Raw genomic sequence first — 72,089 nt, forward strand, 5'->3', positions numbered from 1 at the left:
CCCTCAGTAGCACCTGCCCTCAGTAGCACCTGCCCTCAGTAGCACCTGCCCTCAGTAGCACCTGCCCTCAGTAGCACCTGCCCTCAGTAGCACCTGCCCTCAGTAGAACCTGCTCTCAGTATGATGCTGTAGAACACAGCAACTGGGTTGGGGAGTAACGGATTACAATAAAAACGATATCTGGACTTGGAAATTATATATATTAATGTAAGGATATAATTGAATGTATTATTATATGTAGTAGAAAGCGATGGGTTAGAAGAAGCCTACATAACCAACCCATAAAGTAACATTGAACATCCATATATGGCCAGCTATGTAAACTTGAACATTGATTTATCCTGCAATAGATGTCGTTCAATTGGTAACTTACATTTTGGTCTTCTTCTAATGCCTCTTAAGGGGAAAGTAATCTAAAAGTAACTAAATGTAATCAGATTACGTTACTGAGTTTGGGTAATCCAAAAGTTACGTTACTGATTACAATTTTGGACAGGTAACTAGTAACTGTAACAGATTACATTTAGAAAGTAACCACGACTAGAACTTTACATGACCCCTAGTGAACCCTTTGTGTTGCCTCACTTCCTGATATCCTGAAATTACATGGAAGGTTTTATTAGCCAGGAAGGTGGGGCCTTTCACTGAAGACAATGATGGAGGGGAGAGGGGAGAGGAAGAGAGGGGGAGAGGGGAAGGGAGGAGGAGAGGGGGAGAGGGGGAGAGGGGAGAGGAAGAGAGGGGGATATGGGGAGAGGAAGAGAGGGGGAGAGGAGGAGAGGAAGAGAGGAATAGAGGAAGAGAGGAGGAGAAGAAGAGAGGAAGAGAGTAAGAGAGGGGAAGAGGAAGAGAGTAAGAGACGGGGGAGAAAGAAAGGGGAGAGGGGAGAGGAAGAGGGGGGGAGAGGAAGAGGGGGAAAGGTGAGAGGAAGAGAGGAAGAGAGGGGAGAGGGGGGAGAGGAAGAGAGGGGGAGAGGAGGAGAGGACGAACACTTGAGGAACTACTCTACTCTGACACAATCACTGAGCCCTCCACTTGAAGAAGGGAAGACTAATAAGGTGGCACCAGGAAATGCTTGGAAGCCAAGAAGGGTGCAGTCAGGAGTTTAATATTGTAGATAGATAATGATGTGATGAATAGAGCCATGACTCTGAAGTCTACATGATATGGGACTACGTGCTTATAATGAGGCAATCCTAACTTCCATGTTTCCCCTGATTTTTCACTCAGTCATTCATTGGGAGACTAAGAATACATGTCACTGGCAATTAGGATGCACCCCAATAACAGGGTTATTTTAGGGCTCGAGTCAATCCGTAGAGCTGAAGAGCTATGAGAAATGTAAAGGCAATGTTCCCACGGTAAATGCAGCACATGCAATAGGAATTGACCTTTAAATAGGAAATTACCTTTAAATGTAACTTTCTGAAGATGAATCATATATGATCAAAATCAAATATATTGACGAGTAAATAATATTAATCTGCAGTTTATCCTTAAACGGTGGAAGTGGAAGGGCTAGAAATACACATTGGCTCCATATAACAGAAGCGCTCAGCTCTCCGCCTGATTAGGCACCCTGCTGTGAAGATCTATATAACAGCTAAAGATCTGCTTTAAATGAACCATGTGGCAAATATAGAGCCCAGAAAACACACATTAAGATATTGACCATGAACAGCCAGATTACAAAGACAAGGCATTGTGTAGAAGGAAGCCGTCAGCTCATAAAATGCATAGATAACATCTCCAATGTCTATAACACTTCAGAGAATCTTGTTCACTGAATAATGTTTTTATTCTTAACAGTACAGTAGCTCTACCCAAAGTGAAACAGATTCATTGATTTTGAGGCCACAAGTTATACTTTAGCTACAGTGGCTGAATATTTATGAGTACTTGTAAAGTATTGATAAAATGTCTGTTGAAGTAAACTGCTGTACAATATGATCTTGTTGCCATCTGATGCACATGATGCACAGGTCATAATTCAGCACTATAGAGCTCTCCCTGTCCTCTGCCGTGCCTTGATGGTATTACTGCTGATGATATCTGGAAATGTGCATGTACACCCTGACCCATCTACTGTTGCTAGCCTCAATTCTGACTTGTGCTCTGATACCTGCTTCACTGATCACTGTTCACCCACGACTGCGTGGCCATGCACGCCTCCAACTCAATCATCAAGTTTGCGGACGACACAACAGTGGTAGGCTTGATTACCAACAACGACGAGACGGCCTACAGGGAGGAGGTGAGGGCCCTCGGAGTGTGGTGTCAGGAAAATAACCTCACACTCAACGTCAACAAAACTAAGGAGATGATTGTGGACTTCAGGAAACAGGAGAGGGAACACCCCCATCCACATCGATGGAACAGTAGTGGAGAGGGTAGCAAGTTTTAAGTTCCTCGGCATACACATCACAGACAAACTGAATTGGTCCACTCACACAGACAGCATCGTGAGGAAGGCGCAGCAGCGCCTCTTCAACCTCAGGAGGCTGAAGAAATTCGGCTTGTCACCAAAAGCACTCACAAACTTCTACAGATGCACAATCGAGAGCATCCTGGCGGGCTGTATCACCGCCTGGTATGGCAACTGCACCGCCCTCAACCGTAAGGCTCTCCAGAGGGTAGTGAGGTCTGCACAACGCATCACCGGGGGCAAACTACCTGCCCTCCAGGACACCTACACCACCCGATGCTACAGGAAGGCCATAAAGATCATCAACGACATCAACCACCCGAGCCACTGCCTGTTCACCCCGCTGTCATCCAGAAGGCGAGGTCAGTACAGGTGCATCAAAGCTGGGACCGAGAGACTGAAAAACAGCTTCTATCTCAAGGCCATCAGACTGTTAAACAAACAGCCAACAAAACTAACATTGAGTGGCTACTGCCAACACACTGTCAATGACACTGACTCTACTCCAGCCACTTTAATCAATGGGAATTGATGGGAAATGATGTAAATATATCACTAGCCACTTTAAACAATGCTACCTTATATAATGTTACTTACCCTACATTATTCATCTCATATGCATACGTTGATACTGTACTCTATATCATCGACTGCATCCTTATGTAATACATGTATCACTAGCCACTTTAACTATGCCACTTGGTTTACATACTCATCTCATATGTATATACTGTACTCGATACCATCTACTGTATCTTGCCTATGCTGCTCTGTACCATCACTCATTCATATATCCTTATGTACATATTCTTTATCCCCTTACACTGTGTATAAGACAGTAGTTTTTTTTTGTTGGAATTGTTAGTTAGATTACTTGTTCGTTATAACTGCATTGTCGGAACTAGAAGCACAAGCATTTCGCTACACTCGCATTAACATCTGCTAACCATGTGTATGTGACAAATAAAATTTGATTTGATTTGATTTTGATTTCTGCTCTAGTAAAAGCCTGGTTTCCTGCACATTAACACTAGAAGCTTATTACCTAAAATGGTATCAATTGAAAGTGTGGGTTCACAGCTCCAATCCAGATGTGTTGGTCAGTACTGAGACGTGGTTAAGGAAGAGTGTTTTGAATACTGATGCTAACTTTTCTGGTTACAATCTTTTTTGGCAAGACAGATCTTCCAAAGGTGGGGTTGTGGCAATCTTTACCAAGGATCACCTTCAGTGCTCGGTTGTCTCCACCAAGTCTGTCCCCAAACAATTTGATTTGCTGGTTTTAAGCATTACACTTTAAATAGCTCTTTGTTGACTGGTGCAATCATTCTCCGTCAGCACCGGCCTGTACCCTACCTGCCCTAAAGCTCTCTCCTGGCCCCTTGTACTAATTCTGAATTTGTCCTGCTAGGTGACCTAAACTGGGACATGCTTAAACTACCTGACCAAATCCTAATTCAATGGGACTCCCTAAATCTTTCTCAGATTATCAGCAATACCACAAGGTATGATTACAAACACCCACAAAAGGATACTCTCCTTGATGTTATCTTCACAAATAATCCTGATAGGTATCAGTCTGGTGTTTTCTGTAATGACCTTAGTGATCACTGTTTTACAGCCTCTGTTCTTAATGGCTGGTCAGTGAAACAACCTGTCCCGATTTGTCATAGACACTTGCTAAAACACTTTAATGAGCAAGCCTTCCTTCATGAACTGGCCTCTACAAAATGGTATAGAATCAGCTTGATCCCCTCTGACGAAGACGCTTGGACCTTCTTTTTGGATATTTTCAGTGGGATTGTTAACAAACACGCCCCCATAAAGAAAATGAGAATTAAAAACAGGTTCAGCCCCTGGTTCGACCGTCATCTGGCAGAGTTACTCCACCTCAAGAATTCCATTTGGCGAAAGGCTCGGCACACGCATACTCCGGCTGACTGGCTCTCTTTCAGGCAAAAGATAAATAAGTCCACTCAGGCTATCCGGAAGGCCCACGTTAGTTACTTTAAGGAGCAGTTCTCTTTCTGTGGGTTTAACCCCAAGAAGTTCTGGAAAACAGTTAAAGACCCCTGGAGATCAGTTAAAGACCAGCTGCCCATGTCCCTAAATATTGATGATGTGGTTGTTACTGACAAGAAGCACATGGCTGAACTCTTTAATCACCACGTCATTAAGTCAGGATTCCTATTTGACTCAGCCATGCCTCCTTGCCCATCCAACATTTCCTCATCTCCCACTCCTAATGCGACTATCCCCGATGCTTCTTCCTTCTTTTTCCACTGCCCTGCTGCAAAGTTCCTCCCTGCAGGCAGTCACTGAGTCTGAGGTGCTGAAGGAGCTCCTTAAACTCGACCCCAAAAAAACATCTGGGTCAGATGGTTTAGACCCTTTCTTCTTTAAGGTTGTTGCCAAGCCTGTCTCTGACCTTTTTAACCTGTCTCTCCTTTCTGGGGAGGTTCCCATTGCTTGTATTGGAAGGCAGCCACAGTTCATCCTTTATTTAAAGGGGGAGATAGAACTGATCCTAACTGCTATAGGCCTATTTCTATTTTGCCCTATTTTGCCCTGTTTATCAAAAGTGTTGAAAAGCGTGTCAATAATCAACTGACTGGCTTTCTTGATGTCTATAGTATTCTCTCTGGTATGCAATCTGGTTTCCGCTCATGTTATGGATGTGCAGCCTTAAAGGTCCTCAATGATGTCACCATTGCCCTTGATTCTAAGCAATATTGTGCTGTTCTTTTTACTGACTTAGCTAAAGCTTTTGATACGGTAGACCATTCCTTTCTTGTGGGCTGGCTAAGGAGTACTGGTCTCTCTGAGGGGCCTTTGGGCTGGTTTGCTAACTATCTCTCTCAAAGAGTGCAGTGTATTATGTCAGAAAATCTGCTGTCTCAGCCACTGCCTGTCACCAAGGGAGGACCCCAAGGCTCGATCCTAGGCCCCAAACTCTTCTCAATTTACATCAACAACATAGCTCAGGCAGTAGGAAGCTCTCACATCCATTTATATGCAGATGATAGTCTTATACTCAGCTGGCCCCTCCCCAGATGTTGTGTTAAATGCTCTACAACAAAGCTTTCTTAGTGTCCAACAAGCTTTCTCTACCCTTAACCTTGTTCTGAACACCTCCAAAACAAAGGTCATGTGGTTTGGTAAGACGAATGCCCATTTCCCCACCGGTGTGATTACTATCTCAGAGGGTTTAGAGCTTGAGGTAGTCACCTCATACAAGTACTTGGGAGTATGGCTAGACAGTGTGCTGTCCTTCTCTCAGCACATATCACAGCTGCAGGCTAAAGTTAAATCTAGACTTGAGTTTCCTCTATCGTAATTGCTCCTCTTTCACGCCAGCTGCCAAACTAACCCTGATTCAGATGACCATACTACCCATGCTAGATTTTGGAGAAAAGTTGCTCTCGAGCGGCGAGATGTTCTTTACCATTCGGCCATCAGATTTGCCACCAATGCTCCTTATAGGACACATCACTGCACACTATACTCCTCTGTAAACTGGTCATCTCTGTATAACCGTCGCAAGACCCACTGGTTGATGCTTATTTATAAAACCCTCCTAGGCCTCACTCCACCCTATCTGAGATATCTACTGCAGCCCTCATTCTCCACATACAACATCCGTTCTGCAAGTCTACACCTGTTCTGCCAGTAAACACCTGTTCTGCCAGTAAACACCTGTTCTGCCAGTAAACACCTGTTCTGCCAGTAAACACCTGTTCTGCCAGTAAACACCTGTTCTGCCAGTAAACACCTGTTCTGCCACTCAAACTGGACAGTTTTATCTCAATCTCTTCATTCAAATTCTTACTGACAGTACTTCACTCTTACTGACAGTACTTCACTATTACTGACAGTACTTCACTCTTACTGACAGTACTTCACTCTTACTGACAGTACTTACTGACAGTACTTCACTCTTACTGACAGTACTTCACTCTTACTGACAGTTGTGGCTGTTTTGTGTGATGTTTTGTTGTCTCTATCTTCTTGCCCTTTGTGCTGTTGTCTGTGCCCAATATAATTTGTACAATGTTTATGCTGCTACCATGTTGTGTTGCTACCATGTTGTTGTTATGTTGTGTTGCTGCCTTGCTATGCTGTTGTCTTAGGTCTCTGTTTATGTAGTGTTGTCTCTCTTGTTGTGATGTGTGTTTTGTCCTATATTTATATTGTATTTTATTTATTTTTTAAATCTCAAACCCCCGTCCCCGCAGGAGGCCTTTTGCCTTTCAGTAGGCCTTCATTGCAAATAAGAATTTGTTCTTCACTGACTTCCCTAGTTAAATAAAGGTCAAATAAATAAATAAAAGCCTCATATATGGGCTTAAAGGAAATGTTTTCCAACCTATTAGTAACTTGTCAAAGGAGTCCGACTCAGGTGAACTGATGTCTGAGTAAGGGGGCATAATTCCAGGGAAGTCCAATAAATTCCCTGCTTTTCCAGAAATCCTGGTTGGAGGGATGTAGATGTCCTGCTTATTCTCCTCCGATAATGGAAATCCTCCAACCGGGATTTGGGGGAAAACAAGGGGATTTCTTGAACGTTCCCAGAGTTTTGCAACTATATGTCTGAGTAATTTTCCAAATTTGAAACACAGTGACTACAATCATTCCTTTAATGTCAGTAATGTCAGTCATGTCAGTATGTCAGTAATGTCAGTATGTCAGTAATGTCAGTAATGTCAGTATGTCAGTAATGTCAGTATGTCAGTAATGTCAGTATGTTAGTAATGTCAGTAATGTCAGTCATGTCAGTATGTCAGTAATGTCAGTATGTCAGTATGTCAGTAATGTCAGTATGTCAGTCATGTCAGTAATGTCAGTAATGTCAGTATGTCAGTAATGTCAGTATGTTAGTAATGCCAGTAATGTCAGTCATGTCAGTATGTCAGTAATGTCAGTATGTCAGTATGTCAGGAATGTCAGTATGTCAGTAATGTCAGTAATGTCAGTATATCAGTAATGTCAGTATGTCAGTAATGTCAGTAATGTCAGTATGCCAGTATGTCAGTAATGTCAGTAATGTCAGTATATCAGTAATGTCAGTATATCAGTAATGTCAGTAATGTCAGTAATGTCAGTAATGTCAGTAATGTCAGTATGTCAGTATATCAGTAATGTCAGTAATGTCAGTATATCAGTAATGTCAGTAATGTCAGTAATGTCAGTATGTCAGTATGTCAGTAATGTCAGTATGTCAGTAATGTCAGTAATGTCAGTATGTCAGTATGTCAGTAATGTCAGTAATGTCAGTATATCAGTAATGTCAGTATATCAGTAATGTCAGTAATGTCAGTAATGTCAGTATATCAGTAATGTCAGTATATCAGTAATGTCAGTAATGTCAGTAATGTCAGTATATCGGTAATGTCAGTATGTCAGTAATGTCAGTATATCAGTAATGTCAGTATGTCAGTAATGTCAGTATGTCAGTAATGTCAGTATATCAGTAATGTCAGTATGTCAGTAATGTCAGTATGTCAGTATGTCAGTAATGTCAGTATATCAGTAATGTCAGTAATGTCAGTATGTCAGTATGTCAGTATGTCAGTAATGTCTGTATGTCAGTATATCAGTAATGTCAGTATATCAGTAATGTCAGTATGTCAGTATGTCAGTAATGTCAGTATATCAGTAATGTCAGTAATGTCAGTATGTCAGTAATGTCAGCATGTCAGTATGTCAGTATGCTGTAATGTCAGTAATGTCAGTATGTCAGTAATGTCAGTATGTCAGTAATGTCAGTAATGTCAGTAATGTCAGTATGCCAGTAATGTCAGTATGTCAGTATGTTGTAATGTCAGTAATGTCAGTATGTCAGTAATGTCAGTATGTCAGTAATGTCAGTATATCAGTATGTCAGTATGTTGTAATGTCAGTAATGTCGGTATGTCAGTAATGTCAGTAATGTCAGTATGTCAGTATGTCACTATGTCAGTAATGTCGGTAATGTCAGTATGTCAGTAATGTCAGTATGTCAGCAATGCCAGTATGTCGGTATGTCAGCAATGTCAGTATGTCAGTAATGTCAGTAATGTCAGTAATGTCAGTATGCCAGTAATGTCAGTAATGTCAGTATGTCAGTATGTCAGTATGTTAGTAATGTCAGTATGTCAGTAATGTCAGTATGTCAGTAATGTCAGTAATGTCAGTATGTCAGTATGTCAGTGTGTCAGTATGTTAGTAATGTCAGTAATGTCAGTAATGTCAGTATGTCAGTATGTCAGTATGTTAGTAATGTCAGTATGTCAGTATGTTAGTAATGTCAGTATGTCAGTATGTTAGTAATGTCAGTATGTCAGTATGTCAGTATGTTAGTAATGTCAGTATGTCAGTAATGTCAGTAATGCCAGTATGTCAGTAATGTCAGTAATGTCAGTATGTCAGTAATGTCAGTAATGTCAGTATGTTAGTAATGTCAGTATGTCAGTATGTTAGTAATGTCAGTATGTCAGTATGTCAGTATGTCAGTAATGTCAGTATGTTAGTAATGTCAGTATGTCAGTATGTTAGTAATGTCAGTAATGTCAGTATGTCAGTATGTCAGTATGTTAGTAATGTCAGTATGTCAGTATGTCAGTATGTTAGTAATGTCAGTATGTTAGTAATGTCAGTAATGTCAGTATGTCAGTATGTCAGTATGTTAGTAATGTCAGTATGTCAGTATGTCATTATGTTAGTAATGTCAGTATGTCAGTATGTTAGTAATGTCAGTATGTCAGTATGTTAGTAATGTCAGTATGTCAGTATGTTAGTAATGTCAGTATGTCAGTATGTTAGTAATGTCAGTATGTCAGTATGTTAGTAATGTCAGTATGTCAATATGTCAGTATGTCAGTATGTTAGTAATGTCAGTATGTCAGTATGTCAGTATGTCAGTAATGTCAGTATGTCAGTAATGTCAGTATATCAGTATGTCAGTATGTTGTAATGTCAGTAATGTCAGTATGTCAGTAATGTCAGTAATGTCAGTATGTCAGTATGTCACTATGTCAGTAATGTCGGTAATGTCAGTATGTCAGTAATGTCAGTAATGTCAGTATGTCAGTAATGTCAGTATGTCGGTATGTCAGCAATGTCAGTATGTCAGTATGTCAGTATGTCAGTAATGTCAGTATGTCAGTATGTCAGTAATGTCAATATGTCAGTATGTTAGTAATGTCAGTATGTCAGTAATGTCAGTATGTCAGTATGTCAGTAATGTCAATATGTCAGTATGTCAGTATGTTAGTAATGTCAGTATGTCAATATGTCAGTATGTCAGTATGTTAGTAATGTCAGTATGTCAGTATGTTAGTAATGTCAGTATGTCAGTATGTCAGTATGTTAGTAATGTCAGTATGTCAGTATGTTAGTAATGTCAGTATGTTAGTAATGTCAGTATGTCAGTATGTCAGTATGTTAGTAATGTCAGTATGTCAGTATGTCAGTATGTCAGTATGTTAGTAATGTCAGTATGTCAGTATGTTAGTAATGTTAGTATGTCAGTATGTTAGTAATGTCAGTATGTCAGTATGTCAGTATGTTAGTAATGTCAGTATGTCGGTAATGTCAGTATGTCAGTAATGTCAGTAATGTCAGTATGTCAGTAATGTCAGTATGTCGGTATGTCAGCAATGTCAGTATGTCAGTAATGTCAGTATGTCAGTAATGTCAGTATATCAGTATGTCAGTATGTTGTAATGTCAGTAATGTCGGTATGTCAGTAATGTCAGTAATGTCAGTATGTCAGTATGTCACTATGTCAGTAATGTCGGTAATGTCAGTATGTCAGTAATGTCAGTATGTCAGCAATGCCAGTATGTCGGTATGTCAGCAATGTCAGTATGTCAGTAATGTCAGTAATGTCAGTAATGTCAGTATGCCAGTAATGTCAGTAATGTCAGTATGTCAGTATGTCAGTATGTTAGTAATGTCAGTATGTCAGTAATGTCAGTATGTCAGTAATGTCAGTAATGTCAGTATGTCAGTATGTCAGTATGTCAGTATGTTAGTAATGTCAGTAATGTCAGTAATGTCAGTATGTCAGTATGTCAGTATGTTAGTATGTCAGTATGTCAGTATGTTAGTAATGTCAGTATGTCAGTATGTTAGTAATGTCAGTATGTCAGTATGTCAGTATGTTAGTAATGTCAGTATGTCAGTAATGTCAGTAATGCCAGTATGTCAGTAATGTCAGTAATGTCAGTATGTCAGTAATGTCAGTAATGTCAGTATGTTAGTAATGTCAGTCTGTCAGTATGTTAGTAATGTCAGTATGTCAGTATGTCAGTATGTCAGTAATGTCAGTATGTTAGTAATGTCAGTATGTCAGTATGTTAGTAATGTCAGTAGTGTCAGTATGTCAGTATGTCAGTATGTTAGTAATGTCAGTATGTCAGTATGTCAGTATGTTAGTAATGTCAGTATGTTAGTAATGTCAGTAATGTCAGTATGTCAGTATGTCAGTATGTTAGTAATGTCAGTATGTCAGTATGTCATTATGTTAGTAATGTCAGTATGTCAGTATGTTAGTAATGTCAGTATGTCAGTATGTTAGTAATGTCAGTATGTCAGTATGTTAGTAATGTCAGTATGTCAGTATGTTAGTAATGTCAGTATGTCAGTATGTTAGTAATGTCAGTATGTCAGTATGTTAGTAATGTCAGTATGTCAATATGTCAGTATGTCAGTATGTTAGTAATGTCAGTATGTCAGTATGTCAGTATGTCAGTAATGTCAGTATGTCAGTAATGTCAGTATGTCAGTAATGTCAGTATATCAGTATGTCAGTATGTTGTAATGTCAGTAATGTCAGTATGTCAGTAATGTCAGTAATGTCAGTATGTCAGTATGTCACTATGTCAGTAATGTCAGTAATGTCAGTATGTCAGTAATGTCAGTAATGTCAGTATGTCAGTAATGTCAGTATGTCGGTATGTCAGCAATGTCAGTATGTCAGTATGTCAGTATGTCAGTATGTCAGTATGTTAGTAATGTCAGTATGTCAGTATGTTAGTAATGTCAGTATGTCAGTATGTTAGTAATGTCAGTATGTCAGTATGTCAGTATGTCAGTATGTTAGTAATGTCAGTATGTTAGTAATGTCAGTATGTCAGTATGTCAGTATGTTAGTAATGTCAGTATGTCAGTATGTTAGTAATTTCAGTATGTCAGTATGTCAGTATGTTAGTAATGTCAGTATGTCAGTATGTTAGTAATGTCAGTATGTCAGTATGTTAGTAATGTCAGTATGTCAGTATGTTAGTAATGTCAGTATGTCAGTATGTTAGTAATGTCAGTATGTCAGTATGTTAGTAATGTCAGTATGTCAGTATGTTAGTAATGTCAGTATGTCAGTATGTTAGTAATGTCAGTATGTCAGTATGTTAGTAATGTCAGTATGTCAGTATGTTAGTAATGTCAGTATGTCAGTATGTTAGTAATGTCAGTATGTCAGTATGTTAGTAATGTCAGTATGTCAATATGCTTCAGATCTGAAAAAAACATATAATTATCAAACGAGCATGCGCACCCACACACATTAAAAAACAAAATGTCGTGACATAAAATTCCATCATCATGCTCAATCGCTTAACTGCATATTCCCCCCTTCACCTCCCTCCCCTCCCTCCCATTCCCAGGACCTGTATGAACTAGTGTCCAGGCTCCAAGCAGCTCTTCCACCCTGAGACATCTCATCACATCGCTAACAGCTCCTATTGCCTTGTGATTAACACACCATAAAAGAATGTGATGGCTTCAAGAAACAGTGGGAGAGGCAGGCTGCTCAGCCAGGCCCAGTGGAAGAGGACTGATGGTAGGATGGGAAGGTGAATACTGTCTATAGTCTATAATTAAACCAGTCTGCACTTGATGAAAGCAGATCACACTGGCAGGCCAGAGCCTTCACAGCTATTTTTTTTTTACGACATAATTACAGTCCAAATCAAATGAGAAGATTTTATATTAGATGAGCATGTGTCCAATGTCAACAATGACACTGACTGACCCCCTCGGGCAGAAAGAGGGAGAGAGGAAGAGCGCCTGCCAGCCGCCATGCTGCGGTAATTTACCTGCCTGTGTTTAGGTGCTCTGGGGAGGTCTGGCTGAATAAACTAGAATTACACCACATAGAAAAGGGAGGTAGAGATGGGAGGGAAAGAGGGAATGTTTGCGTGTGTGTGTGAGAGAGAGAGAGAGAGAGAGAATGAGAAAGAGAGAGAGAGAGGGAGAATGAGAGAGAGAGAGAGAATGAGAGAGAGAGAGAGAGAGAGAGAGAGAGAGAGAGAGAGAGAGGTAGAGACAGAAAGCAATAGAGGGTAAGAAAGAAAGAGAGGGAGAGTAAATATGCAGACAAACGGTGTGGTTTTAGCAGGAAGACAAACAAACACTTTGCTTGACTGTTCTTCTACAGAGAGGTGTCACAGCGTCTTAGAGACCTCTGTCACCATGACCCGTACAGCAATCACAGAGATAAACACAGGATCAACTTGATAAAGACACACGTCAGTGTTGAGCTAGAATAGATTACCACCTGTCTTCACCCTCTGAGGTTAATAGGTGTTTCATCAACAAGGTTCACTCTTCCATACACAACTTCTCAATGGGGAATGTTATGCTCGTTATGATAGGGTAGGTGTTCAGACTTAAGTTAACTGGAGCATCTACATGTTGAACAATGGCCTCTGGTTCTTCTTTAGTTAGAAGGGGATTGTATGAACAAGGGGCAGTACATTTATTTTATTTGTAGTTAAATCAAATTGTTGATCATTACTGTTTGTGAAATGTACAACTTTGAATACCAGGCGACATCTTTCTCCAGTGAATGAAACAGAAACAACCTCCCACTGAGTTGGTATGGAAGTGTTTTTTTCTCTCCGAATAAGTAAGTATTTATTTCCTTTACTTCAATGTACGGTCGATACAACCACTGAGTCATTGTTCCTCTCTGGGTCAGAACTCCCTGAGGGGATAGAATCCTCTGATTCTAGAATACCACAGCTGTCATGTGACCACACTTCTCAGAGTTTCCTGACCACCCTTCTAAAAAGCCCTCTCTCTCTTTCCTTCTTTTTCTTGGTCCATCTCTCCATCCCTGCCTTTCTCTCTCACAGTTCTGCCCTCTCTCTGTCTCTGCCTCCATCCCTCTCTCTGGTTCTCAGGGGCTGCACAGCTGGAGTAGATTTGCTCTGGTCGCAGTCTTCACCTCTCTAGCGCAATGCAACCTAGCGCAGACTACCCTGCCCGTTCGGGCGGGCAGCGCCAACATTTGATTGGCCACCGGTCAGAGTCAGGAACAGTAGATTAGTAACTGGATACAGACAGCAGGATCCATGGGGGCCCGGTCAGCCAGAGGAAAGAGGGTTCTTTGTGACGGCTCTGTGTGGTCGAGACCTGGACCACAACCCCTACTGCCACCCTGTTTAGTAGAGGACGTGGTTTTACTAAGACCAGTGATTTCAGAGTTCACTCTCTCTGTGACTGCCTGTCCCTGTCTCTCTATGTGACCAAATCGCCTCCCAGCCCTTTTGGTTAAGGGAGAATGAGAGACCTCCTTACTGCTGTCACTGTATCCCACTTTTTTCAAAGGGCATCAGATACTTGGAGACGAAGACAGGCTTTGGAAAAAGACAGTGGGGCGTTACATTACATCTGTTAAGATGACTTAAAGGGAAGTGTAATGGCATGTCATATGTGAACTATGACATTGGCTAGCTGCTGGTATTGGCTAGGAGAGCTGTGGTGACCAGTAGTGGCTAGGAGAGCTGTGGTGGCTAGGAGAGCTGTGGTGACCAGTAGTGGTTAGGAGAGCTGTGGTGGCCAGAAGTGGCTAGGAGAGCTGTGGTGACCAGTAATGGCTAGGAGAGCTGTGGTGGCTAGGAGAGCTGTGGTGACCAGTAGTGGCTAGGAGAGCTGTGGTGACCAGTAGTAGCTAGGAGAGCTGTGGTGGCCAGAAGTGGCTAGGAGAGCTGTGGTGGCTAGTAGTGGCTAGGAGAGCTGTGGTGGCAAGCAGTAGCTAGGAGAGCTGTGGTGGCCAGTAGTGGCTAGGCGAGCTGTGGTGGCTAGTAGTGGCTAGGAGAGCTGTGGTGGCTAGGAGAGCTGTGGTGGCCAGCAGTGGCTAGGAGAGCTGTGGTGGCCAGAAGTGGCTAGGAGAGCTGTGGTGGCTAGTAGTTGCTAGGAGAGCTGTGGTGACCAGTAGTGGCTAGGAGAGCTTTGGTGGCTAGGAGAGCTGTGGTGACTAGTAGTGGCTAGGAGAGCTGTGGTGACCAGTAGTGGCTAGGAGAGCTGTGGTGGCCAGTAGTGGCTAGGAGAGCTGTGGTGGCAAGCAGTGGCTAGGAGAGCTGTGGTGGCCAGTAGTGGCTAGGAGAGCTGTGGTGGCTAGTAGTGGCTAGAGCTGTGGTGGCTAGTAGTGGCTAGGAGAGCTGTGGTGGCTAGTAGTTGCTAGGAGAGCTGTGGTGACCAGTAGTGGCTAGGAGAGCTGTGGTGGCTAGGAGAGCTGTGGTGACTAGTAGTGGCTAGGAGAGCTGTGGTGACCAGTAGTAGCTAGGAGAGCTGTGGTAGCCAGAAGTGGCTGGAGAGCTGTGGTGGCTAGTAGTGGCTAGGAGAGCTGTGGTGGCAAGCAGTGGCTAGGAGAGCTGTGGTGGCCAGTAGTGGCTAGGAGAGCTGTGGTGGCTAGTAGTTGCTAGGAGAGCTGTGGTGACCAGTAGTGGCTAGGAGAGCTGTGGTGGCTAGGAGCTGTGGTGACTAGTAGTGGCTAGGAGAGCTGTGGTGACCAGTAGTGGCTAGGAGAGCTGTGGTGGCCAGTAGTGGCTAGGAGAGCTGTGGTGGCTAGTGTAGTGGCTAGGAGAGCTGTGGTGGCTAGTAGTGGCTAGGAGAGCTGTGGTGGCTAGTAGTTGCTAGGAGAGCTGTGGTGACCAGTAGTGGCTAGGAGCTGTGGTGGCTAGGAGAGCTGTGGTGACTAGTAGTGGCTAGGAGAGCTGTGGTGACCAGTAGTGGCTAGGACAGCTGTGGTGGCTAGGAGAGCTGTGGTGACAAGAAGTGGCTAGGAGAGCTGTGGTGGCTAGGAGAGCTGTGGTGGCTGAGAGCTGTGGTGACAAGTAGTGGCTAGGAGAGCTGTGGTGGCCATAAGTGGCTAGGAGAGCTGTGGTGGCTAGGAGAGCTGTGGTGACCAGTATTGGCTAGGAGAGCTGTGGTGGCTAGGAGAGCTGTGGTGACAAGTAGTGACTAGGAGAGCTGTGGTGGCTAGGAGAGCTGTGGTGACTAGTAGTGGCTAGGAGAGCTGTGGTGACCAGTAGTGGCTAGGACAGCTGTGGTGGCTAGGAGAGCTGTGGTGACAAGAAGTGGCTAGGAGAGCTGTGGTGGCTAGGAGAGCTGTGGTGGCTAGGAGAGCTGTGGTGACAAGTAGTGGCTAGGAGAGCTGTGGTGGCCATAAGTGGCTAGGAGAGCTGTGGTGGCTAGGAGAGCTGTGGTGGCCAGGTGGCTAGGAGAGCTGTGGTGGCCAGTAGTGGCTAGGAGAGCTGTGGTGACCAGTAGTAGCTAGGAGAGCTGTGGTGGCCAGAAGTGGCTAGGAGAGCTGTGGTGGCCAGTATTGGCTAGGAGATCTGTGGTGGCCAGAAGTGGCTAGGAGTGCTGTGGTGGCCAGCAGTACTCAGTGTGGACACATCCATGTGGCCTTTGATGATTACAGTATGACAGCTTTGAAACCTGCAGGGTTAAACCTGTGATGGGAACCATGAGAATGGAATATACTTCATGTTAGATGTCAGTCCTCTGCTCTGCTGTCCAGAAGCTAGAAGCCTGCAGCGACGGAACGATGCACAACTTGGCACACAGTGGAGAATCTAAAAACGCACCCTTCCATGAGGGCAGAAAGATTTGTGAATTGGCAAAATTATAGCAATAGTTATATAGAGTACAGGGGATTTGTGGTCTACCCTAAAGAGACAGCAAACTTTCTGGGGGAAATGCACAGTTTACATTGGTCTTGAGTGGCAAAAGTTTGTGATTTACTGTCTTGTACAATCTGCTTCCCTCCTTGCTTTTCTGCTTCCTGCTTTTCTGCTTCCTGCTTTTCTGCTTCCTGCTTTTCTGCTTCCTGCTTTTCTGCTTCCTGCTTTTCTGCTTCCTGCTTTTCTGCTTCCTGCTTTTCTGCTTCCTGCTTTTCTTCTTCCTGCTTTTCTGCTTCCTGCTTTTCTGCTTCCCTCCCTGCTTTTCCGCTTCCTGCTTTTCTGCTTCCCTCCCTGCTTTTCTTTCTAAATAAAATCACATTTTATTGGTCACACACACATGGTTAGCAGATGTTAATGTGAATGTAGCTAAATGCTTCTAGTTCCAATATCTAACAAGTGAACAGTTGAAGTCGGAAGTTTACATACACTTAGGTTGGAATCATTAAAACTCATTTTTCAACCACTCCACAAATTTCTTGTTAACAAACTATAGTTTTGGCAAGTCTGTTAGGACATCTACTTTGTGCAGGACACAAGTCTGTTAGGACATCTACTTTGTGCAGGACAAACGTCTGTTAGGACATCTACTTTGTGCAGGACACAAGTCTGTTAGGACATCTACTTTGTGCAGGACACAAGTCTGTTAGGACATCTACTTTGTGCAGGACACAAGTCAGTTAGGACATCTACTTTGTGCAGGACAAACGTCTGTTAGGACATCTACTTTGTGCATGACAAACATCTGTTAGGACATCTACTTTGTGCATGACAAACGTCTGTTAGGACATCTACTTTGTGCATGACAAACGTCTGTTAGGACATCTACTTTGTGCAGGACAAACATCATTTTTCCAACAATTGTTTACAGACAGATCATTTCACTTCTAATTCACTGTATCATAATTCCAGTGGGTCAGAAGTTTACATACATTAAGTTGACTGTGCATTTACACAGCTTGGAACATTCCAGAAAATGATGTCATGGCTTTAGAAGCTTCTGATAGGCTAATTGACATAATTTGAGTCAATTGGAGGTGTACCTGTGGATGTATTTCAAGGCCAACCTTCAAACTCAGTGCCTCTTTGCTTGACGTTATGGAAAAATCAAAAGATATAAGCCAAGACCTCAGAAAAACCATTGTAGACCTCCACAAGTCTGGTTCATCCTTGGGAGCAATTTCCAGACACCTGAAGGTACCACGTTCATCTGTACAAACAATAGTATGCAAGTATAAACACCATGGGACCACGCAGCTGTCATACCACTCTGGAAGGAGACGCATTCTGTCTCCTAGAGATGAACGTACTTTGGTGAGAAAAGTGCAAATCAATTCCAGAACAACATCAAAGGACCTTGTGAAGATGCTGGAGGAAACAGGTTCAAATGTATCTATATCCACAGTAAAACGAGTCCTATTTCGACATAACCTGAAAAGCCGCTCAGCAAGGAAGAAGCCACTGCTCCAAAACTGCCATAAAAAAGGTTTGTAACTGCACATGAGGACAAAGATCGTACTGTTTGGAGAAATGTCCTCTGGTCTGATGAAACAAAAATAGATCTGTTTGGCCATAATGACCATCATTATGTTTGGAGGAAAAAGGGGGAGGCTTGCAAGCCGAAGAACACCATCCCAAACGTGAAGCACGGGGGTGGCAGCACAATGTTGTGGGGGTGCTTTGCTCCAGGAGGTACTGGTGCACTTCACAAAACAGATGGCATCATGAGGGAGGAAACTTATGTGGATATATTGAAGCAACATCTCAAGAATGATCAGGAAGTTTGGGTCAAGCAAATGGGTCTACCAAATGGACAATGACCCCAAGCATACTTCCAATGTTTGGTAAATGACTTAAGGACAACAAAGTCAAGGTATTGGAGTGGCCATCACAAAGCCCTGACCTCCATCCTATAGAACATTTGTGGGCAGAACTGAAAAACGTGTGCGAGCAAGGAGGCCTACAAACCTGACTCAGTTACACCAGCTCTGTCAGGAGGAATGGGCCAAAATTCACCCAATTTATTGTGGGAAGCTTGTGGAAGGCTACCTGAAACATTTGACCCAAGTTAAACAATTTAAAGGCAATGCTACCAAATACTAATTGAGTGTATGTAAACTTCTGACCCACTGGGAATGTGATGAAAGAAATAAAAGCTAAAGAAAATCACCCTCTCAACTATTATTCTGACATTTCACATTCTTAAAATAAAGTGGTGATCCTAACTGACCTAAAACAGGGAATTTTACCAGGATTAAATGTCAGGAATTGTGAAAAACTGAGTTTAAATGTATTTGGCTAAGGTGTATGTAGACTTCCGACTTCAACTGTATGTGCATATAAATATATGGATGAGCGATGAACAAGCGGCATAGGCAAGGTGCAATTGATGATAAAAAATACACTATCTACATATCATATGAGTAATGGAAGATATGTAATCATTATTAAAGTGTCATTATTTAGAGTGACATTGTATAAAGTGACTAGTGATCCATTTTTTAAAGTGGCCAGTGATTGGGTCTCAATGTAGGCAGCAGCCTCTCTGAGTTAGTGATTGGGTCTCAATGTAGGCAGCAGCCTCTCTGAGTTAGTGATTGGGTCTCAATGTAGGCAGCAGCCTCTCTGAGTTAGTGATTGGGTCTCAATGTAGGCAGCAGCCTCTCTGAGTTAGTGATTGGGTCTCAATGTAGGCAGCAGCCTCTCTGAGTTAGTGATTGGGTCTCAATGTAGGCAGCAGCCTCTCTGAGTTAGTGGTGGCTGTTCAGACTCTCGGTCCCCGCTTTAATGCACCTGTACTGACCTCGCCTTCTGGATGATAGCGGGGTGAACAGGCAGTGGCTCGGGTGTTTTTCCTCTCTCTGTGTCTGTTGCCCTGGGGGCCCAGGCGGGGACAGGCTTGACAACTACTGGCCTGATATCAATACCCTGGAAACTATGAGCTATGAGTATTTCTGTGTTAGTGCTGCTATCTGGAACTATCCGGGATTAGGTGACTGCCTTAAATTATGATGTAACAGAGCCTATAGCTAGAATCTGCGTCTCTCTCACGTCGCCATGGCAGTCTGCATTGTCATAGGTTGAGTTAGTACTTCCCCATTTCAAAACGTTTTGTCCCTGAACATTACCCCGCTAACACCTGCATGTCATGTGGCGTAATGTCATGTGGTAGACAGTCAACCTAAAACACACAGTGTCCATTATATTTCAAAGAGAAGGACCGCCATGATTCACAATAAAGACTCCAATAAGGCAGTGGCAGACATGGCTCATGGCTCGGTTATGTCTTCTCTAAAATACGTTTTTGAAGAAGGGATAAGAAGTTGGGAAGGATGTCTGGACGGCGACCCCTTCATGTCTCAAGTACAGGGGAATGAAAAGAGGAGAGACCTGAAGTGTTGGTGGGTCAGTATCATAACTTTTGTTCCTCTGTGTTTTGACAGGTGTAGATTGAGTGGGCTCTGTACCAGACTATAGTTGCCATTTTCTCCTGTGGGTCATCTTTGGTGTTTTACCTCAGCAGTGCCTTAAACACTTGTAGGACTTTTTTTTTAAAGAATGGTAGTGTAAGATGAGTGAAAGGAAGATTGGCAATCCCTTAAATATATCATTACTGACAGCAAATAATTAGACTTCATAAAGTATTCATGGCCCTTGACTTATTCTATATTTTGATGTGTTACTACATTCAACATTTATTAAATATATTTTTTTTGTCATCTACACACAATACCCCATAATGACGAATTGTAAAAACATGTTTTTAGACATTTTTGCAAATGTATTTAAAATTAAATACAGAAAAATCTCATTCACATAAGTATTCACACCCCTGAGTCAATACATGCTAGAATCACCTTTGGAAGCAATTAAAGCTATGAGTCTTTCTGGGAAAGTCTCCAAGAGCTTTGCACTTAAACTCTCCTTCCAGACTCATATTAAACATCTCCAGTCCAAAATCAAATCTAGAATCGGCTTTCTATTTCGCAACAAAGCCTCCTTCACTCACGCAGCCAAACTTACCCTCGTAAAACTGACTATAAACTGACTATCCAACTGATCCTCGACTTCTTCCAACACTCCACTCAGCAAACTGGTTTATCACAGTGCCATCCGTTTTGTTACCAAATCACCTTATACCCCCCACCACTGCGACCTGTATGCTCTAGTTGGCTGGCCCTCGCTACATATTCGTCGTCAGACCCACTGGCTCCAGATCATCTATAAATCTATGCTAGGCAAAGCTCTGCCTTATCTCAGTTCACTGGTCACGATAACAACACCCACCCGTAGCACACGTTCCAGCAGGTATATCTCACTGATCATCCCCAAAGCCAACACCTCATTTGGCCGCCTTTCGTTCCAGTTCTCTGCTGCCAGTGACTGGAACGAATCGCAAAAATCGCTGAAGTTGGAGACTTTTATTTTCCTCACCAACTTTAAACATCTGCTATCTGAGCAGCTAACCGATCGCTGCAGCTGTACATAGTCCATCGGTAAATAGCCCACCCAATCTACCTACCTCATCCCCATACTGTTTTTATTTTATTTACTTTTCTGCTCTTTTGCACACCAGTATCTCTACTTGCACATCATCATCTGCTCATTTATCACTCCAGTGTTAATCTGCTAAATTGTAATGATTCACTCCTATGGCCTATTTATTGCCTTACCTCCTCATGCCTTTTGCACATACTGTATACAGACTTTCTTTTTTTCTACAGTGTCATTGACTTGTTTATTGTGTTATTGGCTCTTTAATTGTTTACTCCATGTGTAACTCTGTGTTGTTGTCTGTGTCACACTGCTTTGCTTTATCTTGGCCAGGTCGCAGTTGTAAATGAGAACTTGTTCTCAACTAACCTACCTGGTTAAATAAAGGTGTTGAAAAATATATTTAATAAAACCTGGATTGTACAAAATCATTTTTTTTTCAAAATTCTTCAAGCTCTATCAAATTAGTTGTTGATCATTGCTAGACAATGATTTTCAGGTCTTGCAATAGATTTTCAAGTAGATTTAAGTCAAAACTTCACCACTCAGTTCCTGTCTTCTTGGTAAGCAACTCTAGTGGAGACTTGGCCTTGTGTTTTAGATTATTGTCCTGCTTGAAGGTGAATTCATCTCCCAGTGTCTAGTGGACAGCAGTGCTTAGTTCCATTCCGTTTCTTTTTTACTCTGAAAAATTCCACAGTCCTTAACAATTACAATCAAATTGTACTTGTCACAGGCGCTGAATACAACAGGTGTAGGTAGACCTTACAGTGAAATGCTTACTTACAAGCCCTTAACCAACAATGCAGTTTAAGAAAAATACAAAAAAAAGTAAGAAATAAAGTAGAGCAGCAGCAGTAAAATAACAATAGCGAGGCTATATACAGGGTACTACGGTACAGAGTCAATGTGGAGGCTATATACAGTGTACTACGGTACAGAGTCAATGTGGAGGCTATATACAGTGTACAGATACGGTACAGTCAATGTGGAGGCTATATACAGGGTATTACGGTACAGAGTCAATGTGGAGGCTATATACAGGGTATCAATACGGTACAGAGTCAATGTGGAGGCTATATACAGGGTATTACGGTACAGAGTCAATGTGGAGGCTATATACAGGGTATTACGGTACAGAGTCAATGTGGAGGCTATATACAGGGTATTACGGTACAGAGTCAATGTGGAGGCTATATACAGGGTATTACGGTACAGAGTCAATGTGGAGGCTATATACAGGGCTATCGGTACAGTCAATGTGGAGGCTATATACAGGTGCTATCGGTACAGAGTCAATGTGCGGGGGCACCGGTTAGTCGAGGGAATTGAGGTAATATGTACGTTTAGGTAGAGTTATGAAAGTGACTATGCATAGATAGTAACAGAGAGTAGCAGCAGAGTAAAAGAGAGGGGGGGCAATGCAAATGGTCTGGGTAGCAATTTTCTTAGATATTCAGGAGGCTTATGGCTTGGGGGTAGAAGCTGTTTAGAAGCCTCTAGGATCTAGCGTTCTAGTACCGCTTGCCGTGCTGTAGCAGAGAGAACAGACTATGACTGGGGTGGCTGGAGTCTTTGACAATTTGTAGGGCCTTCCCCTGACACCGCCTGGTATAAAGGTCCTGGATGGCAGAAAGCTTGGCCAAATTGATGTACTGGGCCATACGCACTAACCTCTGTAGTGCCTTGCGGTCGGAGGCCAAGCAGTTGCCATACCAGGCAGTGATGCATTCCATCAGGATGCTCTTGATGGTGCAGCTGTAGAACCTTTTAAGGATCTGAGGAACAATGCCAAATCTTTTCAGGCTCCCTAGGGGGAATATGTTTTTTAGTGTCCTCTTCATGACTGTCTTGGTGTGCTTGGACCAAGGAACTTGAAGCTCTCAACCTGCTCCACTACAGCCCCGTCGATGAGAATGGGGGCGTGCACGGTCCTCCTTTCCCTGTAGTCCACAATCATCTCCTTTGTCTTGATCACGTTCAGGGAGAGGTTGTTGTCCTGGCACCACATGGTCAGGTTTCTGACCTCCTCCCTATAGGCTGTCTCGTCGTTGTCAATGATCAGGCCAACCACTGTTGTGTCATCGACAAACTTAATGATGGTGTTGGAGTCGTGCCTGGCTGCGCAATCATGAGTGAACAGGGAGTACAGAAGGGGACTGAGCACGCACCCATGAGGGGCCCCCGTGTTGAGGATCAGCATGGCAGATGTGTTGTTACCCACCCTTACCACCTGGGGTCGGCCCGCCAGGAAGTCCAGGATCCAGTTGAAAAGGGAGGTGTTTAGTCCCAGGGTCCTTAGCTTATTGATGAGCTTTGAGGGCACTATGGTGTTGAACGCTGAGCTGTAGTCAATGAATAGCATTATCACATAGTAGGTGTTCCTTTTGTCCAGGTGGGAAAGGGCAGTGTGGAGTGCAATAGAGATTGCATCATCTGTGGATCTGTTGGGGTGGTATGCAAATCGGAGTGGGTCTAGGGTTTCTGGGACAGTGGGGTTGGTGTGAGCCATGACCAGCCTTTCAAAGCACTTCATGGCTGCAGATGTGAGTACTACAGGTCAGTAGTCATTTAGGCAGGGTACCTTAGACAGGGACTATGGTGGTCTGCTTAGAACATGTTACTATTACAAACTCAGATAGGGAGGGTTTGAAAATGTCAGTGAAGACACTTGCCAGTTGGTCAGCGCATGCTCGGAGTACATGTCCTGGTAATCCGTCTGTCCCTGCAGCCTTGTGAATGTAGACCTGTTTAAAAGTCTTACTCACATCAGCTGCGGAGAGCGTGACCACACAGTGGTCCGGAACAGCTGATGCTCTCATGCATGTTTCAGTGGAACTTGCCTCGAAGTGAACATAGAAGTAATTAAGCTTGTCTGGTAGGCTCGTGTCACTGGGCAGCTTTCGGCTATGCTTCCCTTTATTGACTGTAATAGTTTGCAAGCCCTGCCACATCCAACAAGCATCGGAGCTGGTGTAGTACGATTCAATCTTAGTCCTTGTATAGAAACATTGACTGTTTGATGGTTCGTCGGAGGGCATAGCAGGATTTCTTATAAGCTTCTGGGTTTGAGTCCCGCTCTTTGAAAGCAGCAGCTCTACCCTTTAGCTAAGTGCAGATGTTGCCTGTAATCCACGGCTTCTGGTTGGGGTGTGTACGTACAGTCACTGTGGGGATAGAGTCTTCGATGCACTTATTGATGAAGCCAGTGACTCATGTGGTGTACTCCTCAATGCCATCTGAAGAATCCCAGAACATATTCCAGTCTGTGCTAGCAAAGCAGTCCTGTAGCTTAGCATCTGCTTCATCTGACCACTTTTTTATAGACTGAGTCACTGGTACTTCCTGCTTTAATTTTTGCTTGTATGCAGGATTCAGTAGGATATAATTGTGGTCAGGGCATGACATTAAACTATTTATTCACTTGTCCGTCAGGAGGTGACTGAAAATGTTTGATGCAAGAAACCACTTTAGAAAATGCATTACTATTCCCATATTACAGAGAATCAGACAAATGCTACCCGCTGCCTATTGGCTACTTAGCTTATACAAGCATTCACTTAGCATATACTTAGCTTACACAAGCATTCACTTAGCATATACTTAGCTTATACAAGCATTCGCTTAGCTTATACAAGCATTCACTTAGCATATACTTAGCTTATACAAGCATTCACTTAGCATATACTTAGCTTACACAAGCATTCACTTAGCATATACTTAGCTTACACAAGCATTCACTTAGCATATACTTAGCTTACACAAGCATTCACTTAGCATATACTTAGCTTACACAAGCATTCACTTAGCTTATACAAGCATTCGCTTAGCATATACAAGCATTCGCTTCTCAAATATGCCTAGAAATGTACACATTGTGCTCGTCAATCACCATTGCTGACTACAAATGATCAAACTGGGCTAATAACTTTCAAAGAATATGAACAAAATTGCACACGTGGCTACATGCAGCTGATGCTTTGATGTCAAAACAAGCGCATCTACTCGCTGATGCTGTAAACACCATCCAGTTCAAAGTAAACGGCACAGATCCATATATGGCAATGGTCAATTTGCATTCTGGCTTAGTGTACCGCTGATTGTTTATGCCGCACCGGTCTACGTAGAGTAGTGGGCTGAGTAGTGCTTGTCAATGCAATAGAATCCAACGCCAATGTGTTCTGCCTACAAAATCTCTTGCGTAGTTCATTAGTCAGTATGTTGCACTGAAAATGGCTAATATCTCAAGTCAAGCAAAATTGCCACAGTAAGAGCCATTCCCGTGTCAGATAAAAGTTGATTAACCATTTAAAATATTGGGACTACTAAGCCTCTGAGAACGACTTGGATAACATTGAATTAACCAGGTTCAAGTTCTGGAGACTAGTGGTTTGTTAGACAAATTTGGAAGCCCACTGTCCAATTAAGTGATCTAATGTCAATTGCTTGGTCACAGCTTAAAACTAACCCTTCTTGGTTATATTTGTTAGAAAATATATGCAGTCATAGAGCCTAGGACTGCAGTCATGTTATAGCCAGCCAATTTAAGAGATGTTAAGATTTGAACTAATGTACCAGTCGCAACTTTCAATTAAAGTATAACACCCAAGAGACTTAAAAAATATTACATTAAAAACTGTAGAAAGCCAATCAGTTCTTTAGTCAATAGACAAAATAAACATTGTATCATTTATTAAGTCATGAAAACATAGGAATGCAGGTTAGTGTCGATGGATGGTGCTGAGGAAGACAAGAAACAAGTGTTACTCAGGACAGAGAGACTTCAAAACTTGAACCTGGTTAATTCATTATCCAAGTTGTTCTTAGAGGCTTAGTAGACCCTATGACTGTAGTAATAGTGATGTCCAAAACTACAGCCGTTGACTGGGATCCGAGGAACACAACAAAGTGCTAAAAGTATTAGCAACGTATATTGGTTACAATTATGTACAGAAATCCAGGAACCCTACTTCTGACTCATTCCAGAGAGCACTGATTAAGCCAGGGGACCACGGGTCTAGAACATCCTGTCAAAGGTTCCGAGGGTCAGAACTGGAGATGACCTGAGAAGAACTGGAACCAGCTACAACCTGGGGAGCATCAGACACCCAGAACAAGTTAGTCATGCTTTAGTTTATTATACTGCACAGAAAATGGCTGAAAAAAAATATATACCTGTGGTTTCATGACGGTACTGTCATGAAAACCATAGTTACTCCCTGGCTCTGCTGGGAAGGACTGGAGCCAATCTGACCCTTGGCAGAGCTAGAGTCCTCTTTACCTTGGTATCACTGGGTTCAGGAAACAGCTGTTTGTATGTGACAGTAGGATGGTACCAGATGAAGCTGGCCGAGTTACATTGGTCATTCCCATGCTCATAGCAGGTTCTGAGATGGCTGGTGCCAGCAGGGATCTTCAGTGATGAACAGCTCACCATAATTAGCCTCAAGCCCTTCTTGGCTAGGCTCGGGGCTAACAACTCAGGGTGGGGCTGCTGTAGCAGGGAGTGGGGCTGGAATAGAACCTGCCGCCACTGCACCCTCAGGAAGTGGGAACCGTTGGTCTTCAGACATTCAATCTGAGAGAAGCCCTGCCTAGAACTTACTTGGAGACTGAAAGGTGAGGTAGTGGAAGTATACTAGGGTAAGGTACTCCAGAAGGAACACACCCAGCCTGTTCAGAGTCTGAGGAATGAAGGGGGAAGCAGCAGTCTTACAAATCCTTTTATAAGAGTTCAGATCAGAACGCTGAACACTTGGACAACACCACAACTCCCAGATGCGACAGGACCAGGGAGCTTTGAAGGGCCGCTATGGCCAGGTACAACAGTTCTTGGGTCATAGCCAGGTCGATCATGCGGTTAAGGCAACCTCAGGGAAAATGAGTCCATTCTGTAGGCTGGGGAAGATAGATGTTTAGTACTATTATCTTTTAGAAGCTGAAAACTCACATTAAAGGCCTTAAAAAAGAAAAAAAAAAATCACACCAAAAGGTCGTGGCAAAAACATTTTCCCAACACTGTTGAGCACAGCCAGTTGGTGTTCTTAACTTGTTGATAGGGATTACAATGAACACAAGCAGTTTAAAAACACACAAAGCCAAACATCACGCAAACATCACGCAAACATCACGCAAACATCACGCAAACATCACGCAAACATCACGCAAACATCACGCAAACATCACGCAAACATCACGCAAACATCACGCAAACATCACGCAAACATCACGCAAACATCACGCAAACATCACGCAAACATCACGCAAACATCACGCAAACATCACGCAAACATCAGCCATTGCACAATGAGAATTGTTGATGAGAAGAAGAGATGCTGGAGTGTATTTATATGTTGTAGAGGACACCCTGTAACCAATCACAGCCCGATTAGATAACGATGGACAGCTGAAGTTAATTGAGGCCCAGATCCACACCAACCATTATCCCTACCCAGTTGCCCTTGTGTGCATCTGACTGAAATTGGATATTAGGGTGTAGGGGTTGAGTTGGACTTAGACAAGGCAAGTGAATTAACACCAGCTGGCCAGCATTGTCCAATCAGGCTGTGATTGGTTACAGGTTGTCCTCTACTACATATAAATACACACCACAGTTATTTCTCTATACTTCATATGTTCAATGACTATTATGGTGTTTAAGTGCTGTGTAGTGTAAGTGACAGTGAATGAGATTCTTTTTCTCAGTACGTGTTGTAGTCTACATCATGTAACTGTTTGTTGTTATCTAGGGGGCTGTTCCTGGTTTTGCTGTTCTGGGATGTTCATTGCTATCCCTATCAACAAGGTAAGAACAATGGATTACTGTATGCAACATGTGTTGGGTAATGTCTGCCAATACCTTTTTTTTTTTTTTTTTTTTGTACTCGCACTTAAGGTTTGAATAGTGACGTTTCTAAGATGTGAAAAGTAATATGCTCTTCTCTCCTCAGCCTACAGGTTGGGCCAAGTCTACCCAAGAATTTCAACTCTATGGTCCACTTGTCAAACCCAGCCAAATTAACGCCTACACACGTTACTTCCTTAAACATGAACCCATTTCTTCTGGTTCAAGCCTCCCTGTTCCTGTTGACTCTAGGAGTCCTATTGATGGGGGCTCCAATCTTGGTATTTAGAGTTTTGCTCCCTTGAAGACTACTGCTTCCCCTTACCTCGTTCCTCAGGCTCCTGAACAGACTGGATGTCTTTCTGCAGGAGTAGCTTACCCTAGTTTTCTTCCTTTACCTCCACGGTGTGAGTCTTCACCAAGTACCTTCCAGGCAGGGGAAATCTCTCACTTTGAGAGTGTTTATGAACATGGCAACAGAGTGAGTTTGAAGACCAATGGTTCCCACTTCCTGAGGGTGCAGTTGAGGCAGGTTCTATTCCAGCCCCACTCCCTGCTACAATAGCCCCACCCCTATCCCAAGTTATTAGACCAGAACCTAGCCAGGAAGGTCTTGAGGCTCATTATGGGGAGCTGTTCATCACTAGGAAGTTCCCTGCTGGCATCATCACCCATTTAAGAACCACATATGACCAATGGAGCTCAGCTAGTTTCGTCAGGTACCATCCTGCTCCCGTCCAATACCGACCACTATCTCCTCATGCCCGCCGGCAGTGACCAGTAGGAGAAGGTACAGTTTTTGGCTTTGCTTTGTCACATGTTTTTTGACGTGTTGAGCAGCTGTGACACTTTCGATCTCATCCTCAGGTTCTGTGCTAACCTGGATCCTGCTGTTTCATGGCTGTGTTGCTTACTAATAAACCTACTTGAGAAATGTATATTGTTTGGGTTTGCTTATATATTTTCCTCAAGCATTGTTTGGTTCTACACACTAGTAGGAACATTCAGTTTGTACAATATACATGTCATCAAATTTTAACTTCCTACTCCATTGCTTTTCTACAGCCATCCTTATCTACCAAATCCAGTTGCTGAGATTGACTGTCCCTTGCAGAGCTCATGCCCACATTTGCTTGGTCTTCATTTTAGGAATTTCTGCCACTTAAGCCTCATTTGCTGAATTCCTAATCCGCTGTTCTATAGTGTTTGTTTCAACATGACCAGGGCTTGTCAGTGGTAAGTAACATGGCTGTTTCAGGCCATAGGACACCAGCTGCAGACACTTCTCACGCTCAATCAAAACCTTTTATGAAACACTTTCAAATTTCGCACTTGTCACAATGCTATACAGATACCCAGCCTAAAATCATTGAGAGCTGGGGGGGGTGGTGCAGGCTCGGAGGGGTGGCCAGACTTTAGGATGTGTCTGGTAAATGACCATGGACTACAGTGTGGTGCCAGGACAACTTCTCCCTTGCCTTCAGTAAGACCAATTATCTGATGGTAGCCAGGAAGCGGGAATGCCCACATCAACAGGCTTTAGTGGCGTGGGTTGAGGTTAAAGTATCCTGGCATCACTAAGCACTAAATGTGGTCAGCATTGTTTCATCCCCCTCAGGTGGCTGAAAAGCTTTGCCATAGGCCCCAGTATTAAAGTTCTACAGCTGCACTATTGAGAGCTGCATCACTGCTTGGTATGGCTAGAGGGAGGTGCGGCTGGCCCAGTACATCGCTGGGGACGAGCTCCCTGCAATCAGGACCTCTGATATAAGGAAGGTCTGAAATTGTGAAAGACTTCAGCCTCCCAAACCATAGACTGTTCACTCTGCAAATGGTATTGGACCACTGCCCCCCCCCCCCAATTACCCGCGCACAACTATATAAGTGTTTCTCAAAATTGGTCCTTGGGTGCACATGTTTTTTGCCCAAATGCTACACAGCTGACTCAAATGATCAAAGTTTGAGTTGATGATTTGAATCGGCTGTGTAGTTTTAGGGCATGAAATAAAAGCACCCCTTGTAGTCCTGAGGAGCGAGTTTGGGGAAAACCCTGAAACATACTGACACAACACACTCAGATTCACTCATTATGCTGTCATTTAATGTACTCGTATGTATTCTGATGCCTAGTCGCTTTACTCTGCCTTGTACATATCTACCTCATATCCCTGCACATTGATCTGGTACTCTCTGTATATAGCTATTACCCCTGAACATTGATCTGGTACTCTCTGTATATAGCTATTACCCTGCACATTGATCTGGTACTCTCTGTATATAGCTATTACCCCTGAACATTGATCTGGTACTCTCTGTATATAGCTATTACCCCTGAACATTGATCTGGTACTCTCTGTATATAGCTATTACCCCTGCACATTGATCTGGTACTGGTACTCTCTGTATATAGCTATTACCCCAGCACATTGATCTGGTACTCTCTGTATATAGCTATTACCCCTGCACATTGATCTGGTACTCTGTGTATATAGCTATTACCCCCTGAACATTGATCTGGTACTCTCCTGTATATAGCTATTACCCCTGCACATTGATCTGGTACTGGTACTCTCTGTATATAGCTATTACCCTGCACATTGATCTGGTACTGGTACTGTATATAGCTATTACCCTCTGTATATAGCTATTACCCCAGCTGGTACATTGATCTGGTACTGCACATTGATCTGGTACTGTATATAGCTATTACCCCTGCACATTGATCTGGTACTCTCTGTATATAGCTATTACCCCTGCACATTGATCTGGTACTGGATCTGGTACTCTCTGTATATAGCTATTACCCCTGCACATTGATCTGGTACTGGTACTCTCTGTCTGGTACTCTCTGTATATAGCTATTACCCCTGCATTGATCTACTCCCTGCATAGCTATTGATTGATCTGGTACTCTCTGTATATAGCTATTACCCCTGATCTGGTACACATTGATCTGACTCTGTATATAGCTACCCCTGCACATTGATCTGGTACTGTATATAGCTATATCTGGTACTCTCTGCTATTACCCCTGCACATTGATCTGGTACTCTCTGTATATAGCTATTACCCCTGCACATTGATCTGGTACTCTCTGTATATAGCTATGGTACTCTCTGTATATAGCCCCCTGCACATTGATCTGGTACTCCTGTATATAGCTATTACCCCTGAACATTGATCTGGTACTGGTACTCTATGTATATAGCTATTACCCCTTGAACATTGATCTGGTACTGGTACTCTCTGTATATAGCTATTACCCCTGCACATTGATCTGGTACTCTCTGTATATAGCTATTACCCCTGAACATTGATCTGGTACTCTCTGTATATAGCTATTACCCCTGCACATTGATCTGGTACTCTCTGTATATAGCTATTACCCCTACACATTGATCTGGTACTCTCTGTATATAGCTATTACCCCTGAACATTGATCTGGTACTCTCTGTATATAGCTATTACCCCTGCACATTGATCTGGTACTCTCTGTATATAGCTATTACCCCTACACATTGATCTGGTACTCTCTGTATATAGCTATTGATCTGGTTCTCCATTCTTCTGTATTTAATTCCTCTTGTGTTATTATTTTGCAACTGCATCGTTGGTTAAGTTCTCGTAATCGAACATTTCACTGTAAGGTCTACACCTGTTGTATTCAGCGAATGTGACAACATTTTATTTTATTTCATGTTTTGGTTTCAATTGGTCCCTTATCCTTTCTGATTTGATCTACTTCTATCAACCTGTTTCTAAGACACTAAAGTTCTGTTGATTTCTCCCACCTTTTGTATTTTATGTGCTGTTTTGATCAGTGGATCTTTATTTTTTGTTTTAAGGTTCATCAAAGTAAATCCCAGCTCTTACAAGGCATCTGAACTAGTGAATTTCAGGTTGGCCTCATCCCTCTTACATATTCAATTTTAATTGGGTTTCATTTTTGGGGTGGCAGGTAACCTAGTGGTTAGAGTGTTGGACTAGTAACCAGAAAGTTACAAGATCAAGTCGCACAGCTGACAAGGTACAAATTGGTTGTTCTGCCCCTGAACAAGGCAGTTAACCCATTGTTCCCAGGCCGTCAGTGTAAATCAGAATTTATTCTTAACTGACTTGCCTAGTTAAATAAAGGTAAAATAAATGCAAATTATGACTGAGTGATTAGGCTGATTATGCTTTGGCTCCTCGGGACTTTTAGCGATTACCGATTGTTGGCAAATTTATAAGAAGTCATAAGTCATATATTAGAAAACATCAGGCAATGTCACAAACAGCCAGAGGTAGCCGTGCCGGTGACACACCGACACACACACCGACACCGACACGCACGCACATAAAACCAAATGCTGCCACTAAAATTTACATGGTGCTCAGAAATGGATTAGTGAACATCACTTGGCAATCTGTTCATGGGACCTTAATTGGATTTTAATACCGCCTCTGATCTTGTTTTCTAATTAACGTCGGTAGCTGCCAACCAAGCAGAACCGTGCAACCAGCAACACCTTTGATCCCGGCCATATGGAGCTCCTCCAAACGCCAGGGCCGTAAAAATACCCCCTCACCTCGAGTCCTCTGTGTGGGCGAAGAGAAACAGGCCTGGTGAGGAGGAAAGAGGAATGGTGGTAGAGTGAGAGGGTAGAGGGTAGAGGGAGGGGGTGGTAGGGATGAGAGGGTGGTAGGGATGAGAGGGTGGTAGGGATGAGAGGGTAGAGGGAGGGGGTGGTAGGGATGAGAGGGTAGAGGGAAGAGAGGGTGGCAGGGAAGAGGGAAGCGGGTGGCAGGGAAGAGAGGGAGGGGGAGAGGGTGGTAGAGAAGAGAGGGTAGAGGATGGGGTGGTAGAGATGAGAGGGAGAGAGGGGGTGGGAAGGGAGGGGGAGAAAGAGGGAAGAGAGGGGGGGTGTGGTAGAAAGAGGGAGAGGGACAGGGTGGTAGGGAAGAGGGGGGTTAGAGAGGGAGGGATTAGGGAGAGGGAGGGGGGGAGAAAGGAGGGAGAGAGGAGGGGAGGGAGAAGGAGGAGGGGAGGGGAGGGGGGAGGGGGGAAAGAGGGAGGGGGAGAAAGAGGGGAGAGGGAGGGAGGGATTAGAAAGGGGGGGAGAGGGAGGGAGGGAGGGGAGGGGGAAGGGGGAGAAAAGGGGTGGAGGGAGGAGGGGAGGGAGAGGGGGAGGGGGAGAAAGAGGGAGAGAGGGAGGGGGAGAAAGAGGAGAGGGAGGGGGAGAAAGAGAGGAGGGAGGGGGAGAAAGAGAAAGAGGGAGGGAGGGGGAGAAAGAGGGAGGGAGAGGGAGGGGGAGAAAGAGGAGAGAGGGAGGGGAGAAAGGGAGGGAGAAAGAGGGAGGGGGAGAAAGAGGGAGAGAGGGAGGGGGGAGAGGGAGGGGAGAAAGAGGGAGGAGAGGGGGAGGGGGAGAGGGAAAAAGAGGGAGGAGGGAGGGGGGGGAGAGAGGGAGGGGGGAAAAGAGGGAGAGAGGGAGGGGGAGAGGGAGAGGGAGAAAGAGGGAGAGAGGGAGGGGGAAAAGAGGGAGGAGGGAGGGGAGAAAGAGGGAGGGAGGGGGAGAAAGAGGGAGAGAGGGAGGGGGAGAAAGAGGGGGGAGGGGGGGGAGGGAAAGGGGAGAGAGGGAGGGGGAGAAAGAGGGAGAGAGGGAGGGGGAGAAAGAGGGAGAGAGGGAGGGGGAAAGAGGGAGGGGGAGAAAAGAGGGAGGAGGGAGGGGAGAGGGAGGGGGAGAAAGAGGGAGAGGGAGGGGGAGAAAGAGGGAGGGAGGGAGGGAGGGGGTGGAGAGGGAGGGGGAGAAAGAGGGAGAGAGGGGGTGGAGGGAGGAGAAAGAGGGAGGGAGAGAGGGAGGGAGGGAAAGAGGGGGAGAGGGAGGGAGGGAGAGAGGGAGGGAGAGAAAGAGGGGGAGAAAGAGGGAGGAGAGAGGGAGGGGGGAGGGGGAGGGAGAGAGGGGGGAGGGGAGAAAGAGGGGGAGGGAGAGGGGGAGGGAGAGGGAGAGAGGGAGGGAGGGAGAAAGAGGGAGAGAGGGAGGGGAGGGAAGAGGGAGGGAGGGGGGAGAGAAGAGGGAGGGGGAGAGAAGGGGTGGAGAGGGAGGGGGAGAAAGGGGTGGAGAGGGAGGGGGAGGGAGAGGGGGAGGGGGAGAAAGAGGAGAGAGGGAGGGGGAGAAAGAGGGAGAGAGGGAGGGGGAGAAAGAGGGAGAGAGGGAGGGGAGAAAGAGGGAGGGGGAGGGGGTGGAGAGGGAGGGGGAGAGAGGGAGAGGGGGAAAAGAGGGAGAGAGGGAGGGGGAGAGAGAGGGAGGGGAGGGGGAGAAAGAGGGAGGGAGGGAGGGGGAGAGGGAGGGGGAAAAGAGGGAGAGAGGGAGGGGGAAAGGAGGGGGGAGAGGAGGGGGGAGAAAGAGGGGGGGGAGGAGGGGGAGAAAGAGGGAGAGAGGGAGGGGGAGAAAGAGGGAGAGAGGGAGGGGGAGAGGGAGGGAGAGGGAGAGAGGGAGGGGGAGAAAGAGGGAGGGAGGGAGGGGGAGAGGGGGGGGAGAAAGAGGGAGGAGGGGAGGGAGGGGGAGAGAGGAGGGGGGAGAAAGAGGGAGAGAGGGAGAAAGGGGAGGGAGGGGGGGGAGAAAGAGGGAGAAAGAGGGAGGGAGGGAGGGGGTGAGAAAGAGGGGGGAGAGAGGGAGGGAGGGAGGGGAGGGAGGGAGAGGGAGAGGGAGAAAGAGGGAGAGAGGGGGGGGAGGGAGAGAGGGAGGGGGAGAAAGGGAGGGAGGGGGAGAGAAGGGGTGGAGAGGGAGGGGGAGAAAGAGGGGTGGAGAGGGAGGGGGAGGGAGGGGGAAGGGGGGAGGAGAAAGAGGGAGAGAGGGAGGGGGAGAAAGAGGGAGGGAGGGGGGGGGGGGAGAAAGAGGGAGAGAGGGAGGGGGGAGAAAGAGGGAGAAAGAGGGAGGGGGAGGGGGAGAAAGAGGGAGGGAGGGAGGGGGAGAAAGAGGGAGGGAGGGAGGGAGGAGAGGGAGGGGGAGAAAGAGGGAGGGAGGGAGGGGGTGGAGAGGGGGGGAAAGAGGGAGGAGGAGGGGGAGAGGGAGGGGAGAAAGAGGGGGAGGGAGAGGGAGGGGGAGGGGGAGAAAGAGGGAGGGAGGGAGGGGGAGGGAGGGAGAGGGAGGGGGAGAAAGAGGGAGGGAGGGAGGGGGAGAAGGGGGAGAAAGGGGGGGGGGGAGAAAGAGGGAGGGAGGGGGGAGAGAGGGAGGGGGAGAAAGAGGGAGGAGGGAGGGGGGGAAAGGGAGGGGGAAAAGAGGGAGGGAGGGAGGGGGTGGAGAGGGAGGGGGAGAAAGAGGGAGGGAGGGGGAGAAAGAGGGAGAGAGGGAGGGGGAGAGGAGGGGGAGAAAGAGGGAGAGAGGGGGAGAGGGAGGGGTTAGAAAGAGGGAGGGAGAGAAGGAGGGGGGGAGGGGGGGGAGAAAGAGGGAGGGAGGGAGGGGAGAGGGAGGGGGAGAAAGAGGGAGGGAGGAGAGGGAGAGGGGGAGAAAGAGGGAGGGAGGGGGTGGAGGGGAGGGGGAGAAAGAGGGAGGGAGGGAGGAGAGAGGGGAGAGGGAGGGAGAGGGAGGAGGGGGTGGAGGGGAGGGAGAAAGAGGGAGGGAGGGGGTGGAGGGGAGGGGGAGAAAGAGGGAGGGGAGGGAGGGGGTGGAGAGGGAGGGGGAGAAAGAGGGAGGGGGGAGGGGAGGGAGGGAGGGGGAGGGGGGGGAGAAAGAGGGAGAGGGAGGGGGAGAAAGAGGGGTTAGAGAGGGAGGGGGAGAAAGAGGGGAGAGAGGGGGGAGAAAGAGGGAGAGAAGAGGGAGGAGAAAGAGGGGGAGAAAGAGGGAGGGAGGGGGAGAAAGAGGGAGAAAGAGGGGGGAGGGAGGGGAAAAGAGGGAGAGAGGGAGGGGGGGGAGAGGGAGGAGGGGGGGGGAGAAAGAGGGAGAGAGGGAGGGGGAGAGGGAGAGGGAAAAAGAGGGAGAGAGGGAGGGGGAAAAGAGGGAGAGAGGGAGGGGGAGAAAGAGGGGGGGAGGGGGAGAAAGAGGGAGAGGGGAGAAAGGGGGAGAAAGAGGGAGAGAGGGAGGGGGAGAAAGAGGGAGAGAGGGAGGGGGAGAGAGGGAGGGGGGAGAAAGAGGGAGAGAGGGAGGGGGAAAGAGGGAGGGGGGAAAAGAGGGAGAGAGGGAGGGGGAGAAAGAGGAGAGGGAGGGGGAGAAAGAGGGAGAGAGGGAGGGGGAGAGGGGAGGGGGAGAAAGAGGGAGGAGGGGGGAGGTGAGAAAGAGGGAGGGAGAGAGGGAGGGAGAGGGAGAGGGGAGAAAGAGGGAGGGAGAGAGGGGGGAAAGAGGGAGAAAGAGGGAGGGGGAGAAAGAGGAGAGGGAGAGGGGGAGAAAGAGGGAGAGAGGGAGGGGGAGGGAGAGAGGGAGGGGGAGAAAGAGGGAGAGGGAGGGGGAGAAAGAGGGGAGAGGGGAGGGGGAGAAATGGGTGGAGAGGGAGGGGGAGAAAGAGGGAGAGGGGGAAGGGGGAGAAAGAGGAGAGAGGGAGGGGGAGAAAGAGGAGAGAGGGAGGGGGAGAAAGAGGGAGAGGGGAGGGGGAGAGAAAGAGGAGAGAGGGGAGAGGGGGAGAAAGAGGGAGAGAGGGAGGGGGAGAAAGAGGGAGAAAGAGGGAGGGGGAGGGGGAGAAAGAGGGAGAGAGAGAGGGAGGGGGAGAGGGAGAGGGAAAAAGAGGGAGAGAGGGAGGGGGAAAGGGGAGAAAGAGGGAGAAAGAGGGAGGGGGAGAGGGAGAGAGAAAAAGAGGGAGAGAGGGAGGGGGAGAAAGAGGGAGAGAGGAGGGGGAGAAAGAGGGGAGGGAGGGGGAGAAAGAGGGGTGGAGGGGAGAAAGAGGGAGAGAGGGAGGGGGAGAAAGAGGGAGAGAGGGAGGGGGAGAAAGAGGGAGAGAGGGGAGGGGGGAGAGAGGGGGGGGAGAAAGAGGGAGAGAGGGAGGGGGAAAAAAAGAGGGAGGGGGAAAAAGAGGGAGAGAGGGAGGGGGAGAGGGGAGAGGGGGAGAAAGAGGAGAGAGGGAGGGGGAGAAAGAGGGAGAGAGGGAGGGGAGAGGGAGGGGGAGAGAGGGAGAGGGGAGGGGGAGAGGGAGGGGGAGAGGAGGGGGAGAAAGAGGGGGAGAGGGAGGGGGAGAAAGAGGGAGAGGGGAGGGGGAGAAAGAGGGAGAGAGGGAGGGGGAGAAAGAGGGAGAGAGGGAGGGGAGAGGGAGGGGGAGAAAGAGGGAGAGAGAGGGGGAAAGAGGGAGGGGGGAGAAAGAGGGAGAAAGAGGGAGAGAGGGAGGGGGAGAAAGAGGGAGAGAGGGAGGGGGAGAAAGAGGGAGAGAGGGGGGGAGGGGGAGAGAGGGAGAGAGGGAGGGGGAGAAAGAGAGAGGGGGAGAGGGAGGGGGAAAAAGAGGGAGAGAGGGAGGGGGAGAGGGAGGGGGAAAAGAGGGAGAGAGGGAGGGGGAGAGGGAGGGGGAGAAAGAGGGAGAGAGGGGTGGAGAGGGAGAGGGAGAAAGAGGGAGAGAGGGAGGGGGAGAAAGAGGGAGAGAGAGGGAGAGAGGGAGGGGAGAAAGAGGGAGAGAGGGAGGGGGAGAAAGAGGGAGAGAGGGGGAGGGGGAGAAAGAGGGAGAGAAAGGGGAGAAAGAGTGAGGGGGGGTGGAGAGGGAGGGGAAAGAGGGAGAGAGGGGTGGAGGGGAGGGGAAAAGAGGGAGGGGGAAGGAGGGGAGAGAGGGAGAGAGGAGGGGAGGGAAAAGAGGGAGAGAGGGAGGGGGAGAGGGAGGGGGAGAAAGAGGGAGAGAGGGGGGAGAGGGAGAAAGAGGGAGAGAGGGAGGGGGAGAAAGAGGGAGAGGGGGAGAGGGAGGGGAGAAAGAGGGAGAGAGGGAGGGGGAGAAAGAGGGAGAGAGGGAGGGGGAGAGGGAGAAAGAGGAGAGAGGGAGGGGGAGAAAGAGGGAGAGAGGGAGGGGGAGAGAGAGGAGAGGGAAAAAGAGGGAGAGAGGGAGGGGGAAAGAGGGAGAGAGGGAGGGGGAGAGGGAGGGGGAGAAAGAGGGAGAGGGGAGGGGGAGAAAGAGGGAGATAGGGAGGGGGAGAAAGAGGAGAGAGGGAGGGGGAGAAAGAGGGAGAGAGGGAGGGGGAGAGGAGGGGGAAAAGAGGGAGAGAGGGAGGGGGAGAAAGAGGGAGAGAGGGGGGGGAGAGGGAGGGGGAGAAAGAGGGAGAAAGAGGGAGAGAGGGAGGGGAGAAAGAGGGAGAGAGGGAGGGGGAGAAAGAGGGAGAGAGGGAGGGGAGAGAAAGAGGGAGAGAGGGAGGGGGAGAAAGAGGGAGAGAGGGAGGGGGAGAAAGAGGGAGGGGAGAAAGAGGGAGAGAGGAGGGGGAGAAAGAGGGAGAGAGGGAGAGAGGGAAAGGGGGAGAGGGAGGGAGGGGGAGAAAGAGGGAGGGAGGGGGAGGGGGAGAAAGAGGGAGGGAGGGGGTGGAGGGGGAGATAGAGAGAGGGAGGGGGAGAAAGAGGAAGAGAGGGAGGGGGAGAAAGAGGGAGAGAGAGGGAGAGAGGGGGGGAGAGGGAGGGGGAAAAAGAGGGAGAGAGGGTGGGGGAGAGGGAGGGTTGAGAGGGAAGAGGGAGGGGGAGAGGGGGAGAAAGAGGGAGAGAGGGGGGGGAGAGGGAGGGGGAAAAGAGGGAGAGAGGGAGGGGAGAGGGAGGGGGAGAAAGAGGGAGAGAGGGATGGGGGAGAGAGGGAGGGGGGGAAAGAGGGGGGGAGAAGGAGGGAGAGAAAGAGGGGGGAGGGGGGGGAAAGAGGGAGAGAGGGGGGGGGAGAGGGAGGGGGAGAAAGAGGGAGGGTGGTGGAGGGGGGGGAGAAAGAGGGAGAGAGGGGGGGGAGGGAGGGGGAAAAGAGGGAGGGGGGGGGGAGAAAGAGGGAGAGAGGGGGGGGGGAGGGGGAGAAAGAGGGAGAGAGGGGGTGGAGGGGGAGATAGAGAGAGGGAGGGGGAGAAAGAGGAAGAGGGAGAGGGGGAGAAAGAGGGAGAGAGAGGGAGAGAGGGGGTGGAGAGGGAGGGGGAGAAAGAGGGGGTGGAGAGGGAGGGTTGAGAAAGAGGGAGGGAGGGGGAGAAAGAGGGAGAGAGGGGGTGGAGAGGGGTGGGGGGAAAGAGGGAGGGAGGGGAGGGGGAGAAAGAGGGAGAGAGGGGGTGGAGAGGGAGGGGGAGAAAGAGGGAGGGAGGGGGAGAAAGAGGGAGGGAGGGGGAGGGGGAGAAAGAGGGAGAGAGGGGGGAGAGGGAGGGGGAGAAAGAGGGGGTGGAGGGGGAGAAAGTGGGGGAGAGGGAGGGGTTAGAGAGGGAGGCAGATGTAGCATGTCAAACAACGTGTTTTTTCCATCCACAGTTTATGCAGTATAGCAAAAATCACGACAGCTGTGATGGAAAGAGGAAGTTTTGGTACAATTTCATAAACGGCCACAGTGACATGTGTCAGTAAAATGTATTATGTGAGAAATTGCAGTGGAAACACCTTTAAGCGCAAATATTTATATAATAGCCATTATATCGAAGTCACATGATGAGGGCAGCAGGCAGCCTAGTGGTTCGAGTGTTGGACTAGTACCTGAAAGGTTGCAAGATCGAATCGCTGAGCTGACAAGGTACAAATCTGTCGTTCTGCCCCTGAACAAGGCAGTTAACCCACTGTTCCTAGGCCGTCTTTGTAAATAAGAATTTGTTCATAACTGACTTGCCTAGTTAAATAAAGGTTAAAAAAATAGATGTAAAAAATGTGGATGAACTTGAAAGCGATGCTCCTTTACAATAAATATTCTGATGATCGATGCTTGACTGCAATTTGACAAATACAAACATTCTCACTCTTATCCATAATAATCTCATCATGTAGACTATTGTTTACTTATTTTAGATACTGTATCTGCAAGCTGTTGACTAGACTGCACGTGTCAATACCAGAGTAGGCATATTTGCTATTTAAAGCAACAGTTTTATGACAAAAGTATTGCAATGGAAACACATTAACCTTTAGATTTTTATTTGCTACATGAAAACTTAAGCAAAAAAAGTACATTTTGTGTGCACTTTGTCATCACGCACTCATTTTCATCTGCAACAAGTGGAAACAAACCACTGGTGGGGAAATGTGCATATTTTCTTTGTGGATTTTTGAATATGTGCATGAAAATCTTTCGCAAATTAGATGGAAACCTAGCTAGTGATTAATTTCTCTCACGATCACAGATAATTAAAGCATAAGGGGGAGGGGACCATACACAACAACAACTCCTCCTCTCCTCCTCTTGCTTCAGGGAAATGTCAATAACTTTTTCTAATCTATTTATTTCTCCACCCGCGTCCCAAATGGCACCCAATCCCCTGGTAAAATGTAGTGCACTATAAACGGAATTAGGGAGCCATTTGGGATGCAGTTGGTGTCCTTTTCTCTTTCCTTCCACACTCCCCCTTTCCTTCCACACTCCCCCTTTCCTTCCACACTCCCCTTTCCTTCCACACTCCCCCTTTCCTTCCACACTCCCCTTTTCTTCCACGCTTCGTTAATTATCAAGGCCTTGTCCATAAATATTTTTTATCTATCTACCTAGCCTACAGCACTGCTCGATACACTGAGTGTACAAAACATTAAGAACACCTTCCTAATATTGAGTTGCTCTCAGAATAGCCTCAATTCGTCAGGGCATGGACTAAAGCGTTCTACAGGGATGCTGACCCATGTTGACTCCAATGCTTCCCACAGTTGTGTCAAGTTGGCCAGATGTCCTTGGGTGGTGGACCATTCTTGACACCCACAGGAAACTATTGAGAAGGAAAAACCCAGCAGCGTTGCAGTTCTTGAAACAAACCGGTGCGCCAGGCACCTACTACCATACCCCGTGCAAAGGCACTTAAATCTTTTGTTTTGCCCGTTCACACTCTGAATGGTACACATACACAATCCATGCCTCAACTGTCTCAAGGCTTGAAAATCCTTCTTAACCCTGTCTCCTCCCCTTCATTTACACTGATTGAAGGGGATATAAGAGTTGACATCAATAAGCGATCATAGCTTTCACATGGATTCACCTGGTCAGTCTATGTCATTGAAAGAGCAGGTGTTCATAATGTTTTGTACACTCGGTATATCTCTATTTATGACTATTTTATGTCACCTTTATTTAACTAGGGAAGTCATTTAAGAACAAATTCTTATTTAAAATGACGGCCAAAAGGCAAAAGGCTTCCTGCGGAGACGAGGGCTGGAATTCATAAAATATATATATATAAATATAGGACAAACACACATCATGACAAGGGAGACTATACAACACTATATAAAGAGAGACCTAAGACAACACTACATAAAGACAGACTATACAATACTACATAAAGAGAGACCTAAGACAACACTACATAAAGAGAGACCTAAGACAATACTACATAAAGAGAGACTATACAACACTACATAAAGAGAGACCTAAGACAACACTACATAAAGAGAGACTATACAACACTACATAAAGAGAGACTATACAATACTACATAAAGAGAGACTATACCACACTACATAAAGAGAGACTATACAACACTACATAAAGAGAGACCTAAGACAACACTACATAAAGAGAGCCCTAAGACAACACTACACAAAGATAGTCTATACAACACTACATAAAGAGAGACCTAAGACAACACTACATAAAGAGAGACTACACGACACTACATAAAGAGAGACTATACAACACTACATAAAGAGAGACTATACAACACTACATAAAGAGAGACCTAAGACAACACTACATAAAGAGAGACTACACAACACTACATAAAGAGAGACCTAAGACAACACTACATAAAGAGAGACTACACAACACTACATAAAGACAGACTACACAACACTACATAAAGAGAGACCTAAGACACCACTACATAAAGAGAGACCACACAACACTACATAAAGAGAGACCTATGACAACACTACATAAAGAGAGACTACACAACACTACATAAAGAGAGACTACACAACACTACATAAAGAGAGACTACACAACACTACATACAGGGAGACTACACAACACTACATAAAGAGAGACTACATACAACTACATAAAGTGAGACTATACAACACTACATAAAGAGAGACTATACCACACTACATAAAGAGAGACTATACAACACTACTTAAAGAGAGACCTAAGACAACACTACATAAAGAGAGACTATACAACACTACATAAAGTGAGACTATACAACACTACATAAAGAGAGACTATACAACACTACATAAAGAGAGACTATACAACACTACATAAAGTGAGACTATACAACACTACATAAAGAGAGACTATACCACACTACATAAAGAGAGACTATACAACACTACTTAAAGAGAGACCTAAGACAACACTACATAAAGAGAGCCCTAAGACAACACTACACAAAGATAGTCTATACAACACTACATAAAGAGAGACCTAAGACAACACTACATAAAGAGAGACTACACGACACTACATAAAGAGAGACTATACAACACTACATAAAGAGAGACCTAAGACAACACTACATAAAGAGAGACCACACAACACTACATAAAGAGAGACCTAAGACAACACTACATAAAGAGAGACTACACAACACTACATAAAGAGAGACTACACAACACTACATACAGGGAGACTACACAACACTACATAAAGAGAGACTACATAAAACTACATAAAGTGAGACTACACAACACTACATAAAGAGAGACCGGAGACAACAACATAGAAAGGCACCAACACATGACAACACAGCATGGTAGCAACTGAACATGACAACAACAAGGTAGCAGCACAAATCATGGTACAAACATTATTGAGCACAGACAACAGCACAAAGGGCAAGAAGGTAGAGACAGCAATACATCACACAAAGTAGCCACAACTCTCAGTAAGAGTGTCCGTGATTGAGTCGTTGAATGAAGAGATTGAGATAAAACTGTCCAGTTTGAGTGTTTGTTGCAGCTCGTTCCAGCCGCTAGCTGCAGCAAACTGAAAAGAGGAGCGACCCAGGGATGTGTGTGCTTTTTAGCAGAATGTGACTGGCAGAACGGGTGTTGTATGTGGAGGATGAGGGCTGCAGTAGATATCTCAGATAATGGGGAGTGAAGCCTGAGAGGGTTTCATAAAAAGCGTCAACCAATGGGTCTGGCGGCGGGTATACAGAGATGACCGTCACCTGCCTAGCATACCGCACTGCTTTGCTTTCTTTATGGAATTGAATGCCGTTTCAGGAGGGCATAGCACCAGCTACCTCCAAGGGAGAATGTGTTATTCATGATAAGGGTTACAGTACCTTGGAGAGAGAAAAAACCCCGATCTGAAATGAAAATGGATGGCCCTCCCTGAATGCTTGAAAAAACAAGTGACCCTCCCCTATAGAGAGAAATAGTAATGGCGTCTTTTTGTAGGCACTAACTCCGCCATCGTTCGTTGGACAAAGCCTATGGTAAGAATTAGTGATGTTTTCTGATCTAAAGTCTGTGGTAAACACAGGCTTAGGAGATCTTGTACTCTGTTGTATGAGATAATCTTCATCAGCTAACATCACTTTTTATGAATTTTGAAGAATTTATGCGGTAATAAAAAAAGCACATAAAGGTCATAATTTATAAAGGTCATGTTAACTGACTGATACTACTGTTATCACGGCCTGTTTCACCTGTCCTTGTGATTGTCTCCACCCTCTCCAGGTGTCACCCATCTTCCCCATTATCCCCTTGGTATTTATACCTGTGTTCTCTGTTTGTCTGTTGCTGGTTTGTCTTGTTTGTCAAGCCAACCAGTGTTTTGTCTCAGCTCCTGCTTTTCCCCAGTCTCCCTTTTTCTCGTCCTCCTGGTTTTGACCTTTGTCTGTCCTGTCTCTGAGCCTGCCTGCCTGACCACTCTGCCTGCCCTTGACCCTGGGCCTGCCTGCCGTCCTGTACCTTTGCCCCACTACTCTGGATTATCAACCCCTGCATGCCTTGACCTGTCGTTTGCCTGCCCCTGTTGCTGTAATAAACATTCTTACTTCAACACAGTCTTTACCTGAGACCTGATAACTGTATCTCATAGTACAAAACGTAGAAGATATCCTGTTGTCACGCCCTTTTATTTCTCTATTTGGTGAGGTCAGGGTGTGATGTGGGGTGGGCATTCTATGTTTTGAATTTAAATAAATATGATGACCACAAATTAGGCTGCGCCTTGGTCTCCTTCAAACAACGCACGTTACAGAAGATCCCACCACAAAAAGACCAAGCACCGTTTTCTGGAGGAGTGGACATGGGAGGAGGTACTGGAAGGCAAGGGTCCCTGGGCGCAGGCTGGAGAGTATCACCGTCCAAGGGAGGAGATAGAAGCAGCTAGAGTGGAACGGCAAGGATACAAGGCATTAGAGGAACGGCAACTGTACAAGGGGTCATGGCTAGCACGGAAACCCGAGAGGCAGCTCCCCCAAAAAATGTTTTTGGGGGGCACACGGATTGTCAGGGTTTAGATCTGAGCCAACTCCCTGTGCTTACCGTGGGGAGCGTATGACCGGTCGTGCGCCGTGCTCTGCAGTGATGCACACCATGTCTCCAGTGCGCAGTCACAGCCCGGTGCGCTGTATTCCAGCTCCCCGCATCCCTCCAGGACGGATGGTGCCAGTTCAGCACTTCTGGCCTCCAGTCCATCTCTTCGGCCCAGGATATCCTGCGCCGGCTCTGTGCACTGTGTCTCCGGTGCGTCTGCACAGCCCAGTGCATCCTGTACTAGCGCCCCGCATTTGCCGGGTGAAAGTAACTATCCAGCCAAGACGGGTTGTGCCGGCTCTACGCTTGACACCTCCAGTGCGCCTGCACGGCCCAGGGTATCCGGTGCCTGCTCCAAGCACCAGGCTTCCAGTGCATCTCCCCTGTCTGGTGAGACCTGTTCCGATTCCACGTACCAGGCCTCCAGTATGTCTCCCCAGCCTGGTAAGCCCTGAGGCAGCTCCACGCACCAGGCTTCCAGTACGTCTCCTCAGTCCGGTGAGACCTGTTCCGGCACCATGTAGGAAGCCTCCAGTGATTATCAATGGCCAGAAGCCTCCAGTGATTATCCATGGCCAGAAGCCTCCAGTGATGATCCATGGCACGGAGCCTCCAGTGATGATCCATAGCCCGGAGCCTGCAGTGAGGATCCATGGCACGAAGCCTCCAGCGACGGTCCCCAGTCCAGAGCCTCCAGCGACGGTCCCCAGTCCGGAGCCTCCAGCGACGGTCCCCAGTCCGGGGCCTGCGGAGAGGGTCCCCAGCCCGGGGCCTGCGGAGATGGTCCGGGGTCGGTGACGAGGGTCCCCGCACCAGAGGCGCCACCAAAGTGGGGGGAGCCAGAGGTGGAGCGGGGTCTACGCCCCGACCCGGAGCCGCCGCCAAGGGTAGATGCCCACCCTCCCCCTCCCCTATAGGTTCAGATTTGCGGGGGGGGAGGGGGGGGGGTACTGTCACGCCCTGACCTTAGAGAGACATTTTATTTCTCTATTTGGTGAGGTCAGGGTGTGATGTGGGGTGGGCATTCTATGTTTTGTATTTTTTTTTGTGTTTGGCCGAATGTGGTTCTCAATCAGAGGCAGTTGTCTATCGTTCTCTCTGATTGGGAATCATACTTAGGTAGCCTTTTTCCCACCTTTGTTGTGGGATCTTGTTTTTGTACAGCTCTTGTAGCCTACGGAACGTTCCGTTCGTTTTGGTTTCAGTTTGTTATTTTGTTGCTGGTTCTCATTTAAATAAATATGATGACCACAAATTACACTGCGCCTTGGTCACCTTCAAACAACGCGCGTTACACCTGTGTTAACCTCAGACCTTATTATCAGCGTTTATTCCAAAATCGGATATTGTTTTATAACTCAACCCTGATCTGTACTTCTCCACAACTTTGTCCCTGAACTGTTTGGAGAGTTCTTTGGTCTTCATGGTGCCGCTTGCTTGGTGGTGTTGCAGACTCTGGGGCCTTTCAGAACAGGTGTATACTGTATATACTGAGATCATGTGACACTTAGATTGCACAGGTGGGCTTCATTTAACTAATTATGTGACTTCTGAAGGTAATTGGTTGCACCAGATCTTATTTAGGGGCTTAATAACAAAGGGGGTGAATAAATATGCCAACACCACTTTTCAGTTGTTGTTTTTTTCATTTCAATTCACCTATTTGGAATATTTTGTGTATGAAATCCAAATAAAAATCTATTTAAATTACAGGTTGTAATGCAACAAAATAGGAAAAACACCAAAGGGGATGAACACTTTGCAAGGCACTTTATAACCACATAATTTTCCTCCCTCATGCTGCCATCTATTTAGTGCACCAGTCCCTCCTGCAGCAAAGCACCCCACAACATGATGCTGCCACCCCCGTGCTTCACGGTTGGGATGGTGTTCTTCGGCTTGCAATCCTCCCCATTTGTCCTCCAAACATAACGATGCTCATTATGGTGGTCATGGTGGCCAAACAGTTCTATTTTTGTTTCATCAGACCAGAGGACATTTCTCCAAAAAGTACGTGTGCAGTTGCAAACGGTACTCTGGCTTTTTTTTTTTTATTGCGGTTTTGGAGCAGTGGCTTCTTCCTTTCAGGTTATGTAAATATAGTAAACTCATTGTTATTGACCAAATACTTATTTTCCACCATAATTTGCAAATAAATTCATAAAAAATCCTACAATGTGATTTTCAGGATTTGTTTTCCTCATTTTGTCTGTCATAGTTGAAGTGTACCTATGATGAACATTACAGGCCTCTCTCATCTTTTTAAGTGGGAGAACTTGCACAATTGGTGGCTGACTAAATACTTTTTTTGTCCCGCTGTAGGAATATACACTGCTCAAAAAAATAAAGGGAACACTAAAATAACACATCCTAGATCTGAATGAATGAAATATTCTTATTAAAATCTTTTTTCTTTACATAGTTGATTGTGCTGACAACCAAATCACACAGAAATTATCAATAGAAATCAAATGTATCAACCCATGGAGGTCTGGATTTGGAGTCACACTCAAAATTAAAGTGGAAAACCACACTACAGGCTGATCCAACTTTGATGCAATGCCCTTAAAACAAGTCAAAATGAGGCTCAGTAGTGTGTGTGTCCTCCGCGTGCCTGTATGACCTCCCTGCAACGCCTGGGCATGCTCCTGATGAGGTGGCGGATGGTCTCCTGAGGGATCTCCTCCCAGACCTGGACTAAAGCATCCGCCAACTCCTGGACAGTCTGTGGTGCAACGTGGCGTTGGTGGATGGAGCGAGACATGATGTCCCAGATGTGCTCAATTGGATTCAGGTCTGGGGAACGGGCGGGCCAGTCCATAGCATCAATGCCTTCCTCTTGCAGGAACTGTTAACACACTCCAGCCACATAAGGTCCAGCATTGTCTTGCATTAGGAGGAACCCAGGGCCAACCGCACCAGCATATGGTCTCATATGGTCTGAGGATCTCATCTCAGTACCTAATGGCAGTCAGGCTACCTCTGGCGAGCACATGGAGGGCTGTGCGGCCCCCCAAAGAAATTCCACCCCACACCATGACTGACCCACCGCCAAACCGGTCATGCTGGAGGATGTTTCAGGCAGCAGAACATTCTCCACGGCGTCTCCAGACTGTCACGTCTGTCACATGTGCTCAGTGTGAACCTGCTTTCATCTCTGAAGAGCACAGGGCACCAGTGGCGAATTTGCCAATCTTGGTGTTCTCTGGCAAATGCCAAACGTCCTGCACGGTGTTGGGCTGTAAGCACAACCCCCACCTGTGGACGTCGGGCCCTCATACCACCCTCATGGAATCTGTTTCTGACCATTTGAACAGACACATGCACATTTTTGGCCTGCTGGAGGTAATTTTGCAGGGCTCTGGCAGTGCTCCTCCTGCTCCTCCTTGCACAAAGGCGGAGGTAGCGGTCCTGCTGGGGTTGTTGCCCTCCTACGGCCTCCTCCACGTCTCCTGATGTACTGGCCTGTCTCCTGGTAGCGCCTCCATGCTCTGGACACTACGCTGACAGACACAGCAAACCTTCTTGCCACAGCTCGCACGTGCCATCCTGGATGAGCTGCACTACCTGAGCCACTTGTGTGGGTTGTAGACTCCGTCTCATGCTACCACTAGAATGAAAGCACCGCCAGCATTCAAAAGTGACCAAAACATCAGCCAGGAAGCATAGGAACTGAAAAGTGGTCTGTGGTTATCACCTGCAGAACCACTCCTTTATTGGGGGTGTCTTGCTAATTGCCTATAATTTCCACCTGTTGTCTATTCCATTTGCACAACAGCATGTGAAATTTATTGTCAATCAGTGTTGCTTCCTAAGTGGACAGTTTGATTTCACAGAAGTGTGATTGACTTGGAGTTACATTGTGTTGTTTGAGTGTTGCCTCTATTTTTTTGAGCAGTGTATGTATGTATGTATGTATGTATGTATGTGTGTGTGTGTGTGTGTGTGTGTGTGTGTGTGTGTGTGTGTGTGTGTGTGTGTGTGTGTGTGTGTGTGTGTGTGTGTGTGTGTGTGTGTGTGTGTGTGTGTATGTATGTATGTATGTATGTATGTATGTATGTATATATGTAAATATATACAGTACCAGTCAAAAGTTTTGACACACCTTCTCATTTAAGGGTTTTTCTTTATTTTACAATTTCCTATATTGTAGAATAATAGTGAAGACATCAAGACTATGAAATAACACATATGAAATCATGTAGTAACCAAAAAAGGGTTAAACAAATCAAAATATATTTTATATTTGAGATTCTTCGAAGTAGCCACCCTTTCTTTGCCTTGATGACAGCTTTGTACACTCTCAACCAGCTTGAAGTGGTAGTCACCTGGAATGCATTTCCAACAGTGACTAAATAGGGAAAAGTGTTGCCATTCGTGACACATTTGACAAACCTCCTGTGTCAGCCATGTGGCCTTCCACAACAATGGCCTCAACAGAGCAGCAAGGATTTCTGCAGTGTTCATACCAATGATTGCACCTGAAGGATCTCTTATTCACAGAGCATGTTTGTCCTTCAGAGGGAAATTATTCTGAATAATGTCTATTTTCTTTAAGAGGTTTTTCTGCTGCATAGGCTGGCATATATCCATAAGTATTTTTCTTTTCTCTCTGAGTGGGCAGTGGAGGCCTATTGTATAGGTGACTTATTGTGCTTCCTAGATTGCTAATGACAGGCAGGGCATTAGCACTAAAGTGGAAGAATCTAGTGAAGACATTACCGCAGGCCTGAAGGTTTTCTCCTTTTTAGAGTTTAACCTTCTAAAATAATAAAACCAGCCATTATAATACACACCTGAGTCAGTGCTGCTAGCATTGGTCTCAGATTTTCTGGTGTCTCTGTATAGTTGAATGTGTTGAATATTCTCAAATGAAAAAAATGCTGTAGTATACTGTGATATGAATACTGGTATTCACTGTAGTGCTTTTTTCAGAATTGACTGTAGTATTCAACGTAGTGATTTTGTGGACTAAAGTCTGCAAAAACACTCCAGTGAATACTGTAGTATGTACAGTTAACTGTAGTATAAATACTGTAGTAAGAAACTGTAGTATAAATACTGTAGTATGTACAGTTAACTGTAGTATAAATACTGTAGTAAGAAACTGTAGTATAAATACTGTAGTATGTACAGTTAACTGTAGTATAAATACTGTAGTAAGAAACTGTAGTATAAATACTGTAGTATGTACAGTTAACTGCAGTATAAATACTGTTGTATGTACAGTTAACTGTAGTATAAATACTGTAGTAAGAAACTGTAGTATAAATATTGTAGTAAGAAACTGTAGTATAAATACTGTAGTATGTACAGTTAACTGTAGTATAAATACTGTAGTATGTACAGTTAACTGTAGTATAAATACTGTAGTAAGAAACTTTAGTATAAATACTGTAGTAAGAAACTGTAGTATACAGTGCCTTCGGAAAGCATTCAGACTCCTTGACTTCTTCCACATTTTGTTAGGTTACAGCCTTATGCTAAAATTGATTAAATAGTTTTTTTTCTTCTCATCAACCTACAATCAATACCTCATAATGACAAAGCAAAAATACGATTGTAGACATTTTGGCAAATTTATAAAAAATACAAAACTGAAATATGCCATTTACATAATTATTCACACCCTTTACTCAGTACTTTGTTGAAGCACCTTTGGCAGCAATTAGCTTTGAGTCTTCTTGGGTATGATGCTACAAGCTTGACACACCTGTATTTGGGGAGTTTCTCCAATTCTTCTCTGCAGATCCTTTCAAGCTCTGTCAGGTTGGATGGGGAGTGTAGCTGCACAGCTAATGTCAGGTCTCCCCAGAGATGTTTGATCGGGTTCAAGTCCGGGCTCTGGCTGGGCCACTCAAGGACATTCAATGACTTGTCCCAAAGCCACTCCTGCGTTGTTTTGGCAGTATGCTTAGGGTCATTGTCCTGTTGGAAGGTAAACCTTCGCCCCAGTCTCAGGTCCTGAGCGCTCTGTGCTCAGGTTCTTTGTTCTGTTGCAACGTGAACGTTCGCCCAATCGGGCCTTTATTAATACTTTTTTTTGAATAAGGCTGTAATGTAGCAAAATGTGGAAAAAGTCAAGGGATGTGAATCCTTTCTGAAAGCACTGTGTATACAGCAAATAATGTAGTCTTTTGCTGACATTACTGTTTTCATTCTATTATATTTGACATGGAAGTGGAGTATTTCTATTTCAGGAAACATACTGGAGAAATACTAAGAGCACATTTGACATAACCTGTAGGTAGGTAGGTAGGTCTGGGGTTCACTCAGAACTTCTGCTCTTTTCTGTAACCTGTACTTGGCATGTGGTTTTCCCACTCATGGGTGGCACATATTGCGATAAGGGGGAGAGGAATGGGCAGGGTATATGCAAATTAAATACTGCAGTATTTACTATTGTTAAAAAAGTCTAGGGGTTTTGCGTACTGCAGTGTTTTTGTGGACACTAATGTAGTATTTACTGCAGTGTTTTTGTGGACACCAATGTAGTATTTACTGCAGTGTTTTTTTGCAGATAATACTGTAAGTGCTACACATACTACAGTATGTAATATAGTACTCTACAGTATACTACAGTGTGTAGTATAGTACTCTACAGTATACAACGGGGTATAGTATAGTACTCTACAGTATACTACAGTGTGTAGTATTGTACTCTACAGTATACTACAGTGTGTAGTATAGTACTCTACAGTATACTATAGGGTGTAGTATAGCACTCTACGTATACTACAGTGTGTAGTATAGTACTCTACAGCATCTACAGTGTGTAGTATAGTACTCTACAGTATACTACAGAGTATAGTATAGTACTCTACGGTATACTACATGGTGTAGTATAGTACTCTAAGTATACCACAGTGTGTAGTATAGTACTCTACAGTATACTACAGGGTGTAGTGTAGTACTCTAAGTATACTACAGTGTGTAGTATAGTACTCTACAGTATACTACAGTGTGTAGTACAGTACTCTAGAGGATACTACACTGTGTAGTGTAGTATTCTAGACGAAACTTCAGCTTACTTTAGAATTCTATAGTAAGTACAGTATTATTCTTTAGTAAACTGTTGTATTTTTTCATGTGGGTGTGCAGTCTATGTTAAAAGGTGTTTGTGTTTCATGAATCTCTGTGTCATTGTTTTACCTAGCAGTGATTGGACATGTGAAGTAATGAATGACCTTCAGTTGTGGGTGATTGAAACAATAGCTCACCTACATACTAGCTACTGTCAGTCGTTATCTCATTCAGCCATGTGAAGTCAGCGATGTTGTCTATCTATGCCTCTGTCTCTTATTTTTATTAAGTGTTTACTGCTGTACTGTACATCCTTATACACACACACCTCCCTTAGATCTTACATACTGGGCATACCTTCACACACAGCTTTCAGTTTGTCAAAGGCTGAAGCCGTTCGACCAGTTCCTCTGCAAATGTCAATCAAACTCATGTGTACTGAGCACAAAAACACACAAGGTACATACCTATCCACCGGGCAAAATGTCCTTCCCTTGATCCCTGGTCGTTATGTCTGCAGTGTGCCTTAGCCAACTTCCCTGAATGTTCATGTCACGCCATACACTACAATGTAATGTAAACACTGACACTATAGACAGAGGTGTTCACAAGGTTCATATTGGTCCTCTGGGCTCTGTGCTCTTAGCCTGGTCTCAGATATTTAGGCCTGTTTACGTACACAGACCAGGCTATAATTCATGCCATACAGTCTTGTATCAACAGAAAAACTCACTTGATTAGGGTTGAAAAATTCCTAGGTTTTCCAGAAATCCTGGTTGGATTATTTTGAATGACCTGTTTATTACGTCCTGATTCTGTGAGTCTGCCAACTAGGATTTCAGGAAAACTACGTTGGATTTCGGAGAAACTCAATGGCAAGAATTTTGTATGAGTCATCACGTGGACAAGATTATTTAGAGTGAGATAACAATATATTATTTAGAGATTTGGTGACTTGGACAACAATATGTTATTCAAAGTTAGTGAGTTAGATAACAATATATTATTTAGAGTCAGTGAGTTGGATAACAACATTTTATTTAGTGAGATAGTGAATTAGATACCAATATATTAATTAGTGAGTTAGTGAGTTAGAAAACAATATATTATTTAGAGTTAGTGAGTTGGATAAGAATATATTATTTAGTGAGTTAGGTAACAATATATTATTTATTGAGTTAGATAACAATATGTTATTTAGTGAGTTAGGTAACAATATATTATTTATTGAGTTAGATAACAATATGTTATTTAGTGAGTTAGGTAACAATATTTTATTTATTGAGTTAGATAACAATATATTATTTGTTGAGTTAGTGAGTTATATAACAATATATTATTTGTTGAGTTAGTGAGTTATATAACAATATATTATTTAGAGTTAGTGAGTTAGATAACAGTATATTATTCAGAGTTAGTGAGTTAGATAACAGTATATTATTCAGAGTTAGTGAGTTAGATAACAGTATATTATTTAGAGTTAGTGAGTTAGATAACATTATATTATTTGTTGAGTTAGTGAGTTATATAACAATATATTATTTAGAGTTAGTGAGTTAGATAACAGTATATTATTCAGAGTTAGTGAGTTAGATAACAATATATTATTCAGAGTTAGTGAGTTAGATAACAGTATATTATTCAGAGTTAGTGAGTTAGATAACAGTATATTATTCAGAGTTAGTGAGTTAGATAACAGTATATTATTTAGAGTTAGTGAGTTAGATAACAATATATTATTTAGTGAGTTAGATAACAGTATATTATTTAGAGTTAGTGAGTTATATAACAATATATAATTTAGAGTTAGTGAGTTAGATAACAGTATATTATTCAGAGTTAGTGAGTTAGATAACAGTATATTATTTAGAGTTAGTGAGTTAGATAACAATATATTATTTAGTGAGTTAGATAACAGTATATTATTTAGAGTTAGTGAGTTATATAACAATATATAATTTAGAGTTAGTGAGTTAGATAACAGTATATTATTCAGAGTTAGTGAGTTAGATAACAGTATATTATTTAGAGTTAGTGAGTTAGATAACAATATATTATTTAGTGAGTTAGAAAACAATATATTATTTAGTGAGTTAGTGAGTTAGATAACAATATATTATTTAGTGAGTTAGATAACAATATTTTATTTAGTGAGTCAGTGAGTTGGATAACAATATATTATTTAGTGAGTTAGATAACAATATTTTATTTAGTGAGTCAGTGAGTTGGATAACAATGTATTATTTAGTGAGTTAGTGAGTTAGATAACAGTATATTATTTAGTGAGTTAGATAACAATATATTATTTAGTGAGTTAGTGAGTTAGATAACAATATATTATTTAGTGAGTTAGATAACAATATATTATTTAGTGAGTTAGTGAGTTAGACAACAATATATTATTTAGTGAGTTAGTGAGTTAGATAACAATATATTATTTAGAGTTAGTGAGTTAGATAACATTATATTATTTAGTGAGTTAGTGAGTTAGATAACAATATATTATTTAGAGTTAGTGAGTTAGATAACAATATATTATTTAGTGAGTTAGTGAGTTAGATAACAATATATTATTTAGAGTTAGTGAGTTAGATAACATTATATTATTTAGTGAGTCAGTGAGTTGGATAACAATGTATTATTTAGTGAGTTAGTGAGTTAGATAACAATATATTATTTAGTGAGTTAGTGAGTTAGATAACAATATATTATTTAGTGAGTTAGTGAGTTAGATAACAGTATATTATTCAGAGTTAGTGAGTTAGATAACAGTATATTATTTAGAGTTAGTGAGTTAGATAACAGTATATTATTCAGAGTTAGTGAGTTAGATAACAGTATATTATTCAGAGTTAGTGAGTTAGATAACAGTATTATTTAGAGTTAGTGAGTTAGATAACAGTATATTATTCAGAGTTAGTGAGTTAGATAACAGTATATTATTCAGAGTTAGTGAGTTAGATAACAATATATTATTTAGAGTTAGTGAGTTAGATAACAGTATATTATTCAGAGTTAGTGAGTTAGATAACAGTATATTATTTAGAGTTAGTGAGTTAGATAACAATATATTATTTAGTGAGTTAGAAAACAATATATTATTTAGTGAGTTAGTGAGTTAGATAACAATATATTATTTAGTGAGTTAGATAACAATATTTTATTTAGTGAGTCAGTGAGTTGGATAACAATATATTATTTAGTGAGTTAGATAACAATATTTTATTTAGTGAGTCAGTGAGTTGGATAACAATGTATTATTTAGTGAGTTAGTGAGTTAGATAACAGTATATTATTTAGTGAGTTAGATAACAATATATTATTTAGTGAGTTAGTGAGTTAGATAACAATATATTATTTAGTGAGTTAGATAACAATATATTATTTAGTGAGTTAGTGAGTTAGACAACAATATATTATTTAGTGAGTTAGTGAGTTAGATAACAATATATTATTTAGAGTTAGTGAGTTAGATAACATTATATTATTTAGTGAGTTAGTGAGTTAGATAACAATATATTATTTAGTGAGTTAGTGAGTTAGATAACAATATATTATTTAGTGAGTTAGTGAGTTAGATAACAATATATTATTTAGAGTTAGTGAGTTAGATAACATTATATTATTTAGTGAGTTAGTGAGTTAGATAACAATATATTATTTAGAGTTAGTGAGTTAGATAACAATATATTATTTAGTGAGTTAGTGAGTTAGATAACAATATATTATTTAGAGTTAGTGAGTTAGATAACATTATATTATTTAGTGAGTCAGTGAGTTGGATAACAATGTATTATTTAGTGAGTTAGTGAGTTAGATAACAATATATTATTTAGTGAGTTAGTGAGTTAGATAACAGTATATTATTCAGAGTTAGTGAGTTAGATAACAAATCAAATCAAATCAAATCAAATTTTATTTGTCACATACACATGGTTAGCAGATGTTAATGCGAGTGTAGCGAAATGCTTGTGCTTCTAGTTCCGACAATGCAGTAATAACGAGCAAGTAATCTAACTAACAATTCCAAAAAAAAACTACTGTCTTATACACAGTGTAAGGGGATAAAGAATATGTACATAAGGATATATGAATGAGTGATGGTACAGAGCAGCATAGGCAAGATACAGTAGATGATATCGAGTACAGTATATACATATGAGATAAGTATGTAAACCAAGTGGCATAGTTAAAGTGGCTAGTGATACATGTATTACATAAGGATGCAGTCGATGATATAGAGTACAGTATCAACGTATGCATATGAGATGAACAATGTAGGGTAAGTAACATTATATAAGGTAGCATTGTTTAAAGTGGCTAGTGATATATTTACATAATTTCCCATCAATTCCCGTGATTAAAGTGGCTGGAGTAGAGTCAGTGTCATTGACAGTGTGTTGGCAGTAGCCACTCAATGTTAGTGGTGGCTGTTTAACAGTCTGATGGCCTTGAGATAGAAGCTGTTTTTCAGTCTCTCGGTCCCAGCTTTGATGCACCTGTACTGACCTCGCCTTCTGGATGACAGCGGGGTGAACAGGCAGTGGCTCGGGTGGTTGATGTCCTTGATGATCTTTATGGCCTTCCTGTAGCATCGGGTGGTGTAGGTGTCCTGGAGGGCAGGTAGTTTGCCCCGGTGATGCGTTGTGCAGACCTCACTACCCTCTGGAGAGCCTTACGGTTGAGGGCGGTGCAGTTGCCATACCAGGCGGTGATACAGCCCGCCAGGATGCTCTCGATTGTGCATCTGTAGAAGTTTGTGAGTGCTTTTGGTGACAAGCCGAATTTCTTCAGCCTCCTGAGGTTGAAGAGGCGCTGCTGCGCCTTCCTCACGATGCTGTCTGTGTGAGTGGACCAATTCAGTTTGTCTGTGATGTGTATGCCGAGGAACTTAAAACTTGCTACCCTCTCCACTACTGTTCCATCGATGTGGATGGGGGTGTTCCCTCTGCTGTTTCCTGAAGTCCACAATCATCTCCTTAGTTTTGTTGACGTTGAGTGTGAGGTTATTTTCCTGACACCACACTCCGAGGGCCCTCACCTCCTCCCTGTAGGCCGTCTCGTCGTTGTTGGTAATCAAGCCTACCACTGTTGTGTCGTCCGCAAACTTGATGATTGAGTTGGAGGCGTGCATGGCCACGCAGTCGTGGGTGAACAGGGAGTACAGGAGGGGGCTCAGAACGCACCCTTGTGGGGCCCCAGTGTTGAGGATCAGCGGGGAGGAGATGTTGTTGCCTACCCTCACCACCTGGGGGCGGCCCGTCAGGAAGTCCAGTACCCAGTTGCACAGGGCGGGGTCGAGACCCAGGGTCTCGAGCTTGATGACGAGCTTGGAGGGTACTATGGTGTTGAATGCCGAGCTGTAGTCGATGAACAGCATTCTCACATAGGTATTCCTCTTGTCCAGATGGGTTAGGGCAGTGTGCAGTGTGGTTGAGATTGCATCGTCTGTGGACCTATTTGGGCGGTAAGCAAATTGGAGTGGGTCAAGGGTGTCAGGTAGGGTGGAGGTGATATGGTCCTTGACTAGTCTCTCAAAGCACTTCATGATGACGGATGTGAGTGCTACGGGGCGGTAGTCGTTTAGCTCAGTTACCTTAGCTTTCTTGGGAACAGGAACAATGGTGGCCCTCTTGAAGCATGTGGGAACAGCAGACTGGTATAGGGATTGGTTGAATATGTCCGTAAACACACCGGCCAGCTGGTCTGCGCATGCTCTGAGGGCGCGGCTGGGGATGCCGTCTGGGCCTGCAGCCTTGCGAGGGTTAACACGTTTAAATGTCTTACTCACTTCGGCTGCAGTGAAGGAGAGACCGCATGATTCCGTTGCAGGCCGTGTCAGTGGCACTGTATTGTCCTCAAAGCGGGCAAAAAGTTATTTAGTCTGCCTGGGAGCAAGACATCCTGGTCCGTGACTGGGCTGGGTTTCTTCCTGTAGTCCGTGATTGATTGTAGACCCTGCCACATACCTCTTGTGTCTGAGCCGTTGAATTGAGATTCTACTTTGTCTCTGTACTGGCGCTTAGCTTGTTTGATAGCCTTGCGGAGGGAATAGCTGCACTGTTTGTATTCAGTCATGTTACCAGACACCTTGCCCTGATTAAAAGCAGTGGTTCGTGCCTTCAGTTTCACACGAATGCTGCCATCAATCCACGGTTTCTGGTTAGGGAATGTTTTAATCGTTGCTATGGGAACGACATCTTCAACGCACGTTCTAATGAACTCGCACACCGTATCAGCGTATTCGTCAATGTTGTTGTCTGACGCAATACGAAACATCTCCCAGTCCACGTGATGGAAGCAGTCTTGGAGTGTGGAGTCAGCTTGGTCGGACCAGCGTTGGACAGACCTCAGCGTGGGAGCTTCTTGTTTTAGTTTCTGTCTGTAGGCAGGGATCAACAAAATGGAGTCGTGGTCAGCTTTTCCGAAAGGGGGGCGGGGCAGGGCCTTATATGCGTCGCGGAAGTTAGAGTAACAATGATCCAGGATCTTTCCACCCCTGGTTGCGCAATCAATATGCTGATAAAATTTAGGGAGTCTTGTTTTCAGATTAGCCTTGTTAAAATCCCCAGCTACAATGAATGCAGACTCCGGATAAATCGTTTCCAGTTTGCAGAGAGTTAAATAAAGTTCGTTCAGAGCCATCGATGTGTCTGCTTGGGGGGGGATATATACGGCTGTGATTATAATCGAAGAGAATTCTCTTGGTAGATAATGCGGTCTACATTTGATTGTGAGGAATTCTAAATCAGGTGAACAGAAGGATTTGAGTTCCTGTATGTTTCCTTCATCACACCATGTCACGTTGGCCATAAGGCATACGCCCCGCCCGTCTTCTTACCAGAGAGATGTTTGTTTCTGTCCGCGCGATGCGTGGAGAAACCCGCTGGCTGCACCGCTTCGGATTGCGTCTCTCCAGTGAGCCATGTTTCCGTGAAGCAGAGAACGTTACAGTCTCTGATGTCCCTCTGGAATGCTACCCTTGCTCGGATTTCATCAACCTTGTTGTCAAGAGACTGGACATTGGCAAGAAGAATGCTGGGGAGTGGTGCACGATGTGCCCGTCTCCGGAGTCTGACCAGAAGACCGCTTCGTTTCCCTCTTTTTTATTTATATATTATTATTATGTATATTATTTAGAGTTAGTGAGTTAGATAACAGTATATTATTCAGAGTTAGTGAGTTAGATAACAGTATATTATTCAGAGTTAGTGAGTTAGATAACAGTATATTATTCAGAGTTAGTGAGTTAGATAACAGTATATTATTCAGAGTTAGTGAGTTAGATAACAATATATTATTTAGAGTTAGTGAGTTAGATAACAGTATATTATTTAGAGTTAGTGAGTTAGATAACAGTATATTATTCAGAGTTAGTGAGTTAGATAACAGTATATTATTCAGAGTTAGTGAGTTAGATAACAGTATTATTTAGAGTTAGTGAGTTAGATAACAGTATATTATTCAGAGTTAGTGAGTTAGATAACAGTATATTATTCAGAGTTAGTGAGTTAGATAACAATATATTATTTAGAGTTAGTGAGTTAGATAACAGTATATTATTCAGAGTTAGTGAGTTAGATAACAGTATATTATTTAGAGTTAGTGAGTTAGATAACAATATATTATTTAGTGAGTTAGAAAACAATATATTATTTAGTGAGTTAGTGAGTTAGATAACAATATATTATTTAGTGAGTTAGATAACAATATTTTATTTAGTGAGTCAGTGAGTTGGATAACAATATATTATTTAGTGAGTTAGATAACAATATTTTATTTAGTGAGTCAGTGAGTTGGATAACAATGTATTATTTAGTGAGTTAGTGAGTTAGATAACAGTATATTATTTAGTGAGTTAGATAACAATATATTATTTAGTGAGTTAGTGAGTTAGATAACAATATATTATTTAGTGAGTTAGATAACAATATATTATTTAGTGAGTTAGTGAGTTAGACAACAATATATTATTTAGTGAGTTAGTGAGTTAGATAACAATATATTATTTAGAGTTAGTGAGTTAGATAACATTATATTATTTAGTGAGTTAGTGAGTTAGATAACAATATATTATTTAGTGAGTTAGTGAGTTAGACAACAATATATTATTTCGTGAGTTAGTGAGTTAGATAACAATATATTATTTAGAGTTAGTGAGTTAGATAACATTATATTATTTAGTGAGTTAGTGAGTTAGATAACAATATATTATTTAGAGTTAGTGAGTTAGATAACAATATATTATTTAGTGAGTTAGTGAGTTAGATAACAATATATTATTTAGAGTTAGTGAGTTAGATAACATTATATTATTTAGTGAGTCAGTGAGTTGGATAACAATGTATTATTTAGTGAGTTAGTGAGTTAGATAACAATATATTATTTAGTGAGTTAGTGAGTTAGATAACAGTATATTATTCAGAGTTAGTGAGTTAGATAACAGTATATTATTTAGAGTTAGTGAGTTAGATAACAGTATATTATTCAGAGTTAGTGAGTTAGATAACAGTATATTATTCAGAGTTAGTGAGTTAGATAACAGTATATTATTCAGAGTTAGTGAGTTAGATAACAGTATATTATTCAGAGTTAGTGAGTTAGATAACAAATATTATTTAGAGTTAGTGAGTTAGATAACAGTATATTATTCAGAGTTAGTGAGTTAGATAACAGTATATTATTTAGAGTTAGTGAGTTAGATAACAATATATTATTTAGTGAGTTAGAAAACAATATATTATTTAGAGTTAGTGAGTTAGATAACATTATATTATTTAGTGAGTTAGTGAGTTAGATAACAATATATTATTTAGTGAGTTAGTGAGTTAGATAACAATATATTACTTAGTGAGTTAGTGAGTTAGATAACAATATATTATTTAGAGTTAGTGAGTTAGATAACATTATATTATTTAGTGAGTTAGTGAGTTAGATAACAATATATTATTTAGAGTTAGTGAGTTAGATAACAATATATTATTTAGTGAGTTAGTGAGTTAGATAACAATATATTATTTAGAGTTAGTGAGTTAGATAACATTATATTATTTAGTGAGTCAGTGAGTTGGATAACAATGTATTATTTAGTGAGTTAGTGAGTTAGATAACAATATATTATTTAGTGAGTTAGTGAGTTAGATAACAGTATATTATTCAGAGTTAGTGAGTTAGATAACAGTATATTATTTAGAGTTAGTGAGTTAGATAACAGTATATTATTCAGAGTTAGTGAGTTAGATAACAGTATATTATTCAGAGTTAGTGAGTTAGATAACAGTATATTATTTAGAGTTAGTGAGTTAGATAACAGTATATTATTCAGAGTTAGTGAGTTAGATAACAGTATATTATTCAGAGTTAGTGAGTTAGATAACAGTATATTATTCAGAGTTAGTGAGTTAGATAACAATGTATTATTTAGTGAGTTAGTGAGTTAGAAAACAATATATTATTTAGAGTTAGTGAGTTGGATAAGAATATATTATTTAGTGAGTTAGATAACAATATATTATTTATTGAGTTAGATAACAATATATTATTTAGTGAGTTAGGTAAAAATATATTATTTATTGAGTTAGATAACTATATGTTATTTAGTGAGTTAGGTAACAATATTTTATTTATTGAGTTAGATAACAATATATTATTTATAGAGTCAGTGAATTGGATAACAATATATTATTTAGAGGTAGTGAGTTAGATAACAATATATTATTTGTTGGGTTAGTGAGTTAGATAACAATGTATTATTTAGAGTTAGTGAGTTAGATAACAATACATTATTTAGTGAGTTAGATAACACTACATTATTTAGTGAGTTAGATAACAATATATTATTTAGTGAGTTAGATAACAATATATTATTTAGTGAGTTAGTGAGTTAGATAACAGTATATTATTTAGTGAGTTAGTGAGTTAGATAACAGTATATTATTTAGTGAGTTAGTGAGTTAGATAACAGTATATTATTCAGAGTTAGTGAGTTAGATAACATTATATTATTTAGTGAGTTAGTGAGTTGGATAACAACGTATTATTTAGTGAGTTAGTGAGTTATATAACAGTATATTATTCAGAGTTAGTGAGTTAGATAACATTATATTATTTAGTGAGTTAGTGAGTTGGATAACAATATATTATTTAGTGAGTTAGATAACAATATATTATTTAGTGAGTTAGTGAGTTAGATAACAATATATTATTTAGTGAGTTAGATAACAATATATTATTTAGTGAGTTAGTGAGTTAGATAACAATATATTATTTAGTGAGTTAGTGAGTTAGATAACAATATATTATTCAGAGAGTTAGTTAGTTAGATAACAGTATATTATTCAGAGTTAGTGAGTTAGATAACAGTATATTATTCAGAGTTAGTGAGTTAGATAACAGTATATTATTTAGAGTTAGTGAGTTAGATAACAGTATATTATTTAGAGTTAGTGAGTTAGATAACAGTATATTATTCAGAGTTAGTGAGTTAGATAACAGTATATTATTCAGAGTTAGTGAGTTAGATAACAGTATTATTTAGAGTTAGTGAGTTAGATAACAGTATATTATTCAGAGTTAGTGAGTTAGATAACAGTATATTATTCAGAGTTAGTGAGTTAGATAACAATATATTATTTAGAGTTAGTGAGTTAGATAACAGTATATTATTCAGAGTTAGTGAGTTAGATAACAGTATATTATTTAGAGTTAGTGAGTTAGATAACAATATATTATTTAGTGAGTTAGAAAACAATATATTATTTAGTGAGTTAGTGAGTTAGATAACAATATATTATTTAGTGAGTTAGATAACAATATTTTATTTAGTGAGTCAGTGAGTTGGATAACAATATATTATTTAGTGAGTTAGATAACAATATTTTATTTAGTGAGTCAGTGAGTTGGATAACAATGTATTATTTAGTGAGTTAGTGAGTTAGATAACAGTATATTATTTAGTGAGTTAGATAACAATATATTATTTAGTGAGTTAGTGAGTTAGATAACAATATATTATTTAGTGAGTTAGATAACAATATATTATTTAGTGAGTTAGTGAGTTAGACAACAATATATTATTTAGTGAGTTAGTGAGTTAGATAACAATATATTATTTAGAGTTAGTGAGTTAGATAACATTATATTATTTAGTGAGTTAGTGAGTTAGATAACAATATATTATTTAGTGAGTTAGTGAGTTAGATAACAATATATTATTTCGTGAGTTAGTGAGTTAGATAACAATATATTATTTAGAGTTAGTGAGTTAGATAACATTATATTATTTAGTGAGTTAGTGAGTTAGATAACAATATATTATTTAGAGTTAGTGAGTTAGATAACAATATATTATTTAGTGAGTTAGTGAGTTAGATAACAATATATTATTTAGAGTTAGTGAGTTAGATAACATTATATTATTTAGTGAGTCAGTGAGTTGGATAACAATGTATTATTTAGTGAGTTAGTGAGTTAGATAACAATATATTATTTAGTGAGTTAGTGAGTTAGATAACAGTATATTATTCAGAGTTAGTGAGTTAGATAACAGTATATTATTTAGAGTTAGTGAGTTAGATAACAGTATATTATTCAGAGTTAGTGAGTTAGATAACAGTATATTATTCAGAGTTAGTGAGTTAGATAACAGTATATTATTCAGAGTTAGTGAGTTAGATAACAGTATATTATTCAGAGTTAGTGAGTTAGATAACAATATATTATTTAGAGTTAGTGAGTTAGATAACAGTATATTATTCAGAGTTAGTGAGTTAGATAACAGTATATTATTTAGAGTTAGTGAGTTAGATAACAATATATTATTTAGTGAGTTAGAAAACAATATATTATTTAGAGTTAGTGAGTTAGATAACATTATATTATTTAGTGAGTTAGTGAGTTAGATAACAATATATTATTTAGTGAGTTAGTGAGTTAGATAACAATATATTATTTAGTGAGTTAGTGAGTTAGATAACAATATATTATTTAGAGTTAGTGAGTTAGATAACATTATATTATTTAGTGAGTTAGTGAGTTAGATAACAATATATTATTTAGAGTTAGTGAGTTAGATAACAATATATTATTTAGTGAGTTAGTGAGTTAGATAACAATATATTATTTAGAGTTAGTGAGTTAGATAACATTATATTATTTAGTGAGTCAGTGAGTTGGATAACAATGTATTATTTAGTGAGTTAGTGAGTTAGATAACAATATATTATTTAGTGAGTTAGTGAGTTAGATAACAGTATATTATTCAGAGTTAGTGAGTTAGATAACAGTATATTATTTAGAGTTAGTGAGTTAGATAACAGTATATTATTCAGAGTTAGTGAGTTAGATAACAGTATATTATTCAGAGTTAGTGAGTTAGATAACAGTATATTATTTAGAGTTAGTGAGTTAGATAACAGTATATTATTCAGAGTTAGTGAGTTAGATAACAGTATATTATTCAGAGTTAGTGAGTTAGATAACAGTATATTATTCAGAGTTAGTGAGTTAGATAACAATGTATTATTTAGTGAGTTAGTGAGTTAGAAAACAATATATTATTTAGAGTTAGTGAGTTGGATAAGAATATATTATTTAGTGAGTTAGATAACAATATATTATTTATTGAGTTAGATAACAATATATTATTTAGTGAGTTAGGTAAAAATATATTATTTATTGAGTTAGATAACTATATGTTATTTAGTGAGTTAGGTAACAATATTTTATTTATTGAGTTAGATAACAATATATTATTTATAGAGTCAGTGAATTGGATAACAATATATTATTTAGAGGTAGTGAGTTAGATAACAATATATTATTTGTTGGGTTAGTGAGTTAGATAACAATGTATTATTTAGAGTTAGTGAGTTAGATAACAATACATTATTTAGTGAGTTAGATAACACTACATTATTTAGTGAGTTAGATAACAATATATTATTTAGTGAGTTAGATAACAATATATTATTTAGTGAGTTAGTGAGTTAGATAACAGTATATTATTTAGTGAGTTAGTGAGTTAGATAACAGTATATTATTTAGTGAGTTAGTGAGTTAGATAACAGTATATTATTCAGAGTTAGTGAGTTAGATAACATTATATTATTTAGTGAGTTAGTGAGTTGGATAACAACGTATTATTTAGTGAGTTAGTGAGTTATATAACAGTATATTATTCAGAGTTAGTGAGTTAGATAACATTATATTATTTAGTGAGTTAGTGAGTTGGATAACAATATATTATTTAGTGAGTTAGATAACAATATATTATTTAGTGAGTTAGTGAGTTAGATAACAATATATTATTTAGTGAGTTAGATAACAATATATTATTTAGTGAGTTAGTGAGTTAGATAACAATATATTATTTAGTGAGTTAGTGAGTTAGATAACAATATATTATTCAGAGAGTTAGTTAGTTAGATATAATATATTATTTAGTGAGTTAGAAAACAATGTATTATTTAGAGTTAGTGAGTTAGATAACAATATATTATTTAGAGAGTTAGATAACAATATATTATTTAGAGAATGAGTTAGATAACAATATACTATTTAGAGTTTGTGAGTTAGATAGATAACGATATATTATTTACTGAGTTAGTGAGTTAAATAACAATGCATTATTTAGAGAGTGAGTTAGATAAAACATATAATATTTAGTGAGTTAGTGAGTTACATAAAAATATATTATTTAGAGAGTTAGTTGCATAACAATATATTATTCAGAGTTAGTGAGTTAGATAACAATGTATTATTTAGAGTTAGTGAGTTGGATAACAATATATTATTTAGTAAGTTAGATAACAATATATTATTTAATGATTAAGTGAGTTAGATAACAATATATTATTCATTTAGCCTAAAATGACATACCCATATCAACCTGCCTGTAGCTCCGGCCCTGAAGCAAGGATGTGCATATTCTTGGTATGATTTGAAAGGAAACACTTTGAAATTTGTGTAAATGTGAAGGGAATGTAGCAGAATATAACACAATAGATCTGGTAAAATATATATATATTTTTAAATGAACCGTTTTTATTTTTGAAATGGAAGAGAAAGGCCATAATGTATTATTCCAGCCCAGGTTCAAGTTAGATATTGGCCACTAGATGGCATCAGTATATGTGCAATGTTTTAGACCAATCCATTGAACAATTGCATTTCTGTTCAAAATGTTGTATCAAGACTGCCTAAATGTGCCTAATTTGTTTATTAATATCTTTTCATGTTCAATATTGCGAACTCTCCTCAAACAATAGCATTGTATTATTTCACTGTAATAGCTACTGTACATTGGACAGTGCAGTTATATTAACAAGAATTTAAACTTTCTGCCAATATCAGATATGTCTATGTCCTAAGTTTTCTTATTACTTACAACTTCATGATTATCGCATTAGCCTACATTAGCTAAACCATCCCGTGGAAGGGACACCGATCCATGCTTTTGATATCATCGATCACCACATTCCTTTGGAGAGATTGGAAAACCAAATTGGTCTACACGGACAAGTTCTGGCCTGGTTTAGTTCTTATCTGTCGGAAAGATATCAGTTTGTCTCTGTGAATGGTTTGTCCTCTGACAAATCAAATGTCAATTTCGGTGTTCCTCAAGGTTCCGTTTTAGGACCACCATTGTTTTCACTATATATTTTACCTCTTGGTGATGTCATTCGGGAACATAATGTTAAGTCCACACAGCTGTACATTTTGATGAAACATGGTGAAGCCCCAAAATTGCCTATGCTGGAAGCCTGTGTTTCAGACATAAGGAAGTGGATGTCTACAAATGTTCTACTTTTAAACTTGGACAAAACAGCGATGCTTGTTCTAGGTCCCAAGAAACAAAAATATCTTCTGTTGAATCTGACAATTAATATTGATGGTTGTACAGTCGTCTCAAATTAAACTGTGAAGGACCTCGGCGTTACTCTGGACCCTGATCTCTCTTTTGACGAACATATCAAGACTGTTTCAAGGACTGCTTTTTTCCATCTACGTAACATTGCAAAAATCAGAACATTTCTTTCCAAAAATGATGCAGAAACTTGACTAGAACCAAAACATTTGATCATATTACTCCAGTGCTGGCCTCTACACTGGCTTCCTGTTAAAGCAAGGGCTGATTTCAAGGTTTAACTGCTAACCTACAAACAGCTGGAGGCAGGGCTTTCTCCTATAGAGCTCAATTTTTATGGAATGGTCTGCCTAGCCTTGTGAGAGATGCAGACTCACTCTCAACCGTTAAGTCTTTATTGAAGACTCATCTCTTCAGTAGGTCCTATGATTGAGTGTAGTCTGGCCCAGGAGTGTGAAGATGAACAGAAAGGCACTGGAGCAATGAACCGCCCTTGCTGTCTCTGACTGGCCGGTTCCCCTTCTCTCCACTGGGATTCCCTGCCTCTAACCCCATTACAGGGGCTGAGTCACTGGCTTACTGGTGCTCTTCCATGCCGTCCTTAGGAGGGGTGCGTCAATTGAGTTGGTTGAGATCCCTGACTTGATCTTCCTGTCTGGGTTGACGCCCCCCCCCTTGAGTTGTGCCGTGGCTGAGATCTTTGTGGGCTATTCTCGGCCTTGTCTCAGGATGGTAAGTTGGTGGTTGAAGATATCCCTCTAGTGGTGTGGGGGCTGTGCTTTGGCAAAGAGGGTGGGGTTATATCCTGCCTGTTAGGCCCTGTCTGGGGGTATCGTTGGATGGGGCCACAGTATCTCCTGACCCCACCTGTCTCAGCCTCCAGTATTTATGCTGCAGTAGGTTTGGTGTCGGGGGGCTAGGTTCAGTCTGTTATAAGTATGCTCTCTCTAATAATCTCTTTCTTTCTTTCTCTCTTTCTTTCTTTCTTTTTTTCTTTCTTTCTCATAGGACCTGAGCCCTAAGACCATGCCTCAGGACTACCTGGCCTGATGAGTCATTGCTGTCCCCAGTCCACCTGGCCGTGCTGCTGCTCCAGTTTCAACTGTTCTGCCTGCGGCTATGGAACCCTGACCTGTTCACCGGACGTGCTACCTGTCCCAGACCTGCCGTTTTCAACTCTCTAGAGACAACAGGAGTGGTAGAGATACTCTGAATGATCGGCTATGAAAAGCCAACTGACATTTACTCCTGAGGTGCTGACCTGTTGCACCCTCTACAACCACTGTGATTATTATTATTTGACCCTGCTGGTCATCTATGAACATTTGAACATCTTGGCCATGTTCTGTTATAATCTCCACCCGGCACAGCCAGAAGAGGACTGGCCACCTGTCACGGTTGTGTATAGAGACGGACCAAGGCGCAGCTTGCTCTGAGTTAGACATCTTTATTTATTTGAAACTTACAAAAAAAAAAGGAAACCAATAACGAACCGTAACATAAGAGGTGCTACATGCACTAACTCAAAACAAGATACCACAAAACACAGTGGGGAAATGGCTGCCTAAATATGATCACCAATCAGAGACAACGATAAACAGCTGCCTCTGATTGGGAACTATACCAGGCCAACATAGAAATAAAACCCCCAAGATTAGAACACCCCCCTAGTCACACCCCAACATAACGGAAATACAGAATTAAAAAGCTCTCTATGGTCAGGGAGTGATACCACCCCTCATTGCCTGGTTCCTCTCTAGGTTTCTTCCTAGGTTCTGGCCTTTCTAGGGAGTTTTTTCTAGCCACTGTGCTTCTACACCTGCATTGCTTGCTGTCTGGGGTTTTAGGCTGGGTTTCTGTACGGCACTTTGAGATATCAGCTGATGTAAGTAGAGCTTTATAAATACATTTGATTGACTATATAAGGGTATATAAGGGTATTATAACAGGCCTTTATTAGTCTCTTAGCCAATTGTGACACACGCCAATATGACTTGTAATAATATATGTTTAATTAAATTAAAAATTGATTTGATTTGATCCTGAAGAAGGTAATTTACAGCTGAGCAGACATGCAAAGCAAATGCCACGAATGCAAATCTCCATGAATGCAAATCTCCATGAATGCAAATCTCCATGAATGCAAATCTCCATGAATGCAAATCTCCATGAATGCAAATCTCCATGAATGCAAATCTCCATGAATGCCATCTCCTGGAATGCAAATCTCCATGAATGCAAATCTCCATGAATGCAAATCTCCATGAATGCAAATCTATATGAATGCAAATCTCCATGAATGCAAATCTCCATGAATGCCATCTCCTGGAATGTCAGGAAAAATGTATTTAGTGAGTTAGATAACAAACACAAAAACACTACAGTACTCAAAAAAAAACTTCAGTAAATACTACAGAATTTAATTTGCATATACTCTATATCGCAATTTGTGCCACGCTTAAGTGAGAAACCTACATGCCAAGTAGACAATGTAATGTGCCCCGTACACATTATAGAAAAGAGCAGACACACTGAGGTAACTGTTCCTAGTAATGTGTCCCGTACACATTATAGAAAAGAGCAGACACACTGAGGTAACTGTCCCTAGTAATGTGTCCCGTACACATTATAGAAAAGAGCAGACACACTGAGGTAACTGTCCCTAATAATGTGTCCCGTACACATTATAGAAAAGAGCAGACACACTGAGGTAACTGTCCCTAGTAATGTGTCCCGTACACATTATAGAAAAGAGCAGACACACTGAGGTAACTGTTCCTAGCTACAGGTCATGGAAAATGTACTCTTTATTTATTCATCCACTTTCCTGAAGGAGAAAACCTACACTTCTATGTTAAAGATAAAAAAACACTATAGCAAATACTACAATCTGCAAAAACACTTCAGTAAATACTACTGTGTATAGTACATTCCGCAAAAATACTACATTAATTACTATAGTATATAATACAGTTTAATTTTACTTCAGTATTTTTACTGTAGTTAACTGTAAATACTTGCAGACTTTTAAATACTACAGTAAAGTCAGCAAAACAGTGAATACTACAGTAAAGTCAGCAAAACAGTGAATACTACAGTAAAGTCAGCAAAACAGTGAATACTACAGTAAAGTCAGCAAAACAGTGAATACTACAGTAAAGTCAGCAAAACAGTGAATACTACAGTAAAGTCAGCAAAACAGTGAATACTACAGTAAAGTCAGCAAAACAGTGAATACTACAGTAAAGTCAGCAAAATGGTGAATACTACAGTAAAGTCAGCAAAACAGTAAATACTACAGTAAAGTCAGCAAAACAGTGAATACTACAGTAAAGTCAGCAAAACAGTGAATACTACAGTAAAGTCAGCAAAACAGTGAATACTACAGTAAAGTCAGCAAAACAGTGAATACTACAGTAAAGTCAGCAAAACAGTGAATACTACAGTAAAGCTAGCAAAACAGTGAATACTACAGTAAAGTCAGCAAAACAGTGAATACTACAGTAACGTCAGCAAAACAGTGAATACTACAGTAAAGTCCCCAAAAACACCACAGCGAATATTACAGTATTTATACCATACTATACTATAGCATTTTTTTTTCACATGGGCACAAGCACACACACGCATATGGACACACATACATACACACAAAGTGTAGTTCTGGCACTGTCAGACACCCCAAACCAGAAGTCATATCAGACACACACCCTGTCTCCAGCGGATGGAGAATAAAATGAGAAACATCAATGGAATACCAGCCATTACAGAGCAGAGCAGGTGGATCTAACAGTGTACCCTGAAGCGGACTCTTGTGTGTGTTTTAATGTGTATGTGCGTGTGTGTGTGCATATCTACATACACTACATGACCAAAAGTATGTGGAAAACTGCTTGTCAAACATCTCATTCCAAAGTCATGGGCATTAATATGGAGTTGGTCCCCCCTTTGCTACTATAACAGCCTCCACTCTTCTGGGAAGGCTTTCCCACCAGATGTGGGAACATTGCTGCGGGGACTTGCTTCTATTCAGCCACACGAGCATTGGTGAGGCCGGGCTCTAATGTGGGGGGATTAGGCCTGTCTTGCAGTCAGCGTTCCAATTCATCCCAAAGGTGTTTGATGGGGTTGAGGTCAGGGGTCTGTGCAGGCCAGTCAAGTTCTTCCACACTGACCTCAACAAACCATTCCAGTATGGACCTTGTTTTGTGCATGGGGCATTGTCATGCTGAAACAGGAAAGGGCCTAAATAGTTGCCACGAAGTTGGAAGAACAGAATCATCTAGAATGTCATTGCATGCTGTAGCGTTAAAATGTATCTTCACAGGAACTAAGGGGCCTAGCCCAAACCATGAAAACAGCCCCAGACCATTATTCCTCCTCCACCAAACTTTACAGTTGGCACTATGCATTGGGGCAGATAGCATTCTCCTGGAATCTGACAAACCCAGAATAGTCCGACGACCCAGAATAGTCCGACGGACCGCCAGATTCATCACTCTGGAGAACACGTTTCCACTTCCGCTTTACAGCACTCCATCCGACGCTTGGCATTACGCATGGTGATCTTAGGCTTGTGTGCAGCTGCTCGGCCACGGAAACCCATTTCATGAACCTCCTGACCAAACAGTTCTTGTGCTGATGTTGCTTCCAGAGGCGGTTTGGAACTCCGTAGTGAGTGTTGCAATCAAGGACAGACAATTTTTACCCACTACGCGCTTCAGCATTCGGCGGTTTCGTTGTGTGAGTGTGTGCCTGTACTTGTGTGTGTGTGTGTGTGTGTGTGTGTGTGTGTGTGTGTGTGTGTGTGTGTGTGTGTGTGTGTGTGACACATTCGTCACTGTTGCTTGCTCAATCAGTGGCGGTTATTGAATGCAGAGGAAGATAAAAACGTATGTAAATACTTGGTTGATTTACAGGATGTGTCTGTCACTCTGCCAAGAGGAGTCAGTCGTGCGTGTTAAGACGAGCTGATCAGGGCACAATCATTTTGGTTTTGGCATGACTGAAGAGAACACATATTGTCTCTCAGGCCTTTCGAGGACTTGTATTTCTGTCAGATTACACCATCTTTGATTTATATAGTTATTTTACATAATTGAAAGCCTTGAATATGGAGAACACAAAACTACATAAAAATGGTTTCAAATAATTTGACAAATACAGTATCGTGTGTAGAGTACAGTCACAGATATTAACCTGTTTGATGAGAACAGGTAAACCTCTGGTCTCAGCCTCCAATCACCTAGACAGAGAAAGACTGAAAGGAAAAGAATCATGGTCAAGTCTGAACTCTTTTGTCACATGGCAATTCCCCCTATTCACTCCTTATTTTCTCAGAGAAGAGATTAAGTTGTCAGTGCGTGGGTCTTGCAGCCTACCGGTCTTTAGAGAGGAGGATGGCAGAGAGACTGATCTCTCCAGCACTAATAGATGGGGCTTACCACAGGGATTCAAGAACAGAGGGAGAGGAGAGAGAGAGGAGAGGGAGAAGAGTTGAGAGGGAGAAGAGTTGAGAGGGAGAAGAGAGGAGGGAGAGAGGGAGAGGAGAGAGAGAAGAGAGGAAGGAGAAAAGAGGGAGAGAGGGAGAGGAGAGGGAGAAGAGAGAGGAGGGAGGGAGATGAGAGGGAGAAGAGAGGAGAGGGAGAGGAAGAAGATAGGAAGGAGAGAGGGAGAAGAGAGGAGATAGGGAGGGAGAGGGAGAAGAGAGGAGAGAGGGAGTGAGGGAGAGGAGAGGGAGAAGAGAGGAGGGAGAGAGGGAGAGGGAGAAGATGAGAGGGAGAAGAGAGGAGAGAGGGAAGGAGGGAGAGGAGAGGGAGAAGAGAGGAGGAAGAGAGGGAGAGGGAGAAGATGAGAGGGAGAAGAGAGGAGAGAGGGAAGGAGGGAGAGGAGAGGGAGAAGAGAGGAGAGAGGGAGAGAGAGGAGAGGGAGAAGATAGGAAGGAGAGAGGTATAGGAAGAATAGAGCAGGGGGAGAGGGAGAA

The 72,089-nt window shown here is 42.5% G+C and overlaps 2 long non-coding RNA genes across 3 annotated transcripts; one reads left to right on the forward strand and one right to left on the reverse strand.

Moving 5' to 3' along the window:
* Positions 1-25,493: 25,493 nt before the first annotated feature.
* On the reverse strand, positions 25,494-27,102 carry LOC112218131. The gene is made up of 4 exons (XR_002948582.2): positions 26,855-27,102; positions 26,044-26,766; positions 25,839-25,958; positions 25,494-25,608 (listed from the first exon to the last, which is right to left on the reverse strand). It is a non-coding gene; the product is annotated as an uncharacterized LOC112218131 (long non-coding RNA).
* A 383-nt stretch (positions 27,103-27,485) lies between these two features.
* On the forward strand, positions 27,486-28,665 carry LOC112218133. 2 transcript variants are annotated; one of them, XR_002948584.1, is made up of 4 exons: positions 27,486-27,540; positions 27,618-27,673; positions 27,819-28,502; positions 28,580-28,665. It is a non-coding gene; the product is annotated as an uncharacterized LOC112218133 (long non-coding RNA). The 2 variants fall into 2 exon arrangements; XR_002948583.2 differs by having other exon boundaries at positions 27,819-28,655.
* Positions 28,666-72,089: the final 43,424 nt, after the last annotated feature.

Source organism: Oncorhynchus tshawytscha, linkage group LG18 (genome assembly GCF_018296145.1).
Source record: "Oncorhynchus tshawytscha isolate Ot180627B linkage group LG18, Otsh_v2.0, whole genome shotgun sequence".
Taxonomy (NCBI): Eukaryota; Metazoa; Chordata; class Actinopteri; order Salmoniformes; family Salmonidae; genus Oncorhynchus; species Oncorhynchus tshawytscha.